The sequence below is a fragment of the Notolabrus celidotus genome, chromosome 4 (genome assembly GCF_009762535.1).
Source record: "Notolabrus celidotus isolate fNotCel1 chromosome 4, fNotCel1.pri, whole genome shotgun sequence".
Taxonomy (NCBI): domain Eukaryota; kingdom Metazoa; phylum Chordata; class Actinopteri; order Labriformes; family Labridae; genus Notolabrus; species Notolabrus celidotus.
In genome coordinates this window covers 4,368,826-4,432,951 of record NC_048275.1, presented here as the reverse complement: position 1 = coordinate 4,432,951, position 64,126 = coordinate 4,368,826, and the positions used below count along the sequence as shown (strand labels likewise).

Below are 64,126 nucleotides of genomic sequence, written 5' to 3'. Positions count from 1 at the left end.
AACTGGTTCATTTGAAAACCTGAATCTGGTTAATTTAAAAACCTGAACTGGTCTATATAATAACCTGAATCAGGTTTATATAAAAACCTGAATCTGGTTGATGTTAAAGTTACGAGTTTTGCATGATTAGGCGGGAACACTGTAGGTGTAAGCGAGGAAGCTAAAGGCCCGCCTCTTTGCCTCTTGTTAGCTAGATTGAAAGTCAGGTTGAGTCCGCATTTTAATAAAGTGGCCACGCATGATAGAATTCAAAACTCTGGCTGTTTTCAAACAGCCTACTTTATCAGTAAGCACTGATTTGGCCAAAATTCAATATGTAGTATGTGAACAAGAGCAAAATCTGCAGTATGCCAAAACTACCCGGATGTCGTACTGATTCAGGAACATTTCCAAGTATGGAGCAGACCAGTCTCCCTCACGTACTGTTTCCCACAATGCACAGCCCTAACGTTGTCGTTCTTCTTCTTTTTTCTGTACAGTCATGGCCAAAAGTTTTGAGAATGACACAACTATTAATTTTCACAAAGTCTGCTGTTTCAGTTTTTATAATGGTAATTTGCATATACTCCAGAATGTTATGAGGAGTGATCAGCTCAACTGTAATTAAATGCAAAGTCCCTCTTTGCCTTGAAAATGAACTTTATCACCAAAAACACATTTCCACTGCATTTCAGCCCTGCCACAAAAGGACCAGCTAACATCATTTCAATGACACACAGGTGTCACACACATTAACACAGGTGTGGGTGTTGATGAGGACAAGGCTGGCGATCAATCTGTCATGATTGAGTGACTGGACACTTTAAAAGGAAGATGGTGCATGACACCATTGTTCCTCATCTGTTAGCCATGGTTACCTGCAAGGAAACACGTGCAGCCATCATTGCATTGCACAAAAAGGGCCTAACAGGGAAGTTTATAGCAGCGAGTAAGATTGCACCTCAGTCAACCGTCTATCCAATTATCAAGAACTTCAAGGAGAGAGGTTCAATTGTTGCCAAACAGGCTCCAGGGCGCCCAAGAAAGTCCAGCTAGCGCCAGGACCGTCTCCTGAAGGTGTTACAGCTGCAGGATCGGGCCATCACCAGTGCAGAGCTTGCTCGGGAATGGCAGCAGGCAGGTGTGAGTGCATCTGCACGCACAGTGAGGCGAAGACTTTTGGAGGAAGGCCTGGTGTCAAGGAGGGCAGCTAAGGGGCGCTGGTGGCTTAGCGGTCTAAGCACCCCACATATAGAGGCTACAGTCCTCGTCGCAGGGGTCGCCGGTTCGATTCCCGGCCGGTCGACCATTTCCTGCATGTCTTCCCCCACTCTCTACTCCCCACATTTCCTGTCTCTCTCCACCTGTCCTATAAAATAAAGGCAAAAAGGCCAAAAATATAAAAAAAAAAAAAAAAAAAAAAGGAGGGCAGCAAAGAAGCCACTTCTCTCCAGTAAAAACATCAGGGACAGACTGATATTCTGCAGAAGGTACAGGGACTGGACTGCTGAGGACTGGGGTAAAGTCATTTTCTCTGATGAATCCCCTTTCCGATTGTTTGGGGCATCTGGAGGAAGGCTTGTTCGGAGAAGACGAGGTGAGCGCTGCCATCAGTCCAGTCTCTTGCCAACAGTGAAGCATCCTGAGACCATTCATGTGTGGGGTTGCTTTTCGGCCAAGGGAGTGGGCTCTCTCACAATCCTGCCTAAAAACACAGCCATGAATAAAGAATGGTACCAGAACGTCCTCCCAGAGCAACTTCTCCCAACCATCCAAGGGCAGTTTGGTGATGAAGAATGCCTTTTCCAGCATGATGGAGCACCTTGCCATAAAGCAAAAGTCATAACAAAATGGCTCGGGGAACAAAACATTAAGATTTTGGGCCCTTGGCCAGGAAACTCCCCAGATCTTAATCCCATTGAGAACTTGTGGTCAATCCTCAAGAGGCGGGTGGACAATCAAAAACCCACAAATTCTGACAAACTCCAAGCATTGATTATGCAAGAATGGACTGCCATCAGTCAGGATTTGGTTTGCAGAGGTCTTGAAAAAGAAGGGTCAACACTGCAAATATTGACTTATTGCATGAATTCTGTGTAATTCTCAATAAAAGTTTTTGATACTTATGAAATGCTTCTAATTGTATTTCATTACACCATAGAAACATCTGACAAAAACACCTAAAAACCCTGAAGCAGCAGACTTTGTGAAAATGTCATATTTGTGTCATTCTCAAAACTTTTGGCCATGACTGCAGAATAATGTAAGCCCTGTTTTGTTTTTTTTGTGGGGTTTTTTGTGTGTTTGTTTGTTTGTTTTTCTGTCTGACTTTATTCTTTACGCTCTGTAAAACTTTCTGAAAATCTTAATAAAAACATGATTTAAAAAAAAAAAGAAGAAGAGGAGTTACTGCGCATGACCACTTTTAACCAGACTCTATGGACAAAGATTTCTGCACCCAGGGCGAAAACATGTCACTAATCAGACCACACAGATGAATGAAACAACTTTACTCATCATTAAATATATAACATTCATCTTGCTCATGTAAAAATATTTATACATATAGTTCAGAATATTATTTTATTATTTCATTTTCATTAAATGTTTTAATGTCTGGTAATGTGGTGGGTGGTGGGGCGGCACCCTAGGGTCCTCTATTGGCGAGCCGCCACTGATACTGTTGAAATGTTGATTAATGTGCTTTGTCCTAATTCAATAAACTCTAATTAAATTAAATATACAGACTATGGTTTACGGACCATTACAGAAAAACTAAATGGCAGTTCCCCAGGTGCATTCTGGCAAACGATGTGTTTATACATTTTCTGCACAATAAAAACTAATTTGAAAACAAGTTGTTGAAAATGTTTTGACATAAATGTTGCAGCAGACTGTTTCACTTCCTTGCCCACAGTGTTAAATTAATCACAGAGAGTTTCAGGCAGTTATAGAGAACCTTACAAACGACAGGCAGGTCTAAAGGTGGGCAGGGAGTCAGACCGTTCACAGGTCCAGGATTAAAAGACTCAAACAGGAAGAAGCAGAGAAACCTGAACAAAGTGGACGCTAAAAATAGCAAACGGTCCGGCTAACACTGATTGGAGCTGATGAGTGAAGTGGAGACAGGTGAGCAGAGCTGCAGGAGAGGTAATGAGACTGCTGCAGGACTGATTAGAACTAGGAGCAGGTGAGCAGACCGGAGAGGGAGGGAATGTCAGGGAGATGTGTGAGAGGAAACCAGGGAGGCAGAATTCATTATCAGATCAGAGCTCTGGATTTAAGTGCACCCATAACCCTGTAAAGTGGGTCAGTTTTATCCCAGCTCTTCAGATTTATTCAGCGTGCACATCGTCACTTCGTCTGTGAAATGTGCTGTCACAATGTTTTAACTGAGAGGTAAAGGTGTGTGTGGAGTCACAGCAGGTGATCCATGATCCTCCTCAGATCCAGTTTAGCCCCTCACAGGACAAAACTAACTCTGTGTTTGTGTGTCAGTGAAGTCTCACTCCTCTGCAGGGCGCGTTGAGACAAGTGCGACGGGGTTTCTGTGATTTAATTAAGCCGAGCCGCAGCAGTTTGATTAGAGCCGGGGTCGCAGCAGAGAGCGCGAGCGATGACAGACTGAGGAGACGTTTTGATTTCATTATGTTGTTTTATTACATTGATTATTGGGCTGGAGCGCGGCACTGCTGCCTCCTCAGCTAATGTGAGATTATGATGCTGCTGATTGTAGAGGCCCGGGGACGGCTGCTCCTTTTCAGGGACACAAGTTTCAACCCGGAGAGGGAAACATGTTTCTGCTGGAGGAGCAACAAAAACCTTCACAGAGAAACACGACGACATTTAAACACAGCAGGAGATCCAGAGAGCGCGGGAGGCGTCATCACAGCACAACATGCTCCATGACTACAAACAGGATTTTAAAAAAGTCGACATTTAAAACATTATAACTTCATCTCAGTCTGAACCGGAGAGGTGTTAAGTCTCCGGTGGATCAGAGGAACAGACGGTGTGAGTCTGGGTGTGTGGCCGGTTCAAAGGCTGGAGTCTGGAGACAGATCTGAGCCCTGAGCGGAGGCAGTAATGTGTCTCTGAGGGAAACAAACCGCTTCATTATCCGGAGCTCACAGTTTAAAGATATGTTAACAGATGGATTCATTACGCTGAACGCCAACACATGAAGCCTTACATCTGCTCAGGATGCATTTATCTTCATTACACCAACACTCTGAAATCTGCAGGACTGGAAACTGCACGGCTAATATCATTAAGGTTCTCTATAGAGATCTCTATAGTCAGGGATTCAACCTGAGGCCGGAGCAAAGGTCTCCACCAGCTCATAGACCGTCTCCAAGCAACTCAGTGTTTATTCCCTCCTGATTAAAGACACCTTAAAGGACTTTTATACCAGAGACACTGACAAACAAAGATCATTCATTTATGTTTTCATGAGTGGAATAGAATTTAAAATCCTTCTTCTGACCTACAAAGCTCTTCATGATCAGACACCTTCGTATCTTAAAGAGCTCATAGTGCCCTATTACCCCTCTAGAACACTACGCTCCCAACATGCAGGCCAGCTCCTCGTACCTAAGGTCTCTAAAAGTAGTATGGGAGGTAGAGCCTTCAGTTATCAGGCCCCTCTCCTTTGGAATCATCTACCAGTCAGGGTCCGGGAGGCAGACACCCTCTCTACTTTTAAGAGTAGGCTTCAAACTTTCCTTTTTGATAAAGCTTATAGTTAGAGCTGGATCAGGCTTGGACCAGCTCTTAGTTAGGCTGCTATAGGCTTAGACTGACACACTGGGATCCTGTCTTTCCCTCTCTCTCCTCTCTCTGCCTGTCTCTCACTTTAACTCTTCCTGTCCCATTAAAGTTACTAACCATAGACCTTTCTGGAGTCCCTGAGCTCCCTTGTCTCGTAGGTTCCTCTGGATCTCCTCTCTCCTCAGCTCTCTCTCCTTGTCTCTTCTCTCCTTATCGCCTCTCTCCTTATCTCCTCTCTCCTCAGCTCCTCTCTCCTCAGCTCCTCTCTCCTTATCTCCTCTTTCCTTATCTCCTCTCTCCTTATCTCCTCTTTCCTTATCTCCTCTCTCTCTTTAGCTCCTCTCTCCATAGCTACTCTCTCCTTATCTCCTCTTTCCTTATCTCCTCTGTCCTCAGCTCCTCTCTCCATATCTCCTATTTCCTTATCTCCTCTCTCTCCTTAGCTACTCTCTCCTTATCCCTTACTTTAACTCTTCCTGTCCCATTAAAGTTACTAACCATAGACCTTTCTGGAGTCCCTGAGCTCCCTTGTCTCGTAGGTTCCTCTGGATCTCTGCTGCTGTGGACGTGCCAGACTCCAGCTGCTACAACTACTACTATCCGTCTCCCCACTATCATCTCTCTCTCTCTTCATCTCCCTCTATCCCTATCTCCAACACGGTCTCAGCAGATGTGTGTCTAACATGAGTCTGGTCCTGCTGGAGGTTTCTGCCTGTTAAAGGAAGTTTGTCCTTGCCACTGTAACTCGCTAAATGCTGCAAAGTGCTCTGCTCATGGTGGATCAAGATGACCTTTTATATCCTACAAACAGATAAGAAGATACGTTTGAGATGGGGAGGCAGGGACTGCTTCTGAGTTCAGATGAACACTGATACTCTGCAGAGCACAAGTTCACAAAGGGAACACAGAACCAGTAGGAGTCCATAATCAGGAGTTAAGGACGCCCTGCAGCCTGTGGAGTCTGAAACCAGAGCATAATGATGATTTGTCGTCATCATAACCAGATCATATTTATTCAGGCTCCTGTTTTATTCTCTGCTTTGAAAGTCAGTTTTCTGCAAGAGCATAAATGTCACAGCCCGCTCTGCGTCTGGTTACAGTCCGGGTCTCCAGCGTGCCGTGAATGCACAGCAGTGGTCCTGTCAGCCAGGATGCTGAGGATGGGGGAGGAGGGGAGGAGGGGAGCAGGGGAGCAGGGGGGATGCTGAGTGACAGCGGCTCAGACTTCCCAGGAGATCTGCCTCCACAAGTCAGCTAACGGTGAGAGACAGAGAGAAAACAGCATCCTGCTCCTGTCACGCAAACCTCTGAGCGGAGGGTAGAGAGGGAAACACGGGGTCAGACTTCAACTTTCATTTTACCATTCACGCTAAATAATTAGAGACGGTGCACGACAGGGGACACAAAGAGGAGCTAAATGAGGGCTGGACGCCCGGGCTGCAGGTGTCCCTTCAAGATAAAAGCCCCAGAGACAGTTTAGAAAGGTCAGAGGCCTGGATGTAGGACATATCTCAGGAGACGCTGCAGTCTGAGGCTGACAGGACACACGGGGACACGCAGGAGGACGAGGTATTAAGCATGCATGGAGGGAGAAGTCTCCAACACAAGCTGATGCACACAGATGATCAAGCAGCAGGATGTGCAAACGCATCCTCAGGTTCAGGTCTCGTGTTCAGAGACCCTGCTGAGGAAAAGCATCAAGTTTAGCAGCTCGATGAGACGCCTCAGAGGAAACGCTCCCCTCGAATGCTCCCGAGTGTTAAAGAGCTCATAGAGGAGGTGATGTAGACTGACTGAGAGAAGAAGGTCTTATAACAGGAAATAAAGCTGATCAGATTAGTCAGTGATAAAACCTCTGATGTTATGAATGTCTCAATAACTCTTTGAACGCTGCTCGATATTCATCTCACAGACCGGAGTCTTCGTGAGACGTCTTACTCTCCGTGGAGACAAAGAGTGAAGTCTAAACGGATGAACGGTTGCTGCAACAACGATCACAGAGGGAGGAAAGAGACTGTTTGCAGCTTTTATAATGAAATCAGCATCTTTTAAAATTCAACAAAGTCCTTGGCGAAGGCTGACTGCTTCAGATAAAAATTCAGACCTCAACCTGAACCGCTGCCAACACCTCGTTTAAGAACCTCTCCTTTAGAAGGGAGGGCTGAAGTGTTTCACTGAGGACATTTTCTTTATCTGGAACAATGCAATTCTGCCTTTAAGATCAAAGGAAGAGTTCTAGAATTCTGACATCAAAGGTAGAGTTCTAGAATTCTGACATCAAAGGTATAGTTCTAGAATTCTGACATCAAAGGTAGAGTTCTAGAATTCTGAGATCATAGGTAGAGTTCTAGAATTCTGACATCAAACATAGAGGTCTAGATTTCTGACATCAAAGGTAGAGTTCTAGAATTCTGACATCAAAGGCAGAGTTCTAGAATTCTGAGATCATAGGTAGAGTTCTAGAATTCTGACATCAAAGGCAGAGTTCTAGAATTCTGACATCAAAGGTAGGGTTCTAGAATTCTGAGATCATAGGTAGAGTTCTAGATTTCTGACATCAAGGGCAGAGTTCTAGATTTCTGAGATCAAAGGCAGAGTTCTAGAATTCTGAGATCAAAGGCAGAGTTCTACAGTTCTGAGATCAAAGGCAGAGTTCTAGAGTTCTGACATCAAAGGTAGAGTTCTAGAGTTCTGACATCAAATACAGAGGTCTCGAATTCTGACATCAAATACAGAGTTCTAAAATTCTGAGATCAAAGGCAGAGTTTTAAATTTCTGAGATCAAAGGCAGAGTTCTAGAGTTCTGACATCAAAGGTAGAGTTCTAGGATTCTGACATCAAAGACAGAGTTCTAAAATTCTGAGATAAAAGGCAGAGTTTTAAATTTCTGACATCAAAGGCAGAGTTCTAGATTTCTGACATCAAAGGCAGAGTTCTAGAAATCTGAGATCAAAGGTAGAGTTCTAGATTTCTGACATCAAAGGCAGATATCTAGATTTCTGAGATCAAAGGCAGACTTCTAGAATTCTGCCTTTGATCTCAGAATTCCAAGAGAAAAGTCAACATTCTGAAGAAAAGTTGGCTCTTAAAAAGTAACAGCATTAGCCCTTCTCCTCTTTCCTGTTTTATCCCTCTTTTGATGTCATCAATAATTAATTCAAAGTAAAATAGTTAGAAACATGAACACTGAGACATAAATCAGCATGATAAACTTTAACTATAAAGACCATGTTGCAGGGACATTTATTTGACCTGTGTTTGGATTTTAGACTTTGACCCATGTCCCATCTGTTAACATTGAGGTGGCGGGGTTTATGATGTATACTGCAGCTAGTCAGCAGGGAAAGCTCTGAATGTTTTGGCTTCACTTTTTAGGAGCAGGTGTGCTATCTATCTTCATATACAGTCCATGGTTCAGACCTCAGAGGGACGCTCTTCACTCTGACTCTGAGACGACATGTCAGACTCTGATCCAGAACCTGTCACAGCTCTATGTGACTGAAAACACAAACATCTGTACCGGTTGAGCGTACTCGTGTCACATATTGAGTGTCAGAGTGAAGGACAGACGAGGGACAGAGGGAGGACAGACTCTCAGACGTCTCTCTCTGATGTTGGACTCAGATACGGTCCAGGACACGGCGCTGACATTTATCAGTGTTTTCATGCTCACTGTTCATCCCAGCAAATGTCAAAGTCGACAGAAACGGGTGACAGATTCCAGCCTGCACACGCACACGCACACACACACACACACACACACACACACACACACACACACACACACACACACACACACACACACACACACACACACAGGCCTGTAAACTTAAATGTTTTGTCTCTATAATCACTAACGTCTGTTGAGTCAGGATCCGTTCACAGGTCTCTCTGGTCGTGACTCTCACTCGGGCTTTTGGAGTTTCACGCATGCAGTTTGAATTCTTGTTTTTCTCTTCCTGCTCTTCATCAGTTTTATTCCCTGAGATGAGTTCTGATATCTGCTGGACCTTTTTGTTCTCTCCATGTGTTTGCTTGTTTTCTGTCTCATTTCCTGGAGGACTGTGATTTGCTTTCAGGAGCTCAGAGGGATTTATTTGTTTGTTTGCAGAATAAAAAAAAGAAGATTACTCTCCTTCTTTTGTTTCCAGTTTACAAATTCACAGAAACAGATAAGAAAGAAGTATTCAGCCGGCACACAGAGACACTCGGGTTAAACAGAAGGCTAAGTTATTCGCTCCTACAGGAGTCATTCCTGTGTTTCATCGACAGACAGACTCACGTGTTGGCTAAACTTCATCGTGCATCACCTGTGGAGTAAATATGTGATTCATGCGAGTGACGCTAATTGGGCAGTGCCAATGAATTTGTGAGAGCTGAAAAATCTGAACTCCAGTGAATCATTAATGCCACGATAGCCAATCATCGTGCAGATCCTCCTGTGACGTATGACGTGACGTATGGACCGGTGGAGGTTCCTTCATCTGGATTAAATCGGAGACATTGATTGTATTTCTGAGCAGCTTCCCTGAACTCTGTGACCTGTTTTTATAGGATCAGGAATAAACAGGAGCTCGCTGTGAGGACAGAGATACCTCTTTTATACCAACGCCAAAACACGTCGAAACACGGGAAAAATGGTTCTCAATTGAGCACCGGCTCCGAACCGGCCCTGAAACTGCCTCGGTCAAAAAGGACTAAGAGTGAGGAGGAGTATCTGCTAAGTTGTGAAAACCTTTGTCTGTCACTTGAATCCAGATAGCGATTATACTAGGAAGTTAGCTCCGCCCTCTTTAGCATAACCGGCTTCACCAAGTCTAAGGCCATGGTCCTCTGCTGGAAAATGGTGGATTGCTCTCTCTCGGTGGGGAGGCGAGTGTATGCCCCTAGTGGGGGAGTTCAAGTATCTTGGGGTCTTGTTCAGTGGATCCTGAGATTGTGAAGAGGAAGATGAACCTGAAGGAGAAGCTCTAGAGTCGCTACAAGCTACAAGTCGATCTATGTTCCAGTCCTCACCTGTTGTCATAACATACCAGTTCTGACCAATCCACTGTTTTCCACTATGGCCTTAGACCTAAAGGTTGGGCTGCAAACCGCCCCAATGCCTGCTGGAGGTCCCAGCCCAAAGACGCCAACAGAACCACATCATCTGCAAAGAGCAGAAACTCCTGCCCACAGGTGCACCTGAAGACTCTGTCCATGATCACAACCAGGATAGCTCATAGTAGGAGCTTATTCCTGCAGAGCCCCCAAGACACCCGCCTGAGGGACACGATCACAGGCCAAACTGAATGAGCAAACTCCCATGCCCCCTCCAAAAGTAGGTCTGCTGTACCAAGGCCAGGACGCTTTGTTCCTCTTGTATCTGAAGTTCAACGATCGGCCGGAGTCTCCAACTTTGACACCATTAACTCAGCAGGTTACGACTAACACCAGAAGACAGGGCAGCTGATTCAGCTGTCTGTTACAAAAAGAAGAAACACACACACACACACACACACACCCACACACACACACCCTGCAGACCCCAGCACAGAGAAGAAAGACCCTCTGAATCTGAGTGTGTGTGGTGGAGGAGGATCTCTTTCATCCCCTCTGCCGTTCATCCGTCTCTGCTCGGAGACGATAATGGAGCTGGAGAGACAGTAATGGAGCGGATCAGAGGAAACACCTGAAGACAGGTTAATGGAGGAGGAAGAGACGGAGAGGAGGAGTAGAGTGAGGAAGCTTGACAGAGCAGGAATGTTTCTCAGTGTCACCTCCACAGCTCATCCTCCTGCATCCTTCCTACTTTCCTTGTCCTCCTGCATCCTTCCTACTTTCCTTGTCCTCCTGCATCCTTCCTACTTTCCTTGTCCTCCTGCATCCTTCCTACTTTCCTTGTCCTCCTGCATACTTCATCCTTTCCTTGTCCCTTTGCATCCCTTCTCCTTTCCTTGTCCTCCTGCATCCTTCCTACTTTCCTTGTCCTCCTGCATACTTCCTACTTTCCTTGTCCTCCTGCATACTTCATCCTTTCCTTGTCCTTTTGCATCCCTCCTCCTTTCCTTGTCCTCCTGCATCCTTCCTACTTTCCTTGTCCTCCTGCATACTTCATCCTTTCCTTGTCCCTTTGCATCCCTCCTCCTTTCCTTGTCCTCCTGCATCCCTCCTACTTTCCTTGTCCTCCTGCATCCTTCCTACTTTCCTTGTCCTCCTGCATCCTTTACACCTTTCCTTGTCCTCCTGCATCCTTCCTACTTTCCTTGTCCTCCTGCATACTTCATCCTTTCCTTGTCCCTTTGCATCCCTCCTCCTTTCCTTGTCCTCCTGCATCCCTCCTACTTTCCTTGTCCTCCTGCATCCTTCCTACTTTCCTTGTCCTCCTGCATCCTTTACACCTTTCCTTGTCCGCCTGCATCCCTCCTACTTTCCTTGTCCTCCTGCATCCTTCTTCCTTTCCTTGTCCTTTTGCATCCCTCCTCCTTTCCTTGTCCTCCTGCATCCCTCCTACTTTCCTTGTCCTCCTGCATCCTTTACACCTTTCCTTGTCCGCCTGCATCCTTCCTACTTTCCTTGTCCTCCTGCATCCTTCCTACTTTCCTTGTCCTTTTGCATACTTCCTCCTTTCCTTGTCCTTTTGCATACTTCCTCCTACTTTCCATGTCCTCCTGCATCCTTCCTACTTTCCTTGTCCGCCTGCATCCTTCCTACTTTCCTTGTCCTCCTGCATCCTTCCTACTTTCCTTGTCCTCCTGCATCCTTTACACCTTTCCTTGTCCTCCTGCATCCCTCCTACTTTCCTTGTCCTCCTGCATCCCTCCTACTTTCCTTGTCCTCCTGCATCCTTTACACCTTTCCTTGTCCGCCTGCATCCTTCCTACTTTCCTTGTCCTTTTGCATCCCTCCTCCTTTCCTTGTCCTCCTGCCTCCCTCCTACTTTCCTCGCTCTCCTGCATCCTTTACACCTTTCCTTGTCCGCCTGCATCCTTCCTACTTTCCTTGTCCTCCTGCATCCTTCCTACTTTCCTTGTCCTTTTGCATCCCTCCTCCTTTCCTTGTCCTCCTGCCTCCCTCCTACTTTCCTCGTCCTCCTGCATCCTTTACACCTTTCCTTGTCCGCCTGCATCCTTCCTACTTTCCTTGTCCTCCTGCATCCTTCCTACTTTCCTTGTCCTCCTGCATCCTTTACACCTTTCCTTGTCCGCCTGCATCCTTCCTACTTTCCTTGTCCTTTTGCATCCCTCCTCCTTTCCTTGTCCTCCTGCCTCCCTCCTACTTTCCTTGTCCTCCTGCATCCTTTACACCTTTCCTTGTCCTCCTGCATCCCTCCTACTTTCCTTGTCCTCCTGCATCCTTCCTTCTTTCCTCCTCTCCTCATCCTCCTACGTGCAAATTATCCCATCTTTTTACCGATTGGCTTTATTATTATTTAATATTATTATATAAGCCTATAGCAGCATAACAAAGACCTGGTCCAAGCCTTATCCAGCTCTAACTATAAGCTTTATCAAAAAGGAAAGTTTGAAGCCTACTCTTAAAAGTAGAGAGGGTGTCTGCCTCCCGGACCCTGACTGGTAGATGATTCCAAAGGGGAAGTGCCTGATGACTGAAGGCTCTACCTCCCAGACTACTTTTAGAGACTTTAGGTACGATGAGCAGGCCTGCATGTTGGGAGCGTAGTGTTCTAGAGGGGTAATGGGGCACTATGAGCTCTTTAAGATACGAAGGTGTCTGATCATTAAGAGCTTTGTAGATCAGAAGAAGGATTTTTAATTCTAGGCGGTGTACATAAGCTAACACGGGACTTCACTTTGAGCTCCTCTAGCGCCCCCTGTGGACAAACAGTATCTCTTTGTTGATCATGTTCATGCAGAGGCAGGAAATCCTCCTGCTGTCTTCAGAGTGTCGAACACATCCGTCTGTGAATCTTTGCTGTTGAAATGTAAACAGAGTCTGTTTCTGCAGCGTGTCGTTAATCTCCTCGTCTGACATTAAATAAAGATAAATAATCTTTCTGATGTCTCTCTTTGAGTCTTTACAGCTCCAGTCAAAGAAACAGGATCATTGTTTGTTTCTTTACCAGATAAAACTCCTTAACGAGCGCTCACTTAAAGAGATCCGTCCTGAGTCTCTTTCTGATGCAACTCCAGACGAGCTGTGACACCAGAGAAAAGTTTTCAGTCTTCAGAAAGGATGTTTTGGGTTTGCTACAAAATGATGCAAAGTGTCTCCTCTGATTCCCGTCAGATTGACCTGAATCTGTCTTCAAACAAACAGAAGTAAGAGAGCAGCAGACTGCTGACCGAACGGATTACTCTCTGCGTCTGTGCAGCAGAACCGACAGTTCATTAATACGACTGAGCTAATGGAGGCTCTGCAGCAGCCACACACACACACACAGAGAGAGAGGAGACACTTAAAGACAGTGGGCTGTGTGTTGGCTTTGTTTGTGCAGAATAAACATCCCAGTGTGTCCTGCTGTAAGATATGTGATAATATAGGAGCTGTGATATACAGTGCAGAGAGTGTAGGAGTGAGATTTCCCCACAGGCACAGAAAAGAGTTTCACACGTAAACAATCTCTCTGCAAACACATCCGTGATTTGTTCATAGACTCGAGGATGCACGCGGCAAGACCTCCGTTATGACGACACTTCTATCAGCAAACAATAGAAGGAAGTTAAAATCTATTACTGACTGGACTGGAGCAGCCCAGACCTCGTCCTGCAGGCTTCAGTTCACCTCTGAGTTCATCAAGACAAAAACTGTATCATAACTTAACCTCACTGAACATGATGTGAAGTACTGCATCATATTTTATTGTTCATTATCACCCGGCTCTCTTACTGATCTTCCGGCTCTTCTCATTGGTCAAAACCCCTTGACAATGGTTATTAACTTTCACTAATATGAACAACACCAGAGACGAACTGATCACACATCATGTCGAATCAATCCATGGAAAAGAGTTCAGACACATTCTCATCCTCATCCTCCTGCATCCCTCCTACTTTCCTCATCCTCCTGCATCCCTCCTACTTTCCTCGTCCTCCTGCATCCCTCCTCCTTTCCTCGTCCTCCTGCATCCCTCCTCCTTTCCTCGTCCTCCTGCATCCCTCCTCCTTTCCTCGTCCTCCTGCATCCCTCCTCCTTTTCTCGTCCTCCTGCATCTTTTCTCCTGTCCTCGTCCTCCTGCATCCCTCCTCCTGTCCTCATCCTCCTGCATCCCTCCTCCTTTCCTCGTCCTCCTTCATCCCTCCTCCTTTCCTCATCCTCCTGCATCCCTCCTCCTTTCCTCGTCCTCCTGCATCCCTCCTCCTTTCCTCGTCCTCCTGCATCCCTCCTCCTTTCCTCGTCCTCCTGCATCCCTCCTCCTTTCCTCGTCCTCCTGCATCCCTCCTCCTTTCCTCGTCCTCCTGCATCACTCCTCCTTTCCTCATCCTCCTGCGTCCCTCCTCCTTTCCTCGTCCTCCTGCATCCCTCCTCCTTTCCTCGTCCTGCTGCATCCCTCCTCCTTTCCTCATCCTACTGCATCCCTCCTCCTTTCCTCGTCCTCCTGCATCCCTCCTACTTTCCTCCTACTTTCCTCGTCCTCCTGCATCCCTTCTCCTTTCCTCGTCCTCCTGCATCCTTTCTCCTGTCCTCATCCTCCTGCATCCCTCCTCCTTTCCTCGTCCTCCTGCATCCCTCCTCCTTTCCTCGTCCTCCTGCATCCCTCCTCCTTTCCTCATCCTCCTGCATCCCTCCTCCTTTCCTCGTCCTCCTGCATCCTTTCTCCTTTCCTCATCCTCCTGCATCCCTCCTCCTTTCCTCATCCTCCTGCATCCCTCCTCCTTTCCTCGTCCTCCTGCATCCCTCCTCCTTTCCTCGTCCTCCTGCATCCCTCCTCCTTTCCTCGTCCTCCTGCATCCCTCCTCCTTTCCTCGTCCTCCTGCATCCTTTCTCCTGTCCTCATCCTCCTGCATCCCTCCTCCTTTCCTCGTCCTCCTGCATCCCTTCGCCTTTCCTCGTCCTCCTGCATCCCTCCTCCTTTCCTCGTCCTCCTGCATCCCTCCTCCTTTCCTCGTCCTCCTGCATCCTTTCTCCTGTCCCCATCCTCCTGCATCCCTCCTACTTTCCTCGTCCTCCTGCATCCCTCCTCCTTTCCCCGTCCTCCTGCATCCCTCCTACTTTCCTCGTCCTCCTGCATGCTTTCTCCTGTCCTCATCCTCCTGCATCCCTCCTCCTTTCCTCGTCCTCCTGCATCCCTCCTACTTTCCTCGTCCTCCTGCATCCTTTCTCCTGTCCTCATCCTCCTGCATCCCTCCTCCTTTCCTCGTCCTCCTGCATTCCTCCTCCTTTCCTCGTCCTCCTGCATGCTTTCTCCTTTCCTCATCCTCCTGCGTCCCTCCTCCTTTCCTCGTCCTCCTGCATCCCTCCTCCTTTCCTCGTCCTCCTGCATCCCTCCTCCTTTCCTCGTCCTCCTGCATCCCTCCTACTTTCCTCGTCCTCCTGCATCCCTCCTACTTTCCTCGTCCTCTTGCATCCCTCCTACTTTCCTCGTCCTCCTGCATCCCTCCTCCTTTCCTCGTCCTCCTGCATCCCTCCTCCTTTCCTCGTCCTCCTGCATCCCTCCTACTTTCCTCATCCTCCTGCATCCCACCTACTTTCCTCGTCCTCCTGCATCCCTCCTCCTTTCCTCGTCCTCCTGCATCCCTCCTCCTTTCCTCGTCCTCCTGCATCCCTCCTCCTTTCCCCGTCCTCCTGCATCCCTCCTCCTTTCCTTGTCCTCCTGCATCCCTCCTCCTTTCCTCGTCCTCCTGCATCCCTCCTCCTTTCCTCGTCCTCCTGCATCCCTCCTCCTTTCCTCGTCCTCCTGCATCCCTCCTCCTTTCCGCGTCCTCCTGCATCCCTCCTACTTTCCTTACGTGGCTAAAACCATTTGTTTCCGATTGCATGGTATTGTCACACAAAGTGGCATAAAGGTTAGTTTCGTTAGCATGCTAAATCAGAAGGTTCCGGACATTTTCATCTTGGATCCTGTCCATCAATCTGATGAAGGAGCGGAGCAGGTGAGAGAAACTTTAGGTGAGAGATCTCTACAAAGAAACTTAAACCCTGAGCGGTGGTGATGATAGCAGCAGGGTTCAAAGTTGTGGCATTAGTTTCTTTTTAAAGGTGTGTGAACCACAGAGCTCAGAGAAGAAGGAGAGCTGAATGAGGACAGGGTCATGTTCAATCCACCGACACAGGCAGATAAGAATCAAAGACTGTATAAATATGGACGTAGTATCCGTGACGTCACCCATCTGTTTCTGAAGCGCTGTTTTGAGGCCAATCGTCGGTGGCGGCCATATTGCTCCTGTCGAGCGATTGTGATGTAAAGAGGCGGGCTTTGAGCCTCCTCGCCAAAAGCTGCAGTGTTCCCACAGTCAGCTGTGCCTCTCATTGGAAGACTAGTAATCTAAAAATTCACCCCACTCACAGTGAGAGCCGATCGAGAAATGAGCTATCCAGACTACACTCGTCTTTTGTACCAGACTGTAAACATGTTTATTTCTGCTGTAAAGATCGGCTTCTTTGCTTGGTGTGTATGTGGTTTCCGGTACTTCCAGAGCCAGCCTCAAGCGGATCCTCGATGAACTGCAGTTTTTAACACTTCCGCATTGGACTCATATTTTTAGACCGGAGGTTGCTGCTTGATAAAGGCTGATTTATACTTCTGCGTCGCCCCTACGCAGCAGGGGCTGACGCGGACATGAGCCCTCATACTTCTGCGTCGATGTGTCTGTGTCGCGCAGCAATTCTCCTCCGAAACGCTTGAGGGCAGTGCGGTCTCTCTGATAGCCGGTCGCCTGCTTCCGGTCCTGCTACGATCTCTGTTTACTTTTCCACAGAGATTCAGAGCGTGTTCTGTTAATCTACAGCTGATACATGTTGCTGTTTATCATACAGACATGATTACATGAAGAATAGAGAGGAGGAGATGAAATACACGGCCGATGTGTGGCCGATGTCCGGGATCCCGGAAGTGCTGTGAATGCGGGAAAGACCAAGCCGTCGAGCGGACCAATCACAGAGCTTGCGGTCCGCGTCGGCTGTACGCGTAGTTGCATTTTGGAGGAGGTGCACGTCAGCTACGTGCGTAGGCCTCTGCGTAGGTACGGGAGCTACGCGGAACTACGGCGTAGGCTACGCCGTCGATTCGACGCAGAAGTATAAATCAGCCTTAAGAATCCATCACCATGGAATGAATCACTGGGACTATTTTTAAAAACTGTAAACCTAAATCATTTTGGATCAATAAAATAATCTTTAATCAATTTATTTTACAGACCTGTTTGTATCTTAAGTTAGTAGCCGGGGTCTCGTCTCACTCTTTTTCCCATAACTTCCTGCTAACCCTACATTATCTCTTACATATTGTAATGCATTTCCTCCGAAACCACAGTTTTTAAAATCTGTTATTTCATTTCAAGTTGAATCCAAACATGAATCCACAGCTCTACTTCTTCTTCTTCTTCTTTCTTTATGAAGCTTCTTCGGCGTCTCAGAGGAAATCTGATGCTGAAGCTGTTTTCAGTTTTTATATTCTTGGTTTGATCTCTGAAATCAAACGTCGTTATCTCGCTCAGCTTCTAGTTTGAGTTCACTTTGTTGTTATCAGCCTCATATTCTATCTGAATCTAATGTTTCCTCTTCCTTATCACTTTAGCTTTAATTACCATCTGTGTTTTTACTCATCACTCTGAGCTGCATGACTTTATGAAAGCTGTTGTACACAGAAAGTGATTGTTATTGTGTTGCTGTTGTTATTGTCGTGCCCACAGCCTCATGTTGTGATGAATCTGTAATCTCTGCTCACACCTGCAGAGTCTCTTTGAAAAGGACACGAGCACCTGAGGGATGAGCCGTCTGAGGGACAAAGAGACGGGGTTAGAGGGAGGACTTTGGGGGCAGACACATGTAATGAGATGATGGAGTGATTAGAGGAAAACAAACGTCTCAGGGTTGACAGAAGGAGCTGTCGGGGAATCCCTTGTCGCTCTGATGTAGAGCGCAGATTCACAGATCTCCTCCATCGTCCCCGTGAAAACAAACAGATCCGTTCTGTCCATGCAGAACACTCTCTGTTCCATAATCTGTGTTATCATCCATATTTCACTGAATATTCAACTCTGATCAGCTGCAGGCGTCGGGTATCCACACCTGAGGGCTGAGACACAGAGAACCTGTTCATGAGCTAACAGACCAGAAATATCCTTCTTCACCGAGACATGAAACCTGGTCTATGTCCTAGAGAGGTGATCAATATCCCAGGTCGTTGTTGCAAATGAGAATTGGTTCTCAATTAACTCACCTGGTTAAATAAATAAATAAATAAATAAATATCACGACTCAAATAAATCAGGAACAGACATAAAAATACAAAGTGGGACTAAAAATCCTGACAGCCAAATTACACCAGATCCGTCACAGCACCGGATCTGATCGGTTTCTATTCTAGTCAATGTGTTAACTTCCACTGGATCCACTCCCTTGCGTTCTGGCTGTGTCTCTGATCCGGCAGGTCGGAGTCCTCCGGATCAGATACGCAAGACTTCTATTGTTCCCGGATGCCGGAGCACAATGCATCAATCTCAACAGAGCAGATGGAGCGGGACAGGAAGTCAGGTTTCACCAAAACAAACATCCGGTTAATTTTCAGAATAAAACACTCTGTGATATCACCAGATTGTATTTCACTTAACTACAACAACAAACCAAAGTCATGATGAGCGGAGCCAGGCCTGGAGTCAACAGGTCAGAGGTTTTCAGAGGACCAGAAAGACAACATGGATGAGGAGAGGAGGAGGAGGATCCTCTGGTCGGACTCAGAGACGGACCAGACCTAGAGTTTTATGTCTTTTATGACGTCTATAAAGAAACGTTTGAACCCAGCGTGGTCTGGTATAAAAGACGTTAACCCTTCGTTTTCAGAGACCTCACAGATTCTAAAGTTGACTCTAATTTAATTTATGAAATCCCTTCTTAATCCTAATCCTTCAGCTTTGTTCCTCCTCTCCGTGTTCCCCCCTTCTTTATTAAATTACCTCTCCTTTGTTTCCTTTAATTGGACGCACCTGAACAAACTGCCCGGCTTTAAAACCTCGTCCTCTGAGAGCTCAGCGATGAATCAGGAGGATTTTTAACATAATGGAACAACAATGAGAGTTATCTCTGTCCTGTTTCACACACAGATCAATATCTGAACACTTCTGGAGGTCACTCTCTCTGCACTCATTGTTTTCTCTGCGTCTGCGGTCGGCTCGGGTCAAACGCATCCAGAGTCCAGCCGCAGTCAGTCGTCAATCCTGCTTTCAATTCGCCTTTTCTCACAGATAAAAAGGGTTACTGATTGGATGACCCGTGATTCAGAGCCCGAGGTGTTGGCTGACAAAATTAGGAGACGCAGAGAGAGAGAGAGAGAGAGAGAGAGAGAGAGAGAGAGAGAGAGAGAGAGAGAGAGAGAGAGAGAGAGAGAGAGACTCTGAATGCGTGAGGAAAAGATGAAATATTAAAACAAAACCAGACGGGTGACAGATCTGTGAAGAACAAAGACTCAAAGACTGTTTAAAAAGATGGATGATTAACATTCAGAGCTCCCCCTGCTCACTGTCTGCAGTTTATATCCTAAACCCTGCCTCCTCCATGTTAACAGATGGTACATGGGTCAAACTGTAAACCCCAAACACAGGTCAAATAATTGTTTGTCAAACATGGTGTCTGTCATTATAGTTAGTTCTCATCATGCTGAGTTTTGTCTCAGAGTTCATGTTTCTGACTAGTTTACTTTGAATTAGTTATTGATAATATAAAAAGAGGAATAAAGATGGAAAGAGGGGAGAGGCAAAGAATAAAAAATCCAATTTAATCCAATTAATCTTCAGAAAGTTGAATTTTGTCTCGGAATTCTGAGATCAAAGACAGAATTCTAGAACTCTGCCCTTGATCTCAGAGTTCTAGAACTCTGCCTTTGATCTCAGAGTTCTAGAACTCTGCCTTTGATCTCAGAGTTGTAGAACTCTGTCCTTAGTCCCAGAGTTCTAGAACTCTGTCTTTAATCTCAGGGTTCTGTCCTTAGTCCCAGAGTTCTAGAACTCTGTCTTTGATCTCAGAGTTCTAGAACTCTGTCTTTGATCTCAGAGTTCTAGAACTCTGTCTTTGATCTCAGAATTCTAGAACCCTGCCTTTGATCTTAAAAGGCTGGTTGGAGGAAGGGGAGGGACGACAACACAGCAATTCCACCACCTGCATCTCTCCTGCACAGACTCCGAAGACAGAAATATTTTGGCTCCATGTTAACATATTGAGAGGAGGTAGAGATGATGCATCCATCTTTGTGTACAGTAAATGTTTAGCTCTAATTCCAGTGTCTCCTCACACAGCCTGCGTGGATCTGTTAGAGGTGGAATTTTCTGACGTTACTCTCCGCACTGGATTCATTAGACCAGCCTGATGTTTGCTGGAGGTTTCACTCAGATGAGGATCCATTAGGACTAAACACTACAGACCTGTGAGATAAACAAAGAGCTGAAAGCTGCAGAGCTGCATAGGAGAGCGCTTAAACCCTCTCAGATTAACAGGATTATCTCTAAACATAAACTAATAAAGATTTAAAGCATGTCTCACACCTGAGGCCTCTGGCTGAACATCTTTGAACCCATTATCAGTGAAATCCTCCCTGAGACCTTCACTGTTAGAGGGATTACTCATCGCTCTGTTTAATATTTCATGTTATTAAATTAAACACGGAAGGGATTCCACAAAGTGCTTTTGAGCCGCTTCAGTTCACATGACCAAAGTCACACATCTACATAAATGTAGACCGTCATGAAGAGAGAAATGAGCTATAGAGAGAGTTTTTACCACAGTGTCAACAGGCAGAGGGGACATGTGACCGACTCCTTTACTCAGATTAGTTTGACATGTATATGGTCGTCCCTGGTGTCTCTTTCTCTGTCTACAATTAATCACTGTTCTTATTTGGCTTTGATTAATTGGAAGAATTCCATTCTATTCTGCTTTGATCTGTTCCATTCCATTCTATTCTGCTTTGATCTGTTCCATTCTATACTGCTCTGATCTGTTCCATTCCTTTCTATTCTGCTTTGATCTGTTCCATTCTATTCTGCTTTGATCTGTTCCATTCCTTTCTATTCTGCTTTGATCTGTTCCATTCCATTCTATTCTGCTTTGATCTGTTCCATTCTATTCTGCTTTGATCTGTTCCATTCTATTCTGCTTTGATCTGTTCCATTCCTTTCTATTCTGCTTTGATCTGTTCCATTCCTTTCTATTCTGCTTTGATTTGTTCCATTCCATTCTATTCTGCTTTGATCTGTTCTGTTCCATTCTATTCTGCTTTGATCTGTTCCATTCCATTCCATTCTGCTTTGATCTTTTCCATTCTATTCTGCTTTGATCTGTTTCATTCTATTCTGCTTTGATCTGTTCTGTTCCATTCCATTCTGCTTTGATCTGTTCCATTCCATTCTGCTTTGATCTGTTCTGTTCCATTCCACATTAATTCAGCTAGTCGTCATGAAGAGAGAAATGATCTATAGAGACCCAAACTGTTTTTGTACCAGGCTGTAAACATGTTTATTTCTGCTGTAACATTTTAACATGGGGCTCTATGGGGACTGACTCACAGGAGACACACTCTAGTGGACACTGGAGGAACTGCAGGTTGTGGTACTTCTGCTAGTTTTTTTACTGAAACAACAGGTTGCCTAAATGAACCAGAAATTAAATCCTGAAGTAATGTCTTAATTCATAAATCATCCCTTATGACGGATGCTTATTTTATCAATCTGGATCCACAAAGATATTTTTTGTCCTCCCGAGCGTGAGAGTCTCGTCCTTCACACGCGAGCTGAACAATCTGCTTATTCTTGAACAGTCTGCGGCCCTGCGACTCCCTCCTCTTCCTCAACATCTCACAAAGCTTTCTGAGACCTGCCAAAACTCTGGGCTGCTTCCCAGAGCTGCTGCTGAAGCCTCCCTGTGAGAGCCGAGCCAGACGCCGCTTCAGAGGACGACTGTGAGAGGTTAGAGCTCGGCTTTTTAAATAAAGATAGATTCTAATCCTGGATCACACCATGTCACTTTATCTCAAATTGCACATCTGCTCGGCATCGCTGCAGAAACATTCCTCCTCGGTCATAAATCCCTGCAATAAAAACGTCAATACAGCTTCAGTCTAATTGTTCCTTGTTGCACAAACAGATCTGTTTTCCCCGCGTACATTAGCCCATAAATCTGTCCCTGTCTCCGACACATCTCTTCATCACTCAGCCTGCAGAGATAACCGTCCTCTGAGTGCTTCCTCTTCCTCTCTCAGGTGTAATCTGAGAAATCTCTAAACAATCTTCCTCCCTGCATCTTATCGTCCTCCTTCATCTCTGTCTGCGTCCTTCCTGCTTTCAGACGGTACCCTGATATTTGATGAGGATTTATCTGCTCGTCGGAGTGTCAAACTAACAAACACAAACTTTGTGCTGATTGATGGAGGACGTGATCTCCGTCACACATCCTCTGAGTGTGAGTCTGCTCGTTGTTCTCTGGATTACAGGGGAAGTGAAATATCTCTGATTTCATTATCCTCTGCTCTTTGTGTCGGCTCAGACCGAGAAAAACAAGAACTTTATCTTTCCCTGATTAACTTTTGCTTTTTCCCACTTTATGAAATGTCAGAGATGCATTTCCATTTAGATTGAACTCCTTGTTTTCACACTCAGGCGGTGCGCTGAACTATGATGGCTGCACAGTATTATGGTCTGGAAGCTCAGGTGGACCTGAGGTGACACGCCCGGCCTGTCGCTGAGGTCGCTGCACCTCCTGAGGCCTGATACACAGACGCAGCTCGGCGAGTAAAGAGCGACATCCTGGAGCGTGGAGGTGAACAACACGAGGACTCTGAGGTTTACAGGGAGGTGGGGGGGGGGGCGGAGGGCTGGTTAACTGAGAGGAGGAGAGGAACACAGAGCCGGCAGCGTTTCATCCTAATCAAAGACAGACAGAGTGACAGAACTCGCCTGTGTGATCTCAGATTAAAGACGCCTCTGATGCTTTCAAACGAGCCCAGACTGAAGGATAAACTCATTCTTCCAGCTTCCTCTGGAACACGAGCTCAATTATGACGAACACAGAAAGATTCAATTAGTTTCCTTCTTCCAGAGAGACAGACTGAAAACTGCAGAGGAAGAAACTAAAGACAGAAAATCAAACAGAGGAGACAGATTTCATTTTATAAATGTATTATTAATGTTAGTGAGCGGACGCTGAGTCGACTTTCACTTTATGTGTTTAGATGAAATCATCACACGGACTCTCACCTCACGATAATCGTAACTAGGGATACACACAATTAATTGATTGTTAAGAAATTAATCGAAACACTAATTTTTGTTTTCAATTTTCCCTCACGTGGAACAAACATCATGTGGTCTCATATTTGGTTCAGCTATCAGGGAGGGGTTTAAAGTTTAAAGCATGTTTCGATGTGAATCAGCCGTTAAAGGTGTTGCACACAGCGGAGACGCTCAGCTGGCAGCTGCGGCTGCGCGTCAGGTCTCCACGAGCGCGATCAATATCAAAGAGGCTCATTACGCAACTGCTGCCAACAACGACACGAAGGTTGGCAACTTTAATCAGGACGTTTCCCCACCTGGATACGAAGTAGTGATGTGTCGGTCGCGAACGATCCGGGTCTAAGAGCCAACTCTTTGAAGTGAACGATGGGAGCCGGCTCCTGACTGGGAGCCGGCTCCTGACTGGGAGCCGGCTCCTGACTGGGAGCCGGCTCCTGACTGGGAGCCGTTTGTTTTTTTTTCTCTGGTCTTTTTCTGTTAAAGCCTCACGTGATTGGTCAAGACATGGTGGCGTCTTGACCAATCACGTGTCTACATTGAGCAGAACGGGGAGGGGAGGGGTCAGAGACACACTCAGCACAGTGAGCACACCAACAGGAGGGAGACCAGAGGGAGAACGTGCGCGACACAGAGAACGCACTGGAAAGGTGGAAAAACGAGTGACTGCAGAAAACACAGAAAACTTTAGACACATTGAAACGGCATAGTCAGTTCAAAGGCAGAGTGTAGACTGTGCAAGGTGAAAATGTCATCAATCAGGGTCCACAAAAAACCTGCAAAGGCACATTAGATCTGTCTGTGAAGGATCTCAGTCATCCAGGTCATGGACATTAAAACTGTTTCTCCATCAGTGCAAGAAGTAAAGAATAAAGACAGTGAAGGGAACCTGCTGTTAAAGGGGACATATCACGCTTTTTTCAGCAATATATATTGGTCTAAGAGGTCCCCAAAACATGTCTTTAAAGTTTATGCTAAAAAAAACACTTTGAAATCAGATTTTGGTCTGCCTGAAAAGTCCTCTTCTTCATTCCTCATCAGAACACTCTGTTATCTCTCTGACCACGCCCCCTCCGGAAGTGGATGTGCCTCGGCTCTCCAGCACGTTGATCTAATGTTTACATGTTGGCTGAATATACACGGCTGCTCAGAGATCACGTTACTTCAACCCTCTGAATCTGATCCAGAATCTGATCCTGACGGAGAGGCGCCTGTAGCAGGACCTTTCTGAAGGATTGGTCACAGATTTAGTGTTTCTTGTTGTTTTATTTGTCAGTATGTCGACGTGTGTCTTGGTACACAGCTACGACATGTAGCTATGTAGCTATGCTAACTAGCGCTAGCACTTATCCATGATAAATAAAAATCATCCACTAGATCTTCAAATCTGCAGACGTGGGGAGTCAAACCGACCTTTGTGTTTATTAAGACAGCCTACAACTAGCATGCCTCCCTCCTAAGCTCCTTGTTAGCACACATGTGTGCAGGTAATGAAAAATGGAGGGGGGATTCAGTATTATTTTATACAGTCTATGGGCTGAACAAGCTCCGAGCTCTGACTCCGTGACAGACCGGATATTGTTGTTACGTAACAAAAACACTGAAGTCTGAAACGGCTGGTTTCAGCACACATTTACAGAAAGGTGGAGAAATCAGAACAGGGGCAGAATGGATTCTTTTCATTCTCGGGGGGTTTGTAGACAGGGACACATATTTCAGGTAAAGAACCATTAAAAAGTCAATTTTGCATGACATGTCACCTTTAATGAAGGTGTTTCAAAGTTTATAAATAATATACAGACATCAGAGATTGGACCTTTTTGTCTAACTGTGATGAGTCTTGTTTTTTGTACTTTAAATTTAATTTCTGTAGAACTCTGCTCCGTGTTGAGTATAAAGATAAAGCATTTTAAATGATAAACATTTGATATAATGTATGTTTTTTACAACAGTAAATCATTTGACATATAATTTAACATTGTTTTAGGTAATACAGTCATTCAAACAAGAAAAAATCTGAGGAGCCACTTGGGAGCCGAAAGAGCCGGCTCTTTGTAGTGAGCCGAGCCAAAAGAACCGGCTCTCTCAAAAGAGCCGGAATTCCCATCACTAATACGAAGCCAACAGACGGGTGGGGATTTTTAGTACGCTATGTTTGCAGAGCAGCAACATCAGAGCCGCCTGGGCTTTTCTGCTGCTGGACTGATTCCCGGTTGCGCTCCCGGCTGACCCTGATCAAATACACGTTTATTTTTCTCAATATGAATGAGTAGACAGAAAACTGGACAATGAGAGTCTGAAGTACTTATCTGTTAGTAGTCTCAGCCTTCACTTTTTGATAAAGCTTATAGTTAGAGCTGGATTAGGCTTGGACCAGCTTTTGTCATGCTGCTATAGGCCTAGACTGCCGGGGGAACTGGCACACTGACACACTGGGATCCTAGCTCACCCTCTTCCCCCCAACCCCCTCATCACTTACTTTAACTCTGCCTGTTCCATTAAAGTTACTAACCATAGACCTTTCTGGAGTCCCTGAGCTCCATTGTCTCGTAGATTCCTCTGAGCTGCTGTAGACGTCCTCCTGCTGTGGACGATCTGGACTCCAGCTGATACGGACGTGCTGGACTCCAGCGGCAACAGCTTCTACGACTCGTCTCATCACTATCACCTCTCTCTCTTACTCCCCTCTATCTGTCTTTCCAGACCCAACTCGGTCGAGGCATGATGGCTGTCTAACATGAGTCTGGTCCTGCCTGAGGTTTCTGCCTGGTAAAAGGAAGTTTTTCCTCACCACTGTAACTAGCTAAATACTGCGATGTGCAATGCTCATGATGGATTAAGGTGGGGTCAGACTGAGTCTTAAGGCTGATTTATACTTCTGCGTCGCCCTACGCAGCAGGGGCTGACGCGGACATGAGCCCCTCATACTTCTGCGTCGATGTGTCCGTGTCGCGCAGCAATTCTCCGCCGAAACGCCTGAGGGCAGTGCGGTCTCTCTGATAGCCGGTCGCCTGCTTCCGGTCCCGCTACGATCTCTGTTTACTTTTCCACATCGATTCAGAGCGTGTTCTGTTAATCTACAGCTGATACATGTTGCTGTTTATCATACAGACATGATTACATGAGGAATAGAGAGGAGGAGATGAAATACACGGCCGATGTGTGGCCGATGTCCGGGACCCCGGAAGTGCTGTGAATGCGGGAAAGACAAAGCTGTCGAGCGGACCAATCACAGAGCTTGCGGTCCGCGTCGGCTCTACGGGGAGTTACATTTTGGAGGAGGTGCATGTCAGCTACGTGCGTAGGCCTCTGCGTAGGTACGGGAGCTACGCGGACCTACGGCGTAGGTTACGCCGTCGATTCGACGCAGAAGTATAAATCAGCCAAGTTGGGTCTCTGTTCATAATTTGACATAGAGCGGTCTAGACCTCCTATGTTTGTAAAAGCGTCTTGAGATAACGTTTGTTGTGATTTGGCGCTATACAAATAAAGATTGATTGATTGATTGACTTTATAAGACTATGTCCACAGAGAATATTTTTATGAGCCTGATCGTTGATAATCAGCGTGTCAAAAAATGTACCCGAAATCATTACGATCAGTTATATTCATTTTGTTGCTGTAGAAAATATAATTTAGGGGGAAAAATCCTATTTGGCATTGTTTTTGACATGAGAATAATAATGTTTTTTTTAATCAATTAATCGATAATTGATCGTTAACATTCCAAAAAATCGATCACAGAAAATACTTAAAAGACATCCCTAATCTTAACCCAACAAGTTCACCATAACAACATTATTGTGCTGAGAGAAGAACACTTGTGTGGCGTTCGCGGCGCAAATGAAGAAAATTGTACACACACCAGTGAATCATTCGTGCCGTGGTAGCCAATCATAGTGCAGATCCTGTGGTGACAATGATGATGAAGGTTTTTTAGAGATCAGTTTTGTCATTGTGGTGCAGAGGTGGACAGTAACAGTCAATTTACTTGAGTGATTTACTTAAGTACAGTTTTTTAGTATCTGTTCTTTACTTGAGTATTATCTTTAGGGGTAACTTATTACTTTGACTCCATTTGAAAGACAAAAATCAAACTTTTGACTCCTCTACATTTCTATCAGTGCTCCAGTTACTCAATACTTTTACTTTGAAGTCAGCTGATGACTTTTCTTTTCTGAAATCAGATCCCAAAGATCCCAAGATCCCAAGAATAAATCTGTTTTTAGAAATATCCGCGTACGTGTGGACGTAGCCTTGAGGTTAAATCATCCCACGAGGAAGCCGTGGAGGCGTCCCCAACCGTGGAATCAGAGGGACTGTTTTTATTTTAGCTCTGTGAAAATATCATCTTTAAGTCAATGAAACCATCTTTGATTCAAACTGCTGTGTGAACGTGTTCATGTTCAGGTTTCACTCATTCATTCAATGACCTCTAACACGCAGAACACGGATCTGTCACCGTCACGAAATAAAGTCCAAACAGACACAGAGGGGTTTACAGTAAGGACAGAAAGTCACGCCTCCAGGGCGGTCTAAGTCACAAAGGTTAACCAACAGGTCCGGACTGTCCCCGCCTCAGAAGGAACATCAGACTCAGAGTTAAACTGTCCTCTCCACCTGATGATCACACCTGCAGAGAGGAGCACAACAGCTTCTGTTTGGCCCCAATTATCCTCCTTCATCTCTGAGTCTGAGGTGAACCAGGAGAACACACACCTGCTGCTCTGAGGGCCGGAGGGCAGCCGATATCACACACACACACACACACACACACACACACACACACACACACACACACACACACACACACACACAGAAGCTGATTCAATACAACTATTATCAGGGATAACCAAGTTGTTACCCCAAACGCTCGCTCTGTCCGAACACATGACTCGATTTGTCACCTGACTCGTTAAAGCCCAGAGATAAGGGGGCGGAGCTAAAGAGAGGTTTACAAATGGTACAAGGTTAACTTTATTACCCCAAGGGGCAATTAGTTTACACCTCACAGTGCAAAACAAGACAAAACACACACTGTCTCATACATGCAATGAACACAGAAATATATAGGAGACAAAAAGTCTCATGACATTCGGTGAAATTGAACTCCACACTCTCTCAGTGTTTTTCAGAGTAAGAGATCCAAAGCAGCAGATAAACAGACTCAATAAACATCTCATAAAATCAAGGTCAACATTGAAACTCCTCAGCTTGCAATAAAAACCCGCCTGCTGATGTTCCTTTAGACAAACTGCATCAATGTTTGTGAGATTATCATCAATCATGTCCTCAGATATTTAAACTGTGTCACCAGCTCAACATCTGCTGCTGCACGCTCACGCTCTTCATCACTGAGTGCGGAAACAAGGAAGGAATAAAGAGCTCGTAATGACTCTGACAGTCGTTTGTGTTTATAACATAGCAGGTCAACAGGTGAGGGGTTTATAAATTCAGCCGTACAGTTGTCATGAAGAGAGAAATGAGCTATAGAGACCCAAACTGTTTTTGTACCAGGCTGTAAACATGTTTATTTCTGCTGTAACATTTTAACATGGGGCTCTATGGGGACTGACTCACTGCAGGAGACACACTCTAGTGGACACTGGAGGAACTGCAGGTTTTGGTTTTTCGTTGAATCATGAGGATCTGTGGAGGTTTTCCTCTCTGGGTGAAATGAGCTGTTGGAAAATGTCAGTGTCAGCTTCTCAGTTTAGAGACGCTGCTGGAGGTGTGAAGCAGATCCAGTTTAGCGATGTGACTCTGTATCTGACAGTTTATCTGCCTCCGCCCTGTGTGAGTGTGTGTGTGTGTGTGTGTGTGTGTGTGTGTGTGTGTGTGTGTGGGGAGGGTATAAAACTCATTCATTACAGAGATCAGTGTGACTGCAGCCTCGGTGACAGAGCTGTTAGCGGCTGATGAGGATGATGATACTGCGTGAAACTGTATTTTACGTGGCCTCCAGCACTGATACACAACAACAAACTGAGGCAGTGTGAGCCCTGCAGACACACACACACACACACACACACACACACACACACACACACACACATATTAAGAACTACATGAGGAGGTCTGACGCTTATTTCAGTCTGTGCTCTTTTATCAAACAGTGAGAACAAGATCTGCTACTCATGATTATTTTATATCCCTTAATCTGTTCACAGTTGTTAAAAATGTTCCTCACAATCCTTCAGAGACCAAAGTGAAGATCAGGAAATGTAGAATTCCAGTTAATGAGATGACAAAAAGCAGCAAACCCTGACAACCTGTCAGCCAGTGTTTGAAGTTTCACCTTAAAGATATCATAAACACTCAGCAGAGATACTTTAAGGTCATTTTATCATCAGATTAATGGATTAATTGTTGCAGCTCTTCAGTGAAGGTGCAGCAGCTCCTGTCTCTGCAAACCCCTGTTACAGTGACATCACATATACAGCTGCACCAGGTACAGGAATACATGATAACACACACTCTGCAGGTACAGAGATAGGTGATAACACACACACTCTGCAGGTACAGAGATAGCTGATGATACACACACACACTGTGCAGGTATAGTTATTTACAGGAGAGGATGTCTGACTCTGATCACAAGCTGCAGCACCTGAGGCACATCAATAAAACACACAACCAGCTCCTCTAATCCAGATTCATATTAATGCTGGGGTTCCCTCGATCCTGTCCCTGTCTGTCACAGAGGGGGGGTCAAAGCTGAGTCTCTAAATCAAACACAGAGCATGCACACCCCGTGGATTCTGCAGGAGAACTTGTTTTGTGCAACCTGTTAACGCAGCGTCAGTCCGCCCCGCTCCATCCGCAGACCCGCATCAACTACCAGACCCCCTCCTCTAACTGCATGGGATCACAGAGCCGGACTGGGTCCTGAAAACTCTGCAGGTTCAGGGTTTTTGTACTCACACGAAAACTCCGAAGAGCAGAACTCGGATGCCGATCTCCAGAGCCAGCTCGCGCATGTTTTTCCTGCGATCCGGAGGAGACACGTTCATGGTCAGAGAGGATAATCCGACAGGTGCGAAGAGACTGAAGAGGGTCCTGGTCCTGGTCCTGGTCTTGAGGTTGCTCACTTTGCACACAGATATAATCCAGCGGGGTTCCCTATCCGCTCACGCCGCGCGCCTCCATCTCCTCTCGGTCACCTGCAGCAGACTCTCCCGCTCCTCGGCTCCGCGGCTCCCCGGCTCCCTGGTCCCCTCGGGCGGGCTGAAGGATCACTGAGGCTCGGGGAAGGTCTCCCTCCTCCTCTTCATCAATCACTCTCACACACTGAGCTGCAGTTTAACAAGAGAGGGACACATCCGAGGTGAGAGAGAGAGAGAGAGAGAGAGAGAGAGAGAGAGAGAGAGAGAGAGAGTGTGTGTGTGTGAGCAGAGGGGAGAGAGCGGAGTGAGGAAAGACTCTGTGGAGTGAGATTACAGTCTCTGTCTCTCTTTTTCTCTCTCTCCCTCCCTCTCTCTCTTCCATTAGCCTCTCTCTCTCTTCCCCTCTCTCTATATCTCCCTCTCTTTTTCCCTCCTCCCCCTTCCTCTCTCTCTCCCTCCTTCTTTCTCTCTATGTCTTCCCTCTCTCTCTTTCCTCTTTCTCTCCCCCTTCTTTCCCCTCTTTCCTCTCTCTCGTCCATCAGCCTGTCTGTCTCACTCCCTTTCTCTCTCTCTCCCCCCTCACTCTCCCCCCCTCCATTCCTTTCCCCCCTTCTCCTATCTTCCATTAGCCTCTCTCTCTGTCCCCTGTCTTTCTCTGCCTCCCTTCCTCCCCCTTTCCTCCCTTCTCCCTCTCTCTCTGTCATCCATTAGCCTCCCTCTCTCTCTCTCTTTCTCTCTCGTCCATTAGCCTCTCTCTGGGGGATCAGATGTCTTGAAGTTTTCTCGGAGCAGCACTCAGACTCCTCCTGAAGCAGGATAAAGATGTTAAAACGTTTCTGTCCATTACAGCGCCGCTCTGATAAACGTTCGAGTCAGGAGACGAACTCCTCCCCCTTAATGATGAAGAGCAACATGTGACAGAGAGAGGAACAGATCACATCTCTGAGGGGCTGAAGAGAAGAAGAGAGATGCTCCCAACATGCAGGCCTGCTCATCGTACCTGAAGTCTCTAAAAGTAGTATGGGAGGTAGAACCTTCAGTTATCAGGCCCCTCTCCTTTGGAATCATCTCCCAGTCAGGGTCCGGGAGGCAGACACCCTCTCTACTTTTAAGAGTAGGCTTCAAACTTTCCTTTTTTGATAAAGCTTATAGTTAGAGCTGGATCAGGCTTGGACCAGCTCTTAGTTATGCTGCTATAGGCTTAGACTGACACACTGTGATCCTGTCTCCTCCTCTCTCTCCTCTCTCTGCCTGTCTCTCACTTTAACTCTTCCTGTCCCATTAAAGTTACTAACCATAGACCTTTCTGGAGTCCCTGAGCTCCCTTGTCTCGTAGGTTCCTCTGGATCTCTGCTCCTCTAGAACACTACGCTCCCAACATGCAGACCTGCTTACCTAATGTCTCTAAAAGTAGTATGGGAGGTAGAGCCTTCAGTTATCAGGCCCCTCTCCTTTGAAATCATCTACCAGTCAGGGTCCAGGAGGCAGACACCCTCTCTACTTTTAAGAGTAGGCTTCAAACTTTCCTTTTTTAATAAAGCTTATAGTCAGAGCTGGATCAGGCTTGGACCAGGTCTTAGTTATGCTGCTATAGGCTTAGACTGACACACTGGGATCCTGTCTTTCCCTCTCTCTGCCTGTCTCTTCCTTTAACTCTTCCTGTCCCATTAAAGTTACTAACCATAGACCTTTCTGGAGTCCCTGAGCTCCCTTGTCTTGTAGGTTCCTCTTGACCTCCTCTCTCCTCAGCTCCTCTCTCCTTATCTCCTCTCTCCTTAGCTCCTTTCTCTTTAGATCCTCTCTCCTTGTCTCTTCTCTCCTTATCTCATCTATTCTCAGCTCCTTTCTCCTTATCGCCTCTTTCCTCATCTCCTCTCTCCTAAGCTACTCTCTCTGCCTGTCTCTTCCTTTAACTCTTCCTGTCCCATTAAAGTTCCTAACCATAGACCTTTCTGGAGTCCCTGAGCTCCCTTGTCTCGTAGGTTCCTCTGGATCTCTGCTGCTGTGGACGTGTCAGACTCCAGCTGCTACAACTACTACTATCCGTCTCTCCACTATCATCTCTCTCTCTCTTCATCTCCCTCTATCCCTCTCTCCAACACGGTAGGTCTCAGCAGATGTGTGTCTAACATGAGTCTGGTCCTGCTGGAGGTTTCTGCCTGTTAAAGGAAGTTTGTCCTTGCCACTGTAACTTGCTAAATGCTGCAAAGTGCTCTGCTCATGGTGGATTAAGATGAGATCAGACTGAGTCCTGTCTGTAAGAGGGGACTGGATCTTATCCGGTCTTGATGTTGGAGAGAGAGAGAGGGATCAGATGGAGGAGTGATAGAGAGGATTATTTTGGCTGAGAGAGTTTTAAAAAACACCCTGAGGCTGCAGACAGAGAATAAAGAACATCATGCTTTTTGTCCACAGATTGAGCAAACAGTGCAGCTCTCTGCTCTCTGCTCTCTGCTGATGGAGAACAAACCTTAGCTTCAGGCCTGCTGAGTGGACGAGGAGGCAGGAGGGACAGAAGGAGACAAGAGGCCGAGGAAGGAGGCGTCTGTCACCGAACAGCTCTTTGGTAAACTGTTGTTTTTAAATGTTCTTTATAGATGAAGAGGATCTGATAGTTTCTCTGTGTTTGGTTTCAGAGAGATCTCCTCACTGTGCTGACAGAATGCCTCTCTGTCTCTAACGTTCATATTTCATATTTAATGACAACAGACGACTGTCAGCTTGTGTCTGAAGCTCGCCCGCTGCAAGCAAACCATTCATCTGAAGCTGTGTTTGCATGAGCGCAAGATCTCCTCAGCCCACCTGCATCCCAGGGGAGAGTTTTATTATGAACAAAGAGCACTGTTCCTGTCTGATGGGGGATTAGGACGATGATGGAGGAGGGGATTCTGGGTAAAATGACAGCAGGACGCTCAGAGCTTGATTTCCTTTAAATGAACACAGTCTGTGGAACAGTTATCATCAATGTATCTGTCCTGGTGTAATGCACAGCTGAGCAGAGGCTTAGGCTTTGTCAGTCTGTATGGAGAGCAACAGCAGGAGGAACTCAATCCAGAGTAATGACCTCAAGGAGGATTTCTTCCCCTCTATAAACAGATATCTGCATGAAGAGCAGCTAACAATCTGTTCTACATCAAACATTTACACTGAGACACAAATCTGCTTGATGCTGTGTCACTAAAGACAACCAGCGTTTAGATTTCCTGACTTCCCTGAACGCAGCATCAGAAATGATGGATCCCACCTCCATTCAACAAACAAACATTGTAGACGTAGTTTTCTTCTCCTCTTGAGGACAGACCTGACAAAGCTTTTTACTTTCAGCTACAACTAACCTGTAATTACAGATTCTGATTCAGAAACATGTTGAATCTGGATCTCAGGGTCTAGATTCTAGTCTGAGAAGGGTTCTGGTCTCTGTCTGTAGTCTGAGGAGTATCCACCAATCAGGTGTCAGCAGGAAAAAACAGTCTGTATGGAGAGCAACAGCAGGTGTTCTAGAATTCTGACATCACAGACAGAATTCCAGAATTCTGTCTGTGATGTCAGAATTCTGAGAACAAATGGAACATTCCGTGAAGAAGGTCAGAGCTAAAAAAACATCAGGGTCTCTAATCCTCTTTCATAGACCTCCATTCAACAAACAAACATTGTAGACGTAGTTTTCTTCTCCTCTTGAGGACAGACCTGACAAAGCTTGACTTTTGACTTTTGACTAATCTGCATCATGATGTTGTTATTTCAGCAAACTGAAGACCCGTTAATTACAAGAACATCACAAGAACATCAGTTCCTGTTTCAGGTTCATACCGCTGAAGGAAGCCAGAGTGAAGCCTCTGTGGAACTGTTTACAGTTAAACTGAGACTAGACAGCTCTGTGTTTACTGAGGGAATAAATCAGCTGAGGAGGACTTTCTTCTGAAGGACTGATTTAACAGTCGGTGGTCTGACATCAAAGACAGAATTCCAGAATTCTGTCTGTGATGTCAGAATTCTGAGAACAAATGGAACATTCCGTGAAGAAGGTCAGAGCTTAAGAAACATCAGTGTCTCTAATCCTCTTTCATAGACCTCCATTCAACAAAGAAACATTGTAGACGTAGTTTTCTTTCCAGGAAGAACAGTCTGCATGGAGAGCAAAAGCAGGAGGAACACAATCCATCAGTGAGGGAGAACTTCAGGTCCAGGTTGAGACGGCTGAAGGAGGTGAAGCCTCTCTGGATGTCTCTCCCTGAGGCGTAACTCATCAGAAGACAGATGATTGGCTCCAGGATCCTGCTGCCAGTGTCTGCCTATATTTCATTATTCAACAGGTTTATTGTTTTCTTTTCTAAATGAGCCGACAGGAGAGACCGTCCGGGGCACTCTGCCAGATCTTGATGTGTGTGCTCTGCCCGCTCATGGTGCTCATGGTGCTCATGGTTGCTCATGGTTGCTCATGCTCACATCATCATTAAGCCTGACACACTGAGCCTGACACACGAGGCCACACTGAGACAGAGCCAACACCGAGCCGGTTCAGAGGAGTCCTGCTCTCTGCTGCCTCTTCACACTTTACAGTCACAGCCTGACACCTGAGGGTGCACACACACACACACACACACTAATGAAGGAGAACACACACCAGTTCACCTGCACACCTGCCAGTTCCTCACACACACACACACATGAATATTTGATGCCTCTCAAACCAGCTTTGTGCTTCACTTGCCAGTCCATGGTGTGTGTGTGTGCGTGTGTGTGTGTGTGTGTGTGTGTGTGTGTGTGTGTGAGAGAGGGGAAGGCATGTTGTGGAGCCCCTGACCCAAAAACTTTCTGCAGCTTTTCTAGGTCAGGAGTCTGACGAGCCGAGAGTGTGGATGAAATTTAAAAACTCCTGCTGTCTGTTAACGAGGAGCCGACTCAGAACATGTGACTGGGATAAATGAGCACGCACACACACACACACACACACACACACACACACACACACACACACACACACACACACACACACACACACACACACACACACACACACACACACACACACACACACACACACACACACAGGTACAGGGGGGGTTTGATGTCTTACAGTAGAGCCTGGTGATGTTTCTGTCGTTCCTCTAACAGGAACAAAACAGAGCGAGCAGAGACGGGAGGAGAGGAGGAGGAGGAGGAGGAGGAGGAGAGGAAGGATTGGAGGTGAGAGTTAACTTCAAAGCTTCCTTGCAGCATCACACTCTCACTTTTTACCGAGTGCAGCATCTTTGTTACATCCTGTCACATGGTTTCAGCTCGCAGCGTCTCAGGGCTCATGATTCAGATACTTCAGGACGGGCTGAGGGTTAAACGCTCGTGCACGGAGCAGAGGCACACGGCGTCCTCTCAATGAGAAGCTGGGCGTCCTGTCAGAGGAGATCTTTGTCTTCTAACCTGATGATAAAGTGTCTTCCTCTCCTCTCCACCTCTGCTCCTCTGCTGTGCAGGCTGAGTCACACTCCCTCAGGTTGTGTTACTGAAGGTTACACATATGGCAAACTCTAAAATAGGTCAGGCTTCAATAAATCAAAGTTGAAAGCATCGTGGCGAAGAGCTCGTGATCACCTCCTCGGTGGCCTGCGTGGCGTTGTGTTCAGGACGCTCTCTGAGACGCTCTGCTGACTCATGGAGCTGCAGGAGGATCTGTCTTTATTGGACATCTGTCCTCCTCGTTCCTTTATTAGAAAAACTTCCCTCAGCGCTGCTTTCTATAAAGAGTGATATGTGGGCAGAGCCTTCACGCCCTGCTCCACCTCCGGGGGCCGGAAGTTAGATTCTGTTGTGTAAGGCTGCTGTGTGATAACAGACTCCTGTTTCCTGCACACTGACACTGAGCTGGTCTGAAGAATGAACAGTTCATTTCAAACATTTCACTCTGTTTTAATCCAGATTGTTTACTCTTTTTCAGGCAGTATCACTGACAGAAATTTAAATTTGTATATTTTATATTTTTATATTTAAGTATTTCATATTTAATTTTTCATGTTTAGATTGTATGCTTTTTTACTTTCACATTTATTTAATATTTTTATATTTTATTTGGTATTTTGTATATTTTCATATCTTAGATTTCATATTTTTATATCATATATTTTTTTATTTCAATATTTTTATATTTAATATTTAATATTTTCCTAGTTTATATTTTTCTATTTTAAATTGTATGCTTTTTTATTTTTATACTTTATTTTATATTTTATATTTCTATATTTTATTTGTATATTTTCATATATTATATTTGATAGTTTTATATCATATGTTTTGATATTTCAATATTTAATATTTTAATATTTTATATCTTTATGTTTTACATTTTACTTTTTATATTTTTTATTTTCATATCTTATATTTTATATTTCATATTTTTATATCATATTTTTTTATATTTCAATATTTGATATTTTCATATCCTACATTTCATATTTTTATATCATATATTTTGATTTTTGATATTTGGATAATTTATATTTGATTTTCATATTTTCTGAATTTATACTTTGATGTTTTATATTTTTATATTTTATATTTCTGATCTTTTGATTGTTTAAATCTTTAATGTTTTTCTTGTTTTTCATCTTCTCACATTGTTTTATTTACTTGTATCTGTTGGTGTTCAGAAACTCTTTATCTTCTTTTATATCTCTGTCACGTTGTGGATCTTTTTGCTGCAGTTTATTAAACTCTTAGTTCTTTTCTTCCTCATTTAAAGTGAATTCTGTAACATCTTTATTCAGTCACTCCTCACACTCAGACCTCAGACTCTCTCTTCACCTCCTCTCCTCTCTGAACAGTGATGCTCTCCTCTAGTGGCTGCAGGAGGTAACTGCATGCAGATAGAGGACAGGATCACAGACTTTAACCCAACAGGTCCTGATTTATAACATGAAGAAGTGTCCTCCTCTCCCTGAATCTGATGATCAGAATCTCCATGTTTCTTCTGCTGTGACACTCTTTCTGAACACTAGGGGGCGGTATCAGGTGGACTGACTCAGGTGTGTGTGACAGGTCTATGGTGGCAGGTGAGACCTGCTGAGTTTGACTACATGTAGAGAAGCAGCAGCCTCACTGTGGCTAAGGCTAAGGTGCTTCTTGAGCCTGGTGGGACAGCTCAGGGTGTTGTAACCCTTTTCGGTCCATGTTTATCTGTGGTGGCGGGAAGAGGAGGAGGGAGGAGGAGGGAGGCAGAGGACTCAAGAGGTTACAGGAGACTGTGGACCAGGGCACCAAAATAAATACATGAAGAAATAAGGAAGAAGAGAAAGCAGAGAAATAAAGAGGTAAATAAACAGACTCACTTTGGGAACATGGAGCTCATGTATCTGACAGAGTGAGGACGCAGGAGAGGACTGAGGACGGTCCACGTGCATGAATGATGGAGCTGACACGAGGACAGAGGACGCAGACACACCTGGACCCGGATCAGCATCGAGTCTGGGCTCCCACGTGAGGTAAGGTTAGTGATGACTGATCAATAGAAGTCTGTGATCAGTTCCTGATCATGTTTCAGACTGAGTTCAGAGTTCAGGCTTTAAGGGGACACCTGTAGACTCATGTGCGTCACGTGCAGAGGGTGTTGTTTGTTATTGTTTAATTGAAGTGACGATGAGACGTTCAATGACTCTGATGAAGATGGGAAAGTAAAGAATGAGAGCAGAGTGGATGGGTCGCCGTTTGTAAAGTTGTGCAGACTGAAAATAACAATTCTCCACATCAAGATCCAAAACGTCATAAAACGTAGAGTGGATTTTTTAAGTCACTTTTTAAAATACAATTTAGAGTAATCAATGTTAAATCTAAATGCTGAATATAAATCTAAATGTTAAATGTTAAACTTAAATGTTAAATACAAAATCTAAATGTTGAATACAGATGTTAAATTAAAATATAAATGTTAAATGTTGAATCTAAATGTTGATTGTTAACTAGATGTTTAATGTTGAATGTAAATCTAAATGTTAAATCTTAATGTTAAATGTTAAATATAATTGTTAAATCAAAATGTTAAATTAAAATCTAAATCTAAATGTTAAACTAAAATATAAATGTTAAATGTTGAATCTAAATGTTGATTGCTAACTCTAAATGTTTAATGTTGAATATAAATACAAATGTTAAATCTTAATTTTAAATGTTGAATATAAATGTTAAATATACATTTTTAATAAAAATCCAAATCTAAATGTTGAATAAAAATATAAATGTTAAATGTTGAATCTAGATGTTGATTGCTAACTCTAAATGTTTAATGTTGGATATAAATACAAATGTTAAATCTTAATTTTAAATGTTGAATATAAATGTTAAATATACATTTTTAATAAAAATCCAAATCTAAATGTTGAATAAAAATATAAATGTTAAATGTTGAATCTAGATGTTGATTGCTAACTCTAAATGTTTAATGTTGAATATAAATACAAATGTTAAATCTTAATGTTAAATGTTAAATATAATTGTTAAATCAAAATGTTAAATAAAAATCTAAATCTAAATGTTAAATTAAAATATAAATGTTAAATGTTGAATCTAAATGTTGATTGCTAAATCTAAATGTTTAATGTTGAATATAAATACAAATGTTAAATCTTAATTTTAAATGTTATAAAAATGTTAAATAAAAATCTAAATCTAAATGTTGAATAAAAATATAAATGTTAGATGTTGAATCTAGATGTTGATTACTAACTCTAAATTTTAAATATACATTTTAAATATAAATTTTAAAAATAAATGTTGATTGTTAACTCTAGATGTTTAATGTTGAATATAAATACAAATGTTAAATCTTAATGTTAAATGTTGAATATAAATGTTAAATATACATTTTTAATAAAAATCCAAATCTAAATGTTGAATAAAAATCTAAATGTTAAATGTTGAATCTAGATGTTGATTGCTAACTCTAAATGTTAAATATAAATGTTCGATAGTTAACTCTAGATGTTTCGGGTTGTGTTTCTTGACGTATGAAATAACTTGAATAAATCAAATTGTTGCATTATTAGAGAGAGGTTTAGTTGCATGGTGGTAAATGTTCTTTGTTTGAGACTAAAATATATTAAATTTTAACTTTGTTGGAGTAGTGTCTGAACGATCTGACTCACATCATGCAAAGTGAGGAAAACAGGATCAAAAAGCATCTCTCTCTCTGTCTCTCTCTCTCTCCCTCCCCCCCCCCCCCCCCCCTCTCTCTCTCTCTCTCTCTCTCTCTCTCTCTCTCTCTCTCTCTCTCTCTGTGAGTCTGACTTTAATATGTGTGTAAACAGAATCAGTTTGGTGTAAAGTCTCTCTCCCGTCACTTCCCCTCACTTCTTACAGAGTGTCTCGGTCCCCAGGCGTGTGTCAGCCTGCCTGCTCCGATCATCATGACCTCAGTGATATCAGTGATTAATAAGAAATTAATCCTGCCTTTGAAAATGACAAACAGTAATAGACTTTAAATGCAGGAACATGAATATTCAGTCTTTCTTTGTCTCTTTGTCTTCAGGCCTCCTGTGGTTTGATTCAATCCGTCACAGCTCAACAGTTTAATTTCTAAAGATCTGCTTCTTTAATTCGACTTGTGAAAAGTTTCTGTCTTCATGTAGACGGCGTTCAGACACACAGAGTCCTCCTCTCGTGTCTCCTGCAGGACGGATTAAAGTCGAGTCGTGTTATTTACTCTGTCTCTTCTGTTAGCTTTAACTCACCTCGTAAACTGAGGGACATATTTGCAGTCTAATCCTGGTTAGTGTGATCTTGATACTTTGGACTGCCTTCTTCAGGGCCTCACTTCATGTGAGTCACCACAGCCCTAATGGAGTCTCTCTGTATGGAGAGCAACAGCAGGAGGAACACAATCCATGGTTGTTATTCTGAGGAGGATTTCTGTCTCTATAAACAGATATCTGCATGAAGAGCAGCTAACAATCTGTTCTACATCAAACATTTACACTGAGACACAAATCTGCTTGATGCTGTGTCACTAAAGACAATCAGCGTTTAGATTTCCTGACTTCCCTGAACGCAGCATCAGAAATGATGGATCCCACCTCCATTCAACAAACAAACATTGTAGACGTAGTTTTCTTCTCCTCTTGAGGACAGACCTGACAAAGCTTTTTACTTTCAGCTACAACTAACCTGTAATTACAGATTCTGATTCAGAGACATGTTGAATCTGGATCTCAGGGGTCTGGATTTCAGTCTGAGAAGGGTTCTGGTCAGGGGCGTCGCCAGACCCCCTTTACTGGGGCACGTGCCTCAGTATAAATGAGCTGTGCCCCAGTATCAGGGGCGGACTGGCCATGGGAAGTGAAGTAAAAGACTTTAGGTACAGTTGTTAATGTGTTGCACCCACCGCAGTGTTTCCCATACATTCATTAATTCCTAAACAAGTGAAGTCCCACCGTCCCCAGCACTGCTTTGGGTTAAAAACACATCATTAAATTCACAATGGTTTGAAAGCTTTCCCTGGTTATAATATTCTGTAAATAGAGATGCAGCTTTTTGTTTCTCATGTATGATGTTTGGTAAACACATGAAACATGACACATTAGTGAGCACTGGTTTCACTAGCTAGAAAAAAAGCTCTGGATCTCTTTAGAGGGCACGAGAAAACACCTGCCCATAAAAAGTGTGTGTGTGTTGTGTGTGTGTGTGTGTGTGTGTGTGTGTGTGTGTGTGTGTGTGTGTGTGTGTGTGTGTGTGTGTGTGTGTGTGTGTGTGTGTGTGTGTGTGTGTGTGTGTGTGTGAGGAAGGGGAAATAGTAGGGGACCTGTGCCCCAGTAGAGCTTTATGCCTAGCAACGCCCCTGGTTCTGGTCTCTGTCTGTAGTCTGAGTCGTATCCACCAATCAGGTGTCAGCAGGAAGAACAGTCTGTATGGAGAGCAACAGCAGGTGTTCTAGAATTCTGACATCACAGACAGAATTCCAGAATTCTGTCTGTGATGTCAGAATTCTAGAACAAATGGAACATTCTGTGAAGAAGGTCAGAGCTATAAAAAAAAACATCAGTGTCTCTAATCCTCTTTCATAGACCTCCATTCAACAAACAAACATTGTAGACGTAGTTTTCTTCTCCTCTTGAGGACAGACCTGACAAAGCTTGACTTTTGACTTTGGACTAATCTGCATCATGATGTTGTTATTTCAGCAAACTTAAGACCCGTTAATTACAAGAACATCACAAGAACATCAGTTCCTGTTTCAGGTTCATACCGCTGAAGGAAGCCAGAGTGAAGCCTCTGTGGACCTGTTTACAGTGAAACTGAGACTGGAGGACTGCTTTCTCACAGACTGATTTAACAGTCGGTGGAGTCGCCCCCTGCTGGTCTAAGAGACTTCCTAATCGTCTGACCCCGCTGATGTCTTGTTGAACAGTTTCTCATCTCCATCTTTAAACGAATCCTCCTCCCCACGCTCTCTCCTTTCACACCAACCTGCTGGCAGTAATTTCATTTTAATGTGGCTCTAAGAGAAACACCCGGTCTCTGTGCTCCTTGTTATTCATGAGGACTCACCCCGCCATCTGTTCCCACAAAGAGCTACCTGCTCCGCGAGCTGCACACGCTCACAATGAACATCGTGTTTCTGCTCTTCGTGCTTTTTAAAGTGCTTCATGTTTAACACGCTCTCACAAACACGATCAGACGCAGCTGCTAGAGATCGACTCCGGCTGAGAGAGCTTCATCAGGAGGAGCGACCCGACTTCACACAGGAACACAGGACGGCTTCAGATCTCATTGTGACCGTTAGACTGTTGATTCTTACTCCTTGTTCATCTCGCTCTTCATCTCTAAGGTGAGCTGAGTTTCTGCACAGGGATCAGGGTCATGATTCGACGTGTTGACGTAAACTCCAGTGCATGAAATCTCTTTGCAGCACGTGTTGCACTCTGCAGTGGATATCATTTACTTCAACATACTTACAGAAGAGTTCATCTTCATCAGGTCTTTAAATCATGTAAACAAACGTCAGCCAGACTCTCTGATGAAGAGCAGGTCTTAAAGAGGTCAGGGGACTGCCCTGAGGTACACAGATACCTCTCTTCGACCAACGTGAACCGGGTTGCATTTCTGGGCTTGTACTCGTGCTGGTTCGGAGCTGGCTGAACTTACGAACCAGCCATGACATCAGATTTACCTGACCGCTTTTCCCAGCAGAGCTAGCACAAACTTTCCCTCACAACAATGGCGGACTACGGCAGCTTGTCTCCTCGGCCGACCGCTGCTTTGCCTTGGAATCCATTAGTCCTGTTTATTTGTTCGCTGCAGGTCAATGGAGGAAAACATGTTTGGTTTGTGTTTTTGATCACGGCAACCCCGCCCCTCGCCTCTGACGTAAGCGGTTCACGGTTCTAGACCAGCAAAGAGTTGGAGTTGGAGCCGCTCTGGAACCAGCTTTCCCGGCCGGACGCCGGTTCACTCACAGCCGAAACATGAAAAAACGGTTCTCAATTGAGCACCAGCTCCGAATCCGCCCCTGAAATTGCCTCGGTAGAAAAGAGGTATTAGAGTTAGTTTTCTCAGATGTGAGGGAGTCTGCAGGTTTTTAAAGTCTGTATCATTATTATTATTGAACAGACGGTGATCAGATTATTGTGTCTAAATGATTTCTGAAATGTCTCTGTGCTAAAAATGTATTAATGAAAGAATAGAATATCACACATTCATGCATTAATAACGAATCAAAGCTCAAAGACTTCCTCCAGACCCCTTGGTGGCAATACTGAGTGATGCCAGTTGGCCTGAATGGGAGGGCCAAAAAGTACTTGTTTAATATCCTGTCTACAGTGGCCCTGAAGTGCATCACCATACGCTGGTTGAAACTAGACCCTCCCACTTACAATATATGGATCCAGAAGGTTTGGGACATTTATCCATCCATCCATTTTCTTCCGCTTATCCGGGGTCAGGTCGCTGAGGGTAGCAGTCCAAGCAAATTGACCCAGACATCCCTCTCCCCGGCGACACTTTCCAGCTCCTCCTGGGGAATCCCGAGGCGTTCCCAGACCAGGCGGGAGATATAATCCCTCCACCGCGTTCTGGGTCTACCCCGGGGCCTTCTCCTAGTTGGACGTGCCCGGAACACCTCTAAAGGGAGGCGTCCGGGAGGCATCCTTATCAGATGCTCGAACCACCTCAGCTGACTCCTTTCGACGCGGAGGAGCAGCGGCTCTACTCCGAGCTCCCTCCAAATGTCCGAGCTCCTGACCCGGTCTCTAAGGCCGAGCCCAGACACCCTTCGCAGAAAACTCATTTCAGCCGCTTGTATCCGCGATCTTATCCTTTCATGACCCACAGCTCAGGACCACAGGTGACATTTATCAAATGGAACAAATTACATACCAATTAAGACTCCAAAGAGAAACTTTTACAACAAGCTGGAGACCTGTACTGGCTCTACTAATGCAATAGAGAGTGATGTTTAATTTAGACGCAGACCAAGATCATGCATTACTTTTTCATGGGTTCGACTTCACACCTGTACTTTGACACGCGATATATCCGAGTGGATTAGAATTTATTTCTTCATGATTACAATATCTAATTATGATTTTCATTTCTACTTTACTTATACGAACATTTATTCTAATACTTGTTTGTCTGTGTGTAATATTGTTTGTATGTATATTCTCTGGAGTGAACATTTTGCTTTATTGTATTTGTGTTATCTGATTCTGTCATAATGTCTGAATGTAACCATACAGCTGGAAAAAGAAGAAAAAAAGACATATTTTTCACATTGTATTGTTGATGAGAAAAATGAATAAAAATCAAGTTAAAAAAAATAATCTCTTAAAAATACTTTAAAGGCACTATGAGGAGTTTTTAACTGGCTGTGAAACAGACTGAAACTGATACTGATGCCTCTTTTTGACCCTCAAAAGTAAACAAGACCATCCACAACAACACTGACACCTTCTCTGTTGTCATTTTTGATGCCTGAATTCGCTCTGAGGGGGTAGGTGTCAGATCAGATGATTGACATCTTGCTTTAGAAACACCCTGTTTTGGCTGTTTTCATGGCAAATAATCATATGTGTGATACATCTAAATGTTAAACAGGTTATTGTCTAAAGACACAAATTTTGCATGTACAGGATAATAGATAAGATGTATCACTTTGTCCACAAGGGGGCGCCAGAACCTATACAAAGCAAAAGTTTTTCACAGCAGCTTTAAAGTTATCCCCCTCCTAAAAACAAATTCTAAAAACTCAAAACTTACAAAGTGTTTTTTTTTTATTTCTAGTAAAATATTTCTTATTGAGCTTAAATCAGCAAAAACGTCACCTGAACAATAATAGAGATAAATTTCTCGCTCTCATCCTCCAGATAAAAGATCAGAATAAGATCTGAAGTGTTTGTCAGGAGGGAAATAAATCTGCTGATGGGGTAAGGAACATGTAAATGAAGAAGAATGAGTCTGCTGCAGTTTCAGGTCCACTTTTTTCTGCACCTCTAAACTGCACATGAGTCAAAGATCCAGCAGAGGGCAGCAGATCATCAAATTTAATTCAGCTTCAAACCCAGAGCATCAGAAACACAAGAGGAGAGGGAGGAAGAGTACTGTAGATACTTTATTAATCCCTGGTGTTGAACATGCTGCACACATTGAGGCCTCTGTAGTCCCAGGAAGTGAACGGGCACCACTCAAGGTACCAGCCCATTTCTTGGTCTGTACCAGGACTTGAACCGGGGCCTTCTGGTTCACGTACAAAATACACATAAGAAAGGCAGAAATCTGGTGAGGACAAATGACTCCTTAGACTTTAATATTTTTAGAGAAGTGGTCACAACGAGTGAAAAACTTTACTCCTAAATAAATAATAATATAAAATAATAATAATAAGATAAACTGAAATAAAATAGATCAATAAATTAACATTCTAAAAATCAAAGATGTAGAAAAATACCTAAAATAATATATAAATGAAACTAAATCACCGTTCAACTCTTTTTTAATCTGACAAGAAGAAGTCTGTGTACTCACTTCACTTCTTCCTCTGCATCATCGTCTCACATTAACTTTGAGTTCAGATGTCCCTGAACGTCTCGATCGTCTCATCTTTAACCGGCATCACTAACAAGGGATCAATCCACTGAAATGGAACAACCTGCAAACACGGTAATGATCTCCTCCTCACACACCTGAGATCTCCCTCAGGTGTGTTCAAGAGAAACGGACTGCAGCCGAGAATCAGCGAGGAGAGGAACATTTAAATTCAAACAAAGCAGTTTGAGCTGATCTAACTGTCTGGTGGTGTTTATCATGAGACAAAGTGAGACGCCACATTTACTCTGACACTCTAATTGTGTTTGGTTTACTAACCAAAGACCTTTCTACAGTCTCTACAGACTGCTGTAGGCTTAGACTGACACACTGGGATCCTGTCTTTCCCTCTCTCTCTCTCCTCTCTCTGCCTGTCTCTTACTTTAACTCTTCCTGTCCCATTAAAGTTCCTAACCATAGACCTTTCTGGAGTCCCTGAGCTCCCTTGTCTCGTAGGTTCCTCTGGATCTCTGCTGTAGATTCCTTTTCTAGGTCTGTCATTCATTCATTCTTTTCTTCTTTCTATCATCCCTTTCTTTCTTTTTCTTCTTTCTTTTATTCCTTTTTTCCTTTTTCCTTACTTTCTGTCCTTTCTTTCTGTCTTGCTTTCTTTACTTCTTTCTATTTTTTCTATTTTTTCTTTCTTTCCTTTTACCTTTCATTCCATTCTTCTTTATTTCTTTCTTTTTTTATTTCTTCTTTCGTTCTTTCTTTCTTTCTTTCTTCCTTACCTTCTGTCCTTTCTTTCCTTTTCCTTTTTTATTCTTTCTTTCTTTCTTTCTTTCTTTCTTTCTTTCTTTCCATGTGTCTTCATCCTTTGTGTATCCTTTTCTTTTTTCGTCTTTCACCATCTATTCTCCTCTTTTTCTTTCTTCTCGTCTCTCTCTGTTTTCTCTTTTCATAGACCTTTCTGGAGTCCCTGAGCTCCCTTGTCTCGTAGGTTCCTCTGGATCTCTGCTGCTGTGGACGTGCCAGACTCCAGCTGCTACAACTACTACTATCCGTCTCCCCACTATCATCTCTCTCTCTCTTCATCTCCCTCTATCCCTCTCTCCAACACGGTCTCAGCAGATGTGTGTCTAACATGAGTCTGGTCCTGCTGGAGGTTTCTGCCTGTTAAAGGAACTTTGTCCTTGCCACTGTAACTTGCTAAATGCTGCAAAGTGCTCATGGTGGATTAAGATGAGATCAGACTGAGTCCTGTCTGAAAGAGGGGACTGGATCTGATCCGGTCTTGATGTTGGGTCTTTGTTAATGATAGAACATAGAGTACGGTCTAGACCTGCTCTGTTTGGAGAAGGTCTGATAAATAAGTAGAGATGTGTGCAGACACTTAAAGCTGCAGACTGGATCTGTTTGGTGATTTAAACGTCTCCCTCTTTGGACACCAGGTGGCGCTGTGACTCTGGTTTAGCTCTCTGCTCAGTGACCTCTGCGGTTAAATGATGGATTTAAACTTTACTCTGTGTAATAAATGAGCTCATAAATTCATTTAAGAGGCTCATAAATATTTCTCTTTAATCTCTGAGGACTCGAGACATCTTCAGTGGAACTTTAAAGATTAGTGAACAAGTGTTAGCTTAATTATTTTACATCTGTCAGGAGGAGACACGCAGCGTGGAATCTGCCGTGTCAAAGTGTGTGTGTTTTTCTGTGTGTGTGTGTGTGTGTGTGTGTGTGTGTATATGTGTGTGTGTTTGTGTGTGTGTGTGTGTTTTTCTATCTGTATGTGTGTGTGTGTGTGTGTGTGTGTGTTTTTCTATCTGTATGTATGTGTGTGTGTGTGTGTGTGTGTGTGTGTTTCTATCTGTATGTGTGTGTGTGTGTGTGTGTGTGTGTTTTTCTATCTCTGTGTGTGTGTGCCTGTGTGTGTGTTTCTATCTGTATGTGTGTATGTGTGTGTGTGTGTGTTTGTTTGTTTGTGTGTGTGTGTGTTTCTATCTATATGTGTGTGTGTGTGTGTGTGTGTGTGTGTGTTTCTATTTGTATATGTGTGTGTGTGTGTGTGTTTCTATCTGTATGCATGTGTGTGTGTCTATGTGTGTGTGTGTGTTTGTGTGTGTTTATGTGTGTGTGTGTGTTTTTCGATCTGTATATGTGTGTGTGTGTTTGTGTAGGTGTGTTTGTGTGTAGGTGTGTGTGTGTGTGTTTCTATTTGTATTTGTGTGTGTGTTTTTCTATCTGTATGTATGTGAGTGTGTCTGTGTGTGTGTGTGCCTGTGTGTGTGTTTTTCTATCTGTATGTGTGTGTGTGTGTGTGTGTGCCTGTGTGTGTGTTTGTGTATGTGTGTTTTTCTATCTGTGTGTGTGTGTGTGTAGGTGTAGGTGTGTGTGTGTGTGTTTGTTTGTGTTTTTTTCTATCTGTATATGTATGTGTGTGAGTGTGTGTTATTTTTTCTATCTGTATAAGTGTGTGTGTGTGTGTATATGTATGTGTATGTGTGTGTGTGCGTGCGTGCGTGTGTGTGTGGGTTTCTATCCGTATGTATGTGTGTGTGCGTGTTTATGTTTGTGTGTTTTTCTTTCTGTGTGTGTGTGTGTGCGTGTGTGTGTGTGTGTGCGTGTGTATGTTTGTGTTTTTCTTTCTCTCTCTGTGTGTGTGTGTGTGTGTGTGTGTGTGTGTGTGTGTGTGTGATTCAGATGAATGGGATTATTCCACTGAGGGTGAATATTTCACACCTGAGGGATGAACCTGCTGGACTCTGCTGCACGAGGACAGTGTGCAGGTGCAGCTCCGCACACTTTGCGGGGTTTTGCAGTGTGGAGGAATTATCAGTGAGCAGGGCGGTGGTGGTGACAGACTGACGCTAACAGGAGAGAGAGAGAGGAGGGAGGGAGAGAGGGAGGGAGGGAGGGAGAGAGGGAGGGAGAGAGAGAGAGAGAGACTTGGTAACGCGTCACAGCGGGGCAGAGAATCGAACCTAAAGGCGCTCAGCCAGCGACGGACGCGGACGCGGAAGGTAGGACCAAACCAGAATGAGTGTGTGTTTATAATCTGTGATAGAGAGAGGAGGCAGAGAGTGTGTGTGAGAGGGGACAGACTGCAGCGCGTGCAGCTTCTTATCAGGAGGACTGAACATGTTTTAATGACGCACCGGGACATTCCGACAGTCGTGCGTAATTCTGCACTTTTACGCACTCTGGCACTTCTCTGACTTTGGCTCGTGCTCACGTTCAGTGTGTTTGATCAGAAGTTGATTGATGATTAAGGATGCTGTGTTGATGAGAGGCAGGTCAGGCTGTGGTCAGGAGCTGTGATGTGTTGATGTTGTCTCATCATGGGAGTGATTAATCAGTCAGAATGTGGTGTGAGGTGTCAGGTGTTCAGTGTCCTCTCAGGTAGCCTTGGAGACTCCAGAGGTACACCTGCTGGGAAGCGCTCGAGCCCTCTTATTTATTCATGTGTCACCTGAACGCAGCAGGCAGAGTCACAGCACGGGTTAGAGGAGATAATCTCACCTGTTTTAATCTCACCTGTTATAATCTCACAGTCACATATTCTTCATCCAAACACGCTGAGAGTCAACGCGCGGACTCCTCTTTAAATATTGATGTGATTTCACTTTTTCTGGGAGACAGATGATGCAACCAGAAGTTTGCAGAGTGATGAAATGTGGATTATTTTCAGGATCTGTCTCCTGCTGCTGCTTTTTCTGCTCTGACTGCTCGCTCTTTAACTCTCATATATTTTATATGCAGTCACTAAAAGCAGGATGTGCTCAGGGTGAGGAGGGTGAGGGGAGTTTGGAGGATTTAATGAGAGCTCTGAGGTGTTTCTGCCAGAACGGCACTTTACTGCTTCTTAGAAACTCATCACCAACATTTATCAGATGTGAAAACGAATATTTAGTCATCATATCACTAAAACACAAATATATGCTGCATTAAATATAATATATAAGTCTGGTTTATATATCAGAGTGCTTTCAAAGACATTTACGTGTGATGGAGCGAAACATTTTCCTTCACAGATTGATCCGAATGCAGAAAATAAAAAGACTTGTGCAGAAATGAACGCCCCGTTTAGGATAATATCGCCTCTGACTAACACTTAATACCTCCACAGTCACAGTGTGGTCACACAGCGACACATTTCAGCTCCAGACCCTCCTCAGAGAGAGAGAGAGAGAGGTGGGGGTCAGTTTGAGGCTCTGATCGTGTCGTTCCTGCAGAAACATTTACATTAAATCACGTGTGTTGTAGTTTCTTCATGAGTGATCTCTGCAGATCAAACTCAAACCCTTCCTCTATGCCTGAGCTGCCTCCGCCCCTCCAGGTGTGCACAGTGTGTGTGTGTGTGTGTGTGTACAGGTGTGTGTGCATCAGACGGTTTCACAGAGTCAGAGTTATTAATAATTAAAAGCATTGACCGTGTTCCTCCTGAAGCCGCCTGTGTGTTCCTCCGCAGCTCTCTGCGTGAATCCAAACATGTGCACGCTCTGCTCTGAGGTGATTGTCTCTGAGAGGAGATTCATATATTCTCTGTAATAAGAGATAAACTGCTGCAGCGTCCTGCATCAAGGAGGAGAAGCTAGTCTCTGAATCCAAACAGGGAGAGCTGGAGAGTCCGTATCTGACGGACAGTTTGACTGACAGGCTCAAATGAAACCAATATGAGCGAGAGGACTCAATTGCAGATACAGTGACTCTGACGCTCTCTGAGGATGGAAGGATGTAAAGACGAGGAAGGAGAGATGCATCTTGTTTTCCTCCTGGTGCAGATATGATTTCTGAAGAAGGAGAGAGAGAGGTTAGACGTCGATCAGACGCTGCAGCGTGGATTCAAACTTCTATTCGTCTCCTCTTCGTTCAGCAGCAGATGTTCAGTTTGCTCTGAAGCTCTGAGCTCGTGATCAGATCTTTGCTTCAGCATCAATTCAGCCAAATCAAGCTCTCCTCCTCCTCCTCCTCCTCCTTCATCAGAGGATGTCTCTACACATCACATCAAATATCTTATCCTGTCTTTATTTCATGGCCCGTTCACAGGCCTCGTATTAAATATCAAAACCACATGAAACCCCGTTTAGTGACGCTTAGATTTGAATTTGTTGCACGAAACATTTAAACATCCGTCCACAGAGATCATGAAGAGGAGGGAGACATCAAAAATCAGTCTGATTCAGTTTGTGCGAGACGTGGAAGTCCAAACGTCTGCTCAGAAACTTTATTCAGGTGTTCTCTGACATCGTGAGATCAACCGTGGTTTAGGATCCAGTCCTGACTCAATCTCAGGATGCAAAGTGGACTCATTTAAGGATCCACACCTCACTCGCTCTCATGCGGCAAGTGGACTCGTTTAGGATCCAGTCCTAACTATCTCTCAGAGCTGCAGGGTGGTCTTGTTTAGGATCCATTCTTGTCTCAATCTCAGGCTGCAGGGTGGACTAGTTTAGGATCCAGTCCTGACTCAATCTTGGGCTGCAGTGTTCCCTCGTTTAGGTTCCAGTCCTAACTTTCTCTCAGAGCTGCAGGGTGGACTAGTTTAGGATCTAGTCCTGACTCAATCTCAGGCTGTTAGTGGACTCTTTAGAATCCAGTCCTAAATCAATCTTGGGCTGCAGGTTGGACTCATTTGGGATCCAGTCCAGACTCTCTCAGGCTGTGAGTGGACTCGTTTAGTATCCAGTCTTGTCTCAATCTCGGGCTGCAGGGTGCACTCCTTTAGGATCCAGTCCAAACTCGTTCTCAAGCTGCAGAGTGGACTTATTTAGGATGCAGTCCCGGGTCTCTCGAGGCTTCAAGTGAACTCATTTAGGATCGAGTCCTGACCTCAATCTTATGCTGCAGGGTGGACTTGTTTAGGATCGAGTCCTGACCTCAATCTTATGCTGCAGGGTGGACTTGTTTAGGATCCAGTCCTGACTCGCTCTAACGCTGCAGGGTGGACTTGTTTAGGATCCAGTCCTGACTCTCTCAGGCTGTAAGTGGACTTATTGAAGATCTAGTCCTGACTCTCTCTCAGGGCTGCAGGGAGGACTCGTTTATGATCTAGTCCGGACTCTAAGAAAAATCTTCCTGTTAATAACCTGTTTTCAGCGCGTTCTCTTTCTTCCTTGGATTTCTGGTTTGATCATATTCTTCATTTTTTCACTCCTACCCCCCTCTTCCTCTCCCTCTCCCTCTTCCTCTCCCCCCTCTCCCCCCTCTTCCTCCTCTTCCTCCTCCCGCTCCGGCTCTGTGTGGTCATTAAATCAGCCGAGGCAGCCGGGCAGAACTGCAGGAAACAGGTTGTAGAGGAGGAGGGAGAGGACTGTGCTCAGGTGGTGGGTGTACAGGTGAACATCAGTGTGTGTTCACACACATCTGTCCATGTGAGGAGTCCTGCTGTTTACAGTTACAGTCTCTGTACTGAGACTCTGATGCGGCTCTGGATCTGGAGCGTTCCTGTTTCTGTGGTTCTGTATGATCACGCACCGATGATTCAGAGAGCTCAGGCGTACTCTTTCTTTGTCAACACATATCTGACTAAAACCCACAATCTGTCTCTGAACTACAAACTCAGTCCAGGATCTCCAGTTATTAAAAATAAGACTTGGCCTCTTGGTCTCTTAAAGAGGGGCGGTCTTCATTCTGTCACTCTGGTACTGTTGTTGTAACGTTACATGATAACAGCTTATACAAACCCCTCTTTTTCTCACACTGCCGTTTTAGAACAACCCTTATTTCAGCCTCTGTCCCTTTAAGGCCCGCCCCCTTTCTTCTGATTGGCTAGTCCTCCGGAGGCCTGTAAAGGGCGGAGCTATGTGCAGATAATTTCCTCCTGTGTTGCCTGAGCATGCTGTCGAACCAGTGGGGAGATCTTTATGTGATGACGTCATCATTTTTAGCTAGCCTCGTGAAGATCTTGTGGAATTTTACAAACGGACCGTTTTGATTCATATACGTGAAAATTCAGGGATTACCACGATGTGCCGACCTCGTGATTTGAACACGTTTAGTTTAGAGATGGGACATGATTTCCAGATGCTTGAATATTAGTTCCAGTGTTGCCAACTCCTCAGTGAGGACAGCAGCTATTGGCTGTCCTAAAAGTCGCTAGAAGTCGCTAAATGACATCATCGCTTAATTTGCATAATTTGAATTGTAATGGATGTTAAGGGCAGGGGCGTTGCTAGGCATAAAGCTCTACTGGGGCACAGGCCTCCTACTATTTCCCCTTCCTCACACTCACACACACACACACACACACACACACACACACACACACACACACACACACAAATATACGTCAAATCAGGAAGTGCTGTAAATGCAGGAAGTACGATGCTGCCCATCACAGGGCTTGTGCTACGCGTCATTTGACTCATAGTTACATTTTGGAGGAGGTGCACATCAGGATAGGCTTCTGCTTTCAAACAAGGCAATGCATGGGGTGCTGATGGCCTATTGTTAAGCACACACACACACTTTTTATGGGCAGGTGTTTTCTCGTGCCTTTTAAAGAGATCCAGAGTTTTTTCCAGTTAGTGAAACTAGTCCTCACTAATGTGTCATGTTTCATGTGTTTACCAAACATCATACATGAGAAACAAAAAGCTGCATCTCTATTTACAGAGTATTATAACCAGGGAAAGCTTTCAAACCATTGTGAATTTAATGATGTTTTTTTAACCCAAAGCAGTGCTGGGGACGGTGGGACTTCACTTGTTTAGGAATTAATGAATGTATGGGAAACACTGCGGTGGACGCAACACATTAACAACTGTGCCTAAAGTCTTTTACTTCACTTCCCATGGCCAGTCCGCCCCTGATACTGGGGCACAGCTCATTTATACTGAGGCACGTGCCCCAGTAAAGGGGGTCTGGCGACGCCCCTGGTTAAGGGAGAGACAAAAAAAGGTTAAAAAACACCCTAAATACATGTATAACTACACTGAGGGTGCAGTTTTTGTGATGTCTATTTCATATACAGTCTATGGTAAGTCTGCCCTGAAGAGAGAGAGTGAGAGAGAGAGAGAGAGAGAGAGAGAGAGAGAGAGAGACTATGAGGCTGAAGAGACGAGTGAGCGAGCGAGCAGAGAGGTGAAGTGTTTTTGATTCAAAGGTCGTCTTCTCAGAGAGGAGACACTAAACGCCGTTTTGATCTTCTGACCGCGATGAGGCGCTCTGGATGGAGTGACCGCGCTCCGACAAAGACGGAGACAAAGAGACGAATGAGTCTCTGCAGACGATTAGCCGGCCTCTGACACGGCCGTCTGCGTGCATGTGCTCCGATATACACACAGGACGCTGCTCGCACAGATACAGAGCTAATCACAGACAGAGAGAGAGAGAGAGACAGCGGGGTTAGGAACATGCATTTAGGAGGGACAGTTTCAAGAGTCACTGCAGAACATGGAGGATCTGGCTTTCTGAGTGTGTCGGTGAGAAAGAAAAGAACTCTCACACAGCAGAGTGAAGCGAAATGTTCACCAAGATGAACGACACAAGTGCCGCCATTGAAGCGTTAAAGCTCCACCCCGCCGTGAGCTCTTCTTACTCTACATGCTTGTGCGTCGTAGCGTCCACATCACTCTCCACGCAGTACTCCTCCTGAACACTGGGAGGCAGTGTGATTTCTACCCTCGTCAGATCGCCTGTTTCTAGTCCTGCTATGTTCTCTTCTTGCTTAGGAATCATGGAGACTTTTACGGTGTTATGTTAAGTTGGAGTCAATAAATGAAGCCCATGATCACACACAAAGACGTAAAGGAAGGAGTCGTCAAAGGAGATGAAATACACGGCAAATCAGGAGGTGCTGTGAATGCAGGAAGTACGATGCTGCCCATCACAGGGCTTGTGGTCCGGGTCATTTCGACTCATAGTTACATTTTGGAGGAGGTGCACGTCAGGATAGGCTTCTGCTTTCAAACAAGGCAATGCATGGGGTGCAGATGGCCTATTGTTAAGCATGTGCCCCATGTACAGAGTGCTAAAGTCCTTGTTGTGGGGGTCGCTGGTCAGCTGGTTTCACTCCTGGCCTCGACCATTAGCTGCATGTCTTCCCCCTCTCTCTGCTCCCCATGTTTCCTTTCTCTCTTCAGCTGTCCCATGATTGAAAAAAGCCAAAAATATATATTTAAAAATAGAACAAATAAAGGTTACGTGCAGACGTATAAACCCGGCCTTAGTCTGCTGAACTGATCAGAAACATCACACGCAGGTTTGTTGTCTGTATTTTGAAGCCCTGAGCTTGCCGTTCAAGTCGTCACTATGTTGGTTTTCTGGATCCAGAAGTTCAAGGTTCAAGGTTTCTTTATTATCCCCGGGGGGCAATTTGTCTTTCAGTCAGCGGTGACACAAACAGAACAGTACAACACCAACATCAAAAGGTTCAAAACGGTAACAACAACAAACAGTAACAACTGGAAACAACAGTTATGCGGCATTGTTAAGCAGACTCGCTGCTGTCGGTACAAAAGAGTTCCTCTTCCTATTCAATCAATCAATCAATCAATCTTTATTTGTATAGCGCCAAATCACAACAAACGTTATCTCAAGACGCTTTTACAAACATAGGAGGTCTAGACCACACTATGTCAAATTATGAACAGAGACCCAACTTCAAGACAGGGTAAGACTCAGTCTGACCCCACCTTAATCCATCATGAGCATTGCACATCGCAGTATTTAGCTAGTTACAGTGGTGAGGAAAAACTTCCTTTTAACAGGCAGAAACCTCAGGCAGAACCAGACTCATGTTAGACAGCCATCATGCCTCGACTGAGTTGGGTCTGGAAAGACAGATAGAGGGGAGTAAGAGAGAGAGGTGATAGTGATGAGACGAGTCGTAGAAGCTGTTGCCGCTGGAGTCCAGCACGTCCGTATCAGCTGGAGTCCAGATCGTCCACAGCAGGAGGACGTCAACGGCAGCTCAGAGGAATCTACGAGACAATGGAGCTCAGGGACTCCAGAAAGGTCTATGGTTAGTAACTTTAATGGGACAGGCAGAGTTAAAGTAAGTGATGAGGGGGTTGGGGGGAAGGGGGTGAGCTAGGATCCCAGTGTGTCAGTGTGCCAGTTCCCCCGGCAGTCTAGGCCTATAGCAGCATGACAAAAGCTGGTCCAAGCCTGATCCAGCTCTAACTATAAGCTTTATCAGGCTATTCGTCCTGCTATTCGGCATCGCGAATCTTCGGCCCGAAGGAAGCCGGCAAAATTCAAGAAAAAGAGGATGGTACGGGTCAGCCACGATGGACCAGGCCTTACTGAGGGTCCTGGCTCGGTGGAGGCTTGACATGTCAGGCAGAGGTGTGCCCGCAACCCTGCTGCATATCTTGACTATGGCCTGCAGTCTATTTTTGTTTTTTAGACTTGTTGACCCGTACCAAGACACTATTGAAAAGGTTAAAAGCGAATCAATAAAACAGGAATAAAACATCTTCATAAAAGTCATGTCGACATTAAAACCCCTGAGCTTCCGATAAAAGTACATTCTTTGGTGGGCTTTTTCACAGACAGCGTCGACCTGATGCTCAAATGTCAGTTTGTCGTCAATAAAAGTGCCAAGATATTTGTGCCTGTTCACAATGTCCACTTCCACATCATCAATAAAAACAGGGGAAAAGGCAGTGGGGGTCTTCTTAGAATCAATGACGAGCTCCTTTGTTCTCCCAGAATTTATCCTCAGAAAAGAATTATTTCACCAATTTGTAAATTCTGCCACCACAGGGCCATGGTCCGGGTTGCTATTGTTGAGCAGGGATACGATCACAGAATCATCGGCAAACTTGACAATGTGGTGTCCTTCATGTTTACTCTGACAATTGTTTGTGTATAAAACAAATAAGTGACCATATTTGGGCATGAAGGTGGAGCCCCAGAGAAACTAGTGGTTATCAAAAGCCTGACAGTATTTGTTAATGGCTAGCTAATTAGCTGCTTATGAGTGATTTAAACATCATGTTTTTGACACAGTGAGATTCTACCTATATGTTTTGAAGCGACTCGTTCCCTCATCATTTCAACTGAAATTTAAACTCCACCACTCTGAACAATGTCAGACTGCTTCACAGAGTGTGGCTACCACTAGCAGAGCTAGCTCCACCAGACTTGCCTGGTGCAGTGGTATAAGTCAGTTATACCAGACGCATCCTACACACAACTTTTGTCACAGTTATCACCTGCCACACCTGCTCAGCCTCTCAGCCCACTACATTTCCACTCCCCCTTCGTTTACCTGAACCACACTCTCCTCATTAAGCCAACACAAATCACCTGTTTCTCATTACCTGCTGCCAGTATTTAAGTCCCGGTTTCAGCTCACTCAGTGCCAGATTGTTCTCTCTGCAAATGCAAGACTCTCCAGCACTTTTCCTCGGACTGATCTCCCGGTTTCGACCCTGCCTGTCCCCGACCTTCCTTCCTCGTTTCTGCCCTGGTAACTACCTCAGCCTTCTGTCCCCGACCAAGAGATTTGCCTGCTCCTCGTCTGTTTCCAGCCTGATCCTCCACACAGCGAAACCAGCTTCTCAACAGACATTGTGTGACCTGGTTAGTAAAGACTCTTACCTGCTGTTTCCTCCGGGCTCCAGTGTGCTGCTTTTGGGTTCACCCTCACACCCGTCACAACTTTATCTCCATTTAATAGGTACATGAAAATATGTTGGCATGTGAGTGAGTGTAAAAAGCTCGTACAGTTGTCATGAAGAGAGAAATGAGCTACAGAGAGAGTTTTTACCACAGTGTCAACAGGCCGAGGGGACATGTGACATGTGTATATGGTCGTCCCTGGTGTCTCTTTATCTGTCTACAATTAATCACTGTTGTTATTTGGCTTTGATCAATCAGAAGCATTCCTTTCTATTCTCCTCTCTGCAGATTGATTTGATATGTCGTGTGTGATCAGGTTGTCCCTGGTGTTTATTTCTATTGTTATGGGGTTTCAGCCAATCAGAATCAAGTATAGAACACAGCCGGGTAATAACCTGCTGTAAACAGGTGAGTTGTTTCTAAATTCAGCCGTACAGTTGTCATGAAGAGAGAAATGAGCTATAGAGACCCAAACTGTTTTTGTCCCAGGCTGTAAACATGTTTATTTCTGCTGTAACATTTTAACATGGGGCTCTATGGGGACTGACTCACTGCAGGAGACACACTCTAGTGGACACTGGAGGAACTGCAGGTTCTGTTGGGTGTTGAACTCGTTGATGAATCTTAGTTGGTCTCAGTGTTTCAGGTTATTCGTGTAGGCGGAGGGAATAAACCTGAACCATCAGAGGACGTTTAGGGACGTGTCGGCGTATTGATCCGTGCTGTGTTTACCATCTGAAGGAGGAGAGGGAACACTCTGAGTGTATCATTATGTTTTCACTACGTCCATCCACAGAAACACTAAAAGCAGTGAAATCAAAGAGCTCACATTTTTCTGTCACTGTGAAGCTCAGGCGGAGACTCGACAGGTCTAAACACACTTTAGTTTCTGTTTCTTCACAGCTGAGGAGGCAGAGGAACGTTTACTGCTCAACGTTTGATATTTATTAAAATGTGACTTTAGAGAAATACAGCTTCAACCTCTGATGTGGAGCTGAGAGCCTCGGTGCTCTGTGCTGGACTACGTACCCTGCATGCTGCAAGCTGAGGTTGCTCATGCACGGGTATGCAACTTGACGTAAAATGATGCAACCTCTCCAATAACCGCCTCCGTGACTTCCCCTCTCACGTCAGATCTAAATGTTTCTGCTGCAGACGAACCTCCTCAGCATCAGAACGCTCTGTAACCCCGCTGAGCGTCAGTGTGAGACTCAAGAGGAGGCTGCCTCCCCGCTGTTCACTATTAACAGTGTGTGATCACTAATCAGCCCTCGCCCCCCTCAGAGGAGGGACACGGTTAGACTCCACGTGGGCCCTGTAGTGTCTTCTGTTTGTGCAGGAAGATGCAACTCTGCTCAGGTTAGTTCAGGACCTACCTGAGCTCGTGTAACCCTTCAAAGTCCAGGTTGATTGATTCGTGTGAGTGCTCTGTACCGGGCTCAGGCTCTGAGGTTTGCTGCAGCACAGTACGCTTGCTCATGCACAACTTCACGTTGATGATGGTGCGGTGAAGCACTTGATTGTTTACGTTCACCTGCATTTTATATTACGAGGTCATGACGTTTGTTCAGGACGTAGACCTGACCGTGCTCAGGGGGGGGGGGGGTTGAGTCAGGAGCAGTGTGAGTTCACAGGAGGAGAAGGAAAATCATGCTTCAGCTCAGTACAGGATCGAGTGTCAGTGTGCCCTTACGCCAGTCCTTCCCAGATCCGTGTCCAGTCCGTCTCCAATCCACCGCAATCTGGCTCCAATATGAAAGCAGGACCGCCGGACAGCTGGAGTCATGTGACCGAGGTTTCCCTGCAGTAATCACTGAATCAAGGATTCTCCTCCTCCTCCTCTCCTCATCCATGTTGTCTTTCTGGTCCTCTGAAAACCTCTGACCTGTTGACTCCAGGCCTGGCTCCGCTCATCATGACTTTGGTTTGTTGTTGTAGTTAAGTGAAATACGATCTGGTGATGACACAGAGTGTTTTATACTGAAAATTAACCGGATGTTTTCATTTTGTTTTGGTGAAACCTGACTTCCTGTCCCGCTCCATCTGCTCTGTTGAGATTGATGCGTCGTGTATCTGATCCGGAGGGTGCCGGATCAGAGACGCAGCTGGAACGAAACGGAGCGGATCCAGTGGAAGTTAACACATTGACTAGAATAGAAACCATCAGCTCCACTGCTGTGACGAATGGAGACAGACCGGACACAGATCTGGAGGAATTTGACCGTTAATAATGTAGAAAAATCACATCAAATACTGAAAGGAGAAAGTGTTGGTGGAAAATCAGTCAATCAATCTTTATTTGTATAGCGCCAAATCACAACAAACGTTATCTCAAGACGCTTTTACAAACAGAGCAGGTCTAGACCACTCTATGTCCAATTATGAACAGAGACCCAACTTCAAGACAGAATAAGACTCAGTCTGACCCCACCTTAATCCACCATGAGCATTGCACATCGCAGCATTTAGCAAGTTACAGCGGCGAGGACAAACTTCCTTTAACAGGCAGAAACCTCCAGCAAGACCAGACTCATGTGAGACAGCCATCATGCCTCGACTGATTTGGGTCTTGAAAAATCTGGAGGTGTTGGACCTGCATGTTTATCTCTTTGTTGCTGTTAGCTCATTTCTGAATAGGGGTGGGAAACGTAAACCGGATCCAACTTAGAACCGGTTCCAATTGATCAATTCAATCGGATTTGTTCACCTCAAATGTTATCGGTTCTTCTTAACGACTCATTTCCCAGCATGACGTCACGTCGCGGTGCGTTGCATTGCATTACGTCACACTCTGAGACGCAGAACTCCGCCGAAAATGAGGCATCGAGAGCGGGTAAAATACCTCCGCGATGACCCCCGGATGAAAAGCGTTTTTCCTCTCCAAATTCGAAGTCCTTTCCTCCAGGCTCCAGGGTCCACGTCCGGACTCACACGGCCGAGAATGAGGTCAACCTAGAGCTGGGCGACATGGAAAATTATGTTATCACAATAAGATATTTCATATCAGTCAATATAGATATTTATCACGATAAATATCAAATCATTATTTCATTTAAATTTAAATGCAGATTTTTGGTCCTGAGTGAAAGTTGAAGAAACCAGACGGTTTGTTAGTTTGTATCTGGATTTAGTTTTCTGACGGTGCAGGTAACAGGAAGCAGGTCTTTAGTGTAAAATGAGATTTCTGTGAAGTTTTAGTTTGTAGATTCTTATTTTTCTCAGATTGAGATTATTTCTATAATTTGCACGGTGATGCAGTGGGTAGCGCTGTTGCCTCACAGCTAGAAGGTTGCTGGTTCGAATCCCCGGCCGGGCGGGTGCCTTTCTGTGTGGAGTTTGCATGTTCTCCCCGTGCATGCGTGGGTTCTCTCCGGGTTCTCCGGCTTCCTCCCACAATCCAAAAACATGCTCAGGTTGATTGATCACTCTAAATTGCCCGTAGGTGTGAACATGTGCGTGAATGGTTGTCTGTCTCTCTGTGTTAGCCCTGTGATTGGCTGGCGACCTGTCCAGGGTGTACCCTGCCTTCCGCCCGAAGCCAGCTGGGATAGGCTCCAGCCCCCCGTGACCCCTAATGGGATAAGCGGTCAAGATAATGGATGGATGGATGGATTTAAATTTACAACAAATATATGTTAAAGTGTGTTCTGTGTATCACTTTAGTAGAGTATTGTTTTGAGTTGTGCACTCTCTTTTAAGGTTACTAAGGGTTACAGGCAGAGTGATGTTGTTTCCCACAGTGCAGTGAATGCATCACGCTCGTTTGGTGCTCCGTTGTACTACGGTCGTGGTGGACGTTAAACGTGTTTTAAATGAACAGCAGAAGTTGTCTCTGTGCTCTTCCTTTACCCACATCCTGAAAGTAGATTTAATGAAGTGTATTAAGTTAATAGTTAAAGCAGAGTCGCCCAGCCATAGGTCAACCTATTGTTCAGTATGTTCAAGTTGAAGATGTTCATGTTCAGTCTAGTGCAGACATAATTCTGGAGAAAATAAAATGGTTCCTTTTGGTGTGGAAGACTGTAGAACTACTTCTTTCCCCTCAAAAAAAGACTTGAGAATTGATGAGGAGTTGGATTGATAAGCAGAATCAACAATGGCATTGACATTGATAACATCATCCCCTAGTTCTGAAGATCTCATAGTTTTTAAGAAAGTGGAACAGCAGCTTGAGTGATCTCACGCTGACTGACGGACATGAACAGTCAGCATCGTCCTCCTCTTCATGCCCTGCAGACGTTTACTCTTCATCTCTGTCATGTGAGGCGTGCTGAGTCAGACTCTGAGGAGGAGGATTCGGGTCCTGATGAAGATGAAGACATGTTACTCAGCTGAGTGTGTGCTAACCTGTGATCTCTGTGATGATGACTGATGGCTCTTTGGGGCTGTACCTTTGATGAACAGGCTCCGCCCCCTCCTCCGCCCCCTCCTCCTCCTCGCTCTGAGCGGGGGGTTCCTGTGAGGTTACAGCGAGTCAGACACAATCAGCCTGTAATCAATAACGCAGAGAGCTGTGAGCCGAGCCGAGGGCAGCAGGAGGGAGAGCAGAGGGTCCCGTTATTACTCTCCACTTTAATCACACATTACTGTCACATCAGATACAGGTACACAACTCATTACACACCTGGACCTCACACACACTGAGCTCCCAGAGTCAGAGGGGGGGCTAAAAATAGACTTCAGATGTAGATCCAGGATTTACAAATGTCAACATTCAAGGGTTTGTTCTCAAACACCTGCTGCACACCTGAGATACAGAACACACTGACACGCTTCATCCTGCGTCTTTAAAATGATGTCATCAGTTTGAGCTTCACCCATCCTGTCGTCTCCTCCTCTTCATCTCCTCCTCTTCCTCCCTTTTATCACAGCACACTAAAAGATAACCGCTCTTCTGATTATTCTTCATCTCTCATCTTCAACACCTGTTGCCACGTTATCTGGAGTCATGAGGTCATTGGATTGGCCAATGAGCTGACCTGAGTCGACTCATATGTAAGGAATATACTTTGAGCCTGTACCACTCAGACACAAGTAGAATAAATCAGTGACGGGCCGGGGGCGGGGCACTTGACCGGGCCCTTATAAAATGCTTTACAACATACACATGCCAGCAGTGGGGCTTACAAGCATTACTACATTTTTTACACACGGTTATGTCATTTTGAAGTCAATCAGACGGACGTGAGGTCTAACAAACCAAGAGAACACCAAAAACATTAGGCTACCTGGCCGCTAATAATGAAAGAACACCAATTCAAAGCAGTTCAGCACCACGGATAGCGACCGCATCATTCTGACACCACTTTAATTATTTCAGCTAATAAGAGCACAGTAGGACACTGTATCAACAGATATTAAGTTTAGTCAAATTGGCACAGCGGCCCACATGTTCACATACAAACACAAAATCACCACTGTTTGAAGGGCAAACGACAAGCCTTTTCTGCTCTGTCATTCTCTATGGACAACATGCCAAGTCCACTCAGTCTCTCCTGTCCATAGACTGTATAAAATATGGACGTAGTATCTGTGACGTCACCCATCTGTTCCTGAGAGCTGTTTTGAAGCAAATCGACGGCAGCAGCCATATTGGTAATGCGGAACTCAATTAGGCAGAGTGTGACGTAGTGTGAGCCTCTTAGCCAATGGCTGTGTGTTCCTGACCTGGAGTCACGTCAGTCATGTCCTTATTTGGGCAAAACTCGTAATCTTAATATCTTCTTAACCATCACGTTAGAAAAAAATTCACCCCCCGTACAGTGTGTGCCGATAGAGAGATTAGCTTTGTAGGGCCAAGACGTTTTTTGAACCAGGCTGTAAACATGTTTATTAATGCTGCAAAGATCGTCTTTTTCCCATTCATATCTATGTGGTTTCCGGTGTTTCTGCAGCCAGCCTCAAGCGGTTTTTCGATGTATTGCAGTTTATAGCACTTCCGCATTGGCTTCATCGTTTCAGACCGGAGTTTGCCGCTTGCTCCTGTCCCACCGTGCTCCTCAAGGGGTTTTTAGTAAGTTTAAACTTGGAGAATGAGCGCAGCCGGGCGGGCCTGAATCTCTGCCAACAACGCCAGGTTCATCTCCAGGAGGAGGAACAAAATATGTGTCCAGTTTTTGTAACTTGGCTTCCCCTTGTTCTCTTTTTTTCCTTTTCTTTGCGCGTTGTCGCTCCACTGTTATGTTTATATAAACTCCCACTCATGTTTGGTTTAGCAGGTAAAAATGCTCCACCTAACTTGCACTTACAAGTGACTGATGATGTCATTGGGGTTGATGACTATTTTACCCCAAAATACACTGGGAGACAATATCTGTGATCCACTTGTGAATCTGAACGTTGTGAAGCTAAAAGTGAAAGTGAAAGTGAAGCCAGTCATGCAGCACAACAATTTATTCAATATTTTGCACTCAACTACATGACTCAAGTCAGTCATGTAGTCTGGTTTTTACCAACCATGACTCATCCTGACCGGGGCAACCTATATAAACGCACACACATCCATGTTGTTATGCACAGCTTGTCAGGAAAATAGTCAGCTCTAAGAATGGAACTCACTGCATCCACCAACCAAGCCCACTCGGTATTGGAAGTGGCCCGCCTCCCCGGGCCCTCCACCATCCCGGGCCCTCCCAGTAAGCTCCGCCCCTGCACTCAGACTTAAACTAAAAACACTTGACCTGTAGTTCACAGGTTACAGTGATGATAGTGTTCCTGGTATTTGTAGTCCTGGTCAGAATCCTCCATGACCGAGCTGAAGCTGTGTCACGTGGTGTTCAGGAGCGTAGGCGAACCTTTACAAGTCTTCAGGTCCAGACTGAACGTCTTCATGGACCCACGCTGATCAACACGGCTAACACACGGCCCACAGAAGACGTGTTTCTGTTGTTCTGTCATTTAAAATCAGGACTCAGGAGACTTCATTATCTGCTGAAACAGAAAAATAATTATGACTTTAGAGTACGAGACGATGCAAGATGTTAACGAAGAGAAACCAGAGCAGGACGAGGAGGGAGGATTCATTCAGATACCTGTTTGACTCTACCAGGTCAATCATATCAGAGAGACAGAGAGAGAGAGAGAGAGAGAGAGAGAGAGAGAGAGAGAGAGAGAGAGAGGCAAGCTGAGGCTCTGATCTGAGATGTGTCAGAGGTGGGGGCAGCAGAAGATGAGCAGTGGCTGTGACAGTGTGTGTGTGAGTGTTTGTGTGTGTGTGTTGGGTGTAAAGACAGTGAAGGATTGATGGATGGTGACAGTAAAGCTGATTAAGGCGGACAGACCCGGCTTACATCAGGACCAGGTCCCCGCTCAAAGATGTCTCTGCAG

At 44.8% G+C, this 64,126-nt stretch overlaps 1 long non-coding RNA gene across 1 annotated transcript; it reads right to left on the bottom strand.

The window, feature by feature from the left end:
* Positions 1-28,084: 28,084 nt before the first annotated feature.
* Positions 28,085-37,847, bottom strand: LOC117811395. The gene is made up of 2 exons (XR_004630998.1): positions 37,549-37,847; positions 28,085-30,418 (listed from the first exon to the last, which is right to left on the bottom strand). It is a non-coding gene; the product is annotated as an uncharacterized LOC117811395 (long non-coding RNA).
* Between the last annotated feature and the right edge of the window lie 26,279 nt (positions 37,848-64,126).